Below are 70,436 nucleotides of genomic sequence, written 5' to 3' on the forward strand. Positions count from 1 at the left end.
GAACCTGTTAACAGGTTTCGAGGTATGCGATGTAAGAACTTTTAGCCACTGTTCATATGAAAAAATATGCCTGTGTATAGATAGTAGCCCCTGAGACTCTGTTCGGTTTGTGGAAAAGCGGCCGAACAGAGGATCGATAGTATTCGCAGGACATAATGTACTTCTCTATTTTGAAAAAGCAGGCACCGCTGTTAGCGGCAGCCGCCTAGGCCGCCAAAGTATCCGAGCTCAAGCGGAGGCTGGGGCTGGCTGATGAGGATCTCGTCCGCATCAATAAGAGGTTTGATGAGGCACATGGTATGTTTGCGAGAAAAAGAAAAATGTTTGTACACTCGAAATGTGTGACTATGTGGAGTCTAAGCTCCTTTTCATTTGCAGGAAGTGCAGCCGCGGTCGAAACCCTGAAGGGCGACCTCGCCCAGGCCAAGGAGCAGGCGCGGATAAGCCAAGCAGCTACTGACAAAGCGGCCGCTGATTTAAAGGCCGAACAGGCTGCCCGCCACTGATACGAGGAGTGGGTGACTGAAGTAGAGCAGGCACTCAAGGACGCCGCCAATAAGTGCGAGTCCTTGGAAGATAAAAATAAAGCCCAAGTGGCCGAGCTGGCCAAGACTCTCTAGGAAGCCAAGGAGGCGCGGAACGACTCCCGTGCGGTGCGCGAGGAGATCAAGCAGGCCAAGCAGATAGCAGTTGGTAAGCGCTTCCTTTTACAGAGTAAATTCAGCAGTCAGAAGTATGCCCTGCTCACTCGACTATGGAGTTCTCCAGATGCATTCGCGGATCTTCCGAAGAGTGCTGCCGACGCCTCGCAGTTCTTCCGGGCCCAGGAGGGGCACACGGCGGAGAAGCTATTCTGGTCGCAATTCACGGTGCAAGAGCGCTCGTCGCTGTTGAACGACCAGATGGCGCAATGGGCCGAGCTGCATAGGGTGTACGGTTTGGCCATGAGGGACGTTATTGTCCAACTATGGCCGACCAAACCCGTTCCGAGCAGCTACTTCGGCCTAGTGCAGCGACTCAGCGGCGCGCTGCCCCGAATTGATGCAATCAGGCGATCGGCATGCATAGAAGGTGCGCGGATGGCCTTCGCCCGTGTCAAGATGCACTGGGCAAAAATGAAGGCCGCCGTTGTGGCAGTTGAGGGCCCGCCTGGAGGCAAGGACCACCGCACGCCGGAGCGCTATTTCGGGGACATCCTGGAGGGTGCCCGTTTGATAGAGGGTCAATGCTCGAAGGATCTTATGTTCGAATGAATGTATCCGGATTATCCAGACTTTTAGTTTATGAAACAAGGCCTATGTATAACATGCTTGCTTTGTTTTTTTTACAAATTATTTTCCTCCTGTGCGGCCGTTTGTTATATCTAAAAGTTTGCCAGTCATTGGCTTCGGCCCACACTTAGATGCTACGAGGGTGTTCAGAATAGCACGTGACCACACTTGTTCCAACGTCTTGGTCCGTAAAGGAGGTGATTGTGCAGTGAACGAGGCAATCAGACTATGCGGCTTTAACACTCTCACTTGGCCTAAGGAGTTTGACAATAGAATTAGAGGCGTAGCCCCTTGTGTCGTCCAGTTAGCCGAACTTGGGTGCTTGAGATGCCTGACCGGGTGGAGACCAGTCCTTCGTATAATACGGAAGAAATCACTAGAGATTTAGTAAGTTGCCAAATTGCTGACAAGCTCGCGCCGCATCATGACAGTCAGTTTTCGGCTTTCTCTACTGAGGTGCTTTACTGAGCAAGCCAGAAACACAATCGCAGAAGTTATCCCTTTACTACCTTAGCCGCATAAGCGGAACGTAAGGTGGTAAGCACAGGAGCCGGGCAACCCAACTATTGACCAAAGACATGATTCGGAGCGCATATAATGTGAAATTCGGGACGCCGAAGTATACTGTGAAAGTGTTCGGACTTGTTGATTTTGAATGTTTGTGGCGAAATAAAGCCCCTGGCCATTAATGCCACCGTGTGCGTATCCATTGGTCGTGAAGACGAAATGGAGTAGGTCAATGCCGAATAAGATAGGAAAAAAACGTTTCCATTATAGTCTGATTTGATACGTTCAAAACGTACTCTTACAGAGGACGGCGTACAGGTCCAGGCTATTTTGCATGCCAAGAATTTGTAGGTAAAGGAAGAGTTCCATACAGGACCTAATAAAGGTGGTCTTTGAAGATCTTGCCGCATGTCTGCGTCACTTTCATCTTTGAGGGAGGTTCCTTGAAAGGAACGGTCCACGGCCATTCTTACGAAACTGGGCTCGGGGGGGTCCTTGTTCGTCCGTGGAATAGCTAGGTTTTAATGCACATGTGGTATTGAAGAAGAGAGGGAAAAGTAATCAAAAAAGAGAAAAAAGGTCAAGGTCATATAGGGTGTAGTTGCGCTATAGACCCATCCGTATTGTGCCTCCGTTGATGCCCAGGGTATTTTGAGTGCATAATTATGCACACGCGGTACAAATGTCGCGGGTGTGTGCGGCAATCGACGGAGGCAAAACTGCTAGGCTAGCTCTGGAGTTGCCGAGCTGTCATCGCACGTAGTTGATCGGACTCGTTTGTCCGGGGGCTTGATGGCCGATAAGGTATGCGGTTTAATAGGGTTGCTTTGTACCTCGGCTGCGAGGGCCACGGTGTGTTCCTCGGTACGGAGGGAGCGCTCCGTGTTTCCATTAACTGTAATGACGCCACGGGGTCCGGGCATTTTGAGCTTTAAGTAAGCATAGTGCGGGACCGCGTTGAAGCGGGCGAAGGCGGTTCGTCTGAGCAGGGCGTGATAGCCACCGCGGAAGGGGACGATGTCGAAGATCAAGTCTTCACTTTGGAAGTTGTCCGGCGAACCGAATACTACTTCCAATGTTATGGTGCCCGTACAACGGGCTTCAATGACAGGGATCACTCCTTTAAAGGTGGTTTTGGTGGGCTTGATTCTTGATGGATCAATACCCATTTTGCGGACAGTGTCCTGATAAAGCAGGTTAAGACTACCGCCGCCGTCCATGAGGACTCGTGTGAGATGGAATCCATTGATAATTGGGTCGAGGACCAATGATGCCGAACCTCCATGACAGATACTGGTCGGATGGTCTCTACGATCGAAAGTGATTGGACAGGCTAACCATGGGTTGAATTTTGGGGCGACCGGCTCTATGGCCTAGACGTACCTTAGTGCACGCTTGCGCTCCCTCTTGAGAATATGTGTAACATATATCATATTCACTATTTTGACCTCGGGGGGAAATCTCCTCTCTCCCCCTCTGTTTGGTTGGCGAGGCTCTTCATCGTCGTCCTCGCTAGGCGGCTCTTTCCCCTTATGTTCGGTATTGAGCTTACCGGCCTGTTTAAAGACCCAACAATTTCTGTTGGTATGATTAGCAGGCTTGTCAGGGGTGCCATGAATCTGGCAAGGCCGATCGAGTATTCTGTCCAAACCGGATGGACCATCCTTGTTTCATTTGAATGGCTTCTTCCGCCGTCCAGATTTGGAGCCGCTAAGTCCGGCGTTGACCGCCGTGTCTTCGGTATCGTTATTGCTGTTTTGGTGCTTATGCTTGTTGCATCGTGGTCTACTATTGTTGTCTTTGGCTTCGGAGGTGCCAGGGCCGCTGGTGCTGTTGCTTTGACAAGCCAGCCAGCTGTCCTCTCCCGCGCAGAAGTGGGTCATGAGTGCGGTGAGGGCTGCCATGGACTTTGGCTTTTCTTGGCCGAGGTGTCGGGCAAGCCATTCGTCCCAGACGCTGTGTTAAAGGCCGCGAGGGCTTCAGCGTCTGTACAATCAACAATTTGGTTCTTTTGATTAAGAACCTGGTCTAGAGCTTTCGGGCTAACTCTCTGGTTTGCTGGACTATGTGACTAAGGTCATCGGCGTCCGGAGGCCGAACATAGGTGCCTTGGAAGTTGTCTCTAAAGGCATCCTCCAAATCTTCCCACCTACCAATAGAGTTTTCTGGGAGGCTATTTAACCAGTGTCGTGCTGGTCCCTTGAGCTTCAGGGGGAGGTACTTGATGGCGTGGAGATCATCACCGCGAGCCATGTGGATATGGAGAAGAAAATCTTCGATCCATACTGCGGGATCTGTCGTTCCATCGTATGATTCAATGTTTACAGGTTTGAACCCTTCTGGGAACTGGTGCTCCATTACCTCATCAGTGAAGCATAAGGGGTGTGCGGCGCCTCCGTATCATGCGACATCGTGACGGAGTTCGGATGACGTCCATATGCGGTTTTCGGCCCGGGTGAGGTTGAGCTTATCGCGCCAGGCCTAATGGCCATCCTCTCGCGTTGGGGCACGCCCCCTTGATCCGTAGATTGATCTGGTCTGACCGGCTCTATTGTCCAGGTCCTGTCGTAGGTCGTAGGTATATCCTGGGGCCGCTATCTCCCTGCCTCTAAGGCGGGGTGGTGCGGGCTGGTGTTCGCCTGAGTGGCCGCTCTATCCCGTCCGCGCGGTGGCCGGTCTGGTTCATCAGCGCGGTCATGTTTTGACGGTATTGGCTCGAGGGCCTCGTCGTTGAATTGTGGTAGTAACCGACGCTTTGGATAACTTCTTGGTGGGCGTTGAAGCCCATACTCTTCGGCAGCTAGGACCTGGGTCCATCTGTCGTTGAGTGTATCCTGATCGTCTTGGAGCTGTTGTTGCTTCTTTTTTAGGCTTCCCGCCGTGGCAATTAGCTGGCGCTTAAAGCGCTCCTGCTCAAGTGGTTCCTCTGGCACAATGAAATCTTCGTCATCGAGGCTTACGTCATCCTCGGAGGGTGGTAGATAGTTGCTGTCCTTGATACGTCCATTTTGCATCATGCTTTTATATCGATATTTATTGCATTATGGGTTGTTATTACACATTATGTCACAACACTTATGCCTATTCTCTCGTATTTTACAAGGTTTACATAAGGAGGGAGAATGCCGGCAGCTAGAATTCTGGGTTGGAAAAGGAGCAAATAATAGAGACCTATTCTGCACATCTCCAAAAGTCCTGAAACTCCATGAAAGTTATTTTTGGAAATAATAAAAAATACTGGAAGAAGAATCTATGTCAGGGGGGCCTCCACCTGTCCACGAGGGTGGGGGCGCGCCCCCTGCCTCGTGGGCCCCCTGTTGGCTCTCCGATGCCCATCTTCTGGTATATGAAGTCTTTCATCCGAAGAAAAATCATAAGCAAGCTTTCTGGACGAGACTCCGCCGCCACGAGGCGGAACCTTGGCGGAACCAATCTAGGGCTCCGGCAGAGCTGTTCTGCCGGGGACACTTCCCTCCGGGAGGGGGAAATCATCGCCATCGTCATCACCAACGCTCCTCTCATCGGGAGAGGGCAATCTCCATCAACATCTTCACCAACACCATCTCCTCTCAAACCCTAGTTCATCTCTTGTATCCAATTCTTGTCTCTAAGTCCGGGATTGGTACCTGTAGGTTGCTAGTAGTGTTGATTACTCCTTGTAGTTGATGCTAGTTGGTTTATTTGGTGGAAGATCATATGTTCAGATCCTTTATGCATATTAATACCCCTCTGATTATGAACATGAATATGCTTTGTGAGTAGTTACGTTTGTTCCTAAGGACATGGGAGAAGTCTCGCTATTAGTAGTCATGTGAATTTGGTATTCGTTCGATATTTTGATGAGATGTATGTTGTCTATCCTCTAGTGGTGTTATGTGAATGTCGACTACATAACACTTCACCATTATCTGGGCCTAGAGGAAGGCATTGGGAAGTAATAAGTAGATGATGGGTTGCTAGAGTGACAGAAGCTTAAACCCTAGTTTATGCGTTGCTTCGTAAGGGGCTGATTTGGATCCATATGTTTCATGCTATGGTTAGGTTTACCTTAATACTTTTGTTGTAGTTGCGGATGCTTGCAATAGAGGTTAATCATAAGTGGGATGCTTGTCCAAGTAATGGCAGCACCCAAGCACCGGTCCACCCACATATCAAATTATCAAAGTACCGAACGCGAATCATATGAATGTGATGAAAACTAGCTTGACGATAATTCCCATGTGTCCTCGGGAGCGCTTTTCTCTATATAAGAGTTTGTCTAGGCTTGTCCTTTGCTACAAAAAGGATTGGGCCACCTTGCTGCACTTTATTTACTTTTGTTTCTTGTTGCTCGTTACAAATTATCTTATCACAAAACTATCTATTACCTATAATTTGAGTGCTTGCAGAGAATACCTTGCTGAAAACCGCTTATCATTTCCTTCTGCTCCTTGTTGGGTTCGACACTCTTACTTATCGAAAGGACTACGATAGATCCCCTATTCTTGTGGGTCATCAAGACTCTTTTCTGGCGCCGTTGCCGGGGAGTGAAGCGCCTTTGGTAGGTGGAATTTGGTAAGGAAAAATTTATATAGTGTGCTGGAATTTACTGTCACTTGTTACTATGGAAAGTAATTCTCTGAGGGGCTTGTTCGGGGTATCTTCACCCCAACCAGTAGAGCAAAGAGTTGCTCCTCAACCTACTGAAAATGAAAATGTCTACTTTGAAATTCCTTCGGGTATGTTAGAAAAACTGCTAGCTAATCCTTATGCAGGAGATGGAACCATGCACCCTGATGAGCACCTAATCTATGTGGATGAAGTTTGTGGATTATTTAAGCTTGCAGGTATACCCGATGATGTTATTAAGAAGAAGGTCTTCCCTTTATCTTTTAAGGGAGATGCATTGACATGGTATAGGCTATGTGATGATACGGGGTCATGGAACTACAAACGATTGAAATTGGAATTTCATCAGAAGTTTTATCCTATGCATCTTGTTCATCGTGATCGCAATTATATATATAATTTTTGGCCTCGTGAAGGATAAAGCATCGCTCAAGCTTGGGGAGGCTTAAATCAATGTTATATTCATGCCCCAATCATGAGCTTCCAAGAGAAATAATTATTCAAAGTTTTTATGCTCGGCTTTCTGATAACAATCGCACCATGCTCGATACTTCTTGTGCTGGCTCTTTTATGATGAAGACTATTGAATTCAAATGGGATTTATTGGATAGAATTAAACGCAACTCTGAAGATTGGGATCTCGACGAAGGTAAGGAGTCAGGTATGACACCTAAGTTTGATTGTGTTAAATCTTTTATGGATACTGGTGTTTTCTGTAAGTTTAGCACTAAATATGGACTTGACTCTGAGATAGTAGCTTCTTTCTGTGAATCTTTTGCTGCTTATGTTGATCTCCCTAAGAAGAAGTGGTTTAAATATCATCCTCCCATAGAAGTAAAAGTAGCTGCACCTATTAAAGTTGAAGAAAAGACTATCACTTATAATGATCCTATTGTTCCTACTTCTTATGTTGAGAAACCACCTTTCCCTGTTAGGATAAAGGATCATGCTAAAGCTTCAACTGTGGTCCGTAAAAGCAATATTAGAACTTATACACCTCCTGAGCAAATTAAAGTTGAACCTAATATTGCTATTGTTAAAGATCTCTTGTCTGATAATATCGATGGGCATGTTATTCATTTCCATGATGAAACTGCTAGAATTGCCAAACCTTGTGCTAAAGATAAACATAGACCTGTGGTAGGCATGCCTGTTATTTCTGTTAAAATAGGAGATCATTGTTATCATGGCTTATGTGACATGGGTGCCAGTGCTAGTGTTATACCTCATGACTTATACAAAGAAATTAAGCATGATATTGCACCTACTAAGTTAGAAGATATTGATGTCACAATTAAACTTGCCAATAGAGATACTATATCGCCAATTGGAATTGTTAGAGATGTTGAAGTCTTGTGTGGGAAAACTAAATATCCTGCTGATTTTCTTGTTCTTGGTTCCCCACAAGATAGCTTTTGTCCCATTATATTTGGTAGACCCTTCTTGAACACTGTTAATGCTAGGATAGACTGCGACAAGGATGTTGTTACTATAGGTTTGGGTGATATGTCTCATGAGTTTAATTTCTCTAAATTTCGTAGACAACACCATGAAGAAGAATTGCCTAGTAAGGATGAAATTATTGGTCTTGCTTCTATTGCCGTACCTCCTAGTGATCCTTTAGAACATTATTTGCTAGACCATGAAAATGATATGTTTATGAAGGGAAATAGATGAAGTATTCTTTAAACAGGAACCTATCCTGAAACACAATTTGCCTGTTGAAATCCTAGGGGATCCTCCCCCGCCCAAGGGTGATCCTGTGTTTGAGCTTACACCGTCACCTGATACTCTTAAATATGCTTATCTTGATCAAAAGAAGATATATCCTGTTATTATCAGTGCTAACCTTTCAGAGCATGAAGAAGAGAGATTATTGAAAACTCTGAAGAAGCACCGTGCTGCTATTGGATATACTCTTGATGATCTTAAGGGCATTAGTCCCACTCTATGTCAACATAAAATAAATTTGGAGAAAGATGCTAAACCAGTTCGTGATCATCAACAACGGCTGAATCCTAAGATGAAAGAAGTGGTAAGAAAGGAAATACTAAAGCTCCTTGTGGCAGGTATAATTTATCCCGTTGCTGATAGTCAGTGGGTAAGTCCTGCCCATTGTGTTCTTAAGAAAGGAGGTATTACTGTCGTTCCTAATGATAAAGATGAATTGATTCCGCAAAGAATTATTATAGGTTATAGGATGGTAATTGATTCCGCAAATTAAATAAGGCTACTAAAAAAGATCATTACCCCTTACCTTTTATCGATCAAATGCTAGAAAGATTATCCAAACATACACATTTTTGCTTTCTAGATGGTTATTCTGGTTTCTCTCAAATACCTGTGTCAGCCGATGATTAATCAAAGACCACTTTTACTTTCCCTTTTGGTACTTTTGCTTATAGACGTATGCCTTTTGGTTTATGTAATGCACCTGCTACCTTTCAAAGATGCATGATGGCTATATTTTCTGACTTTTGTGAAAAGATTTGTGAGGTTTTCATGGACGACTTCTCCGTTTATGGATCCTCTTTTGATGATTGCTTGAGCAACCTTGATCGAGTTTTGCAGAGATGTGAAGAAACTAATCTTGTCTTGAATTGGGAAAAGTGCCACTTTATGGTTAATGAAGGTATTGTCTTGGGGCATAAAGTTTCTGAAAGAGGTATTGAAGCTGATAAAGCCAAGGTTGATGCTATTGAAAAGATGCCATGTCCCAAGGACATCAAAGGTATAAGAAGTTTCCTTGGTCATGCTGGTTTTTATAGGAGGTTCATTAAGGGCTTCTCAAAAATTTCTCGGCCTCTGACTGATTTATTGCAAAAAGATATACCATTTGTCTTTGATGATGATTGTGTAGAAGCATTTGAAATACTTAAGAAAGCATTGATCTCTGCACCTATTGTTTAGCCACCTGATTGGAATTTACCCTTTGAAATAATGTGTGATGCTAGTGATTATGCTGTAGGTGCTGTTCTAGACAATGCTCAGAGAAATTATGCTACTACTGAAAAAGAATTCTTAGCAGTTGTATTTGCTTGTGATAAGTTCAGACCTTATATTGTTGATTCTAAAGTAACTATTCACACTGATCATGCTGCTATTAAATATCTTATGGAAAAGAAAGATGCTAAACCTAGACTTATTAGATGGGTTATCTTGCTACAAAAATTTGATTTGCATATTATTGATAGAAAGCGAGCTGAGAACCCCGTTGCAGACAACTTGTCTAGGTTAGAAAATGTTCTTGATGACCCACTACCTATCGATGATAGCTTTCCTGATGAGCAATTAAATGTCATAAATACTTCTCGTACTGCTCCATGGTATGCTGATTATGCTAATTACATCGTTGCTAAATTCATACCACCTAGTTTCACATACCAGCAAAAGAAAAAGTTTTTCTATGATTTGAGACATTACTTCTAGGATGACCCACATCTTTATAAAGAAGGAGTAGATGGTGTTATTAGACGTTGTGTACCTGAGCATGAACAGGAACAGATCCTACGCAAGTGTCACTCCAAGGCTTATGGAGGACACCACGCTGGAGACAGAACTGCACATAAGGTATTGCAATCCGGTTTTTATTGGCCTACTCTCTTCAAGGATGCCTGTAAGTTTGTTTTATCTTGTGATGAATGTCAAAGAATTGGTAATATTAGTAGACGTCAAGAAATGCCTATGAATTATTCACTTGTTATTGAACCATTTGATGTTTGGGGCTTTGATTATATGGGACCTTTTCCCGCCTCTAATGGATACACACATATTTTAGTTGTTGTTGATTACGTTACTAAGTGGGTAGAAGCTATTCCAACTAGTAGTGCTGATCATAACACCTCTATTAAAATGCTTAAATAAGTTATTTTTCCGAGGTTTGGAGTCCCTAGATATCTAATGACTGATGGTGGTTCACATTTTATTCATGGTGCTTTTCGAAAAATGCTTGCTAAATATGATGTTAATCATAGAATTGCATCTCCTTATCACCCGCAGTCTAGTGGTCAAGTAGAATTGAGCAATAGAGAGCTCAAATTAATTTTGCAGAAGACTGTTAATAGATCTAGAAAGAATTGGTCCAAGAAACTTGATGATGCATTATGGGCCTATAGAACTGCATATAAAAATCCTATGGGTATGTTTCCGTATAAAATGGTTTATGGTAAAGCATGTCACTTACCTCTCGAACTAGAACATAAGTCTTATTGGGCTATTAAAGAGCTCAACTATGATTTCAAACTTGCCGGTGAGAAGAGGTTATTTGACATTAGCTCACTTGATGAATGGAGAACCCAAGCTTATGAGAATGCCAAATTGTTTAAAGAAAAAGTTAAAAGATGGCATGACAAAATGATACAAAAGCGTGAGTTTAATGTAGGTGATTATGTGTTGCTATACAACTCTCGTTTAAGATTTTTTGCAGGAAAACTTCTTTCTAAATGGGAAGGCCCTTACGTTATCGAGGAGGTCTATCGTTCCGGTGCCATAAAAATCAACAACTTCGAAGGCACAAATCCGAAGGTGGTGAACAGTCAAAGAATCAAACATTATATCTCAGGTAATCCTATAAATGTCGAAACCAATGTTACTGAAACCGTAACCCCGGAGGAATACATAAGGGACACTTTCCGGAACGTTTCAGACTCCGAAAAGGAATAGGTATGTGGTACGGTAAGTAAACCGACTCCAAAACATAAGAAGCAGTCCGGGAAGGACACGAGGCCTCCACGAGGGTGGAGGGCGCGCCCTACCCTACTGGGCGCGCCCCCTGCCTCGTGGTTACCTTGTGTGCTCTCCGGACTCTGTTTTCTTGCACGTTACGTATTTTGATCGGTAAAAATTCATTATATAATCTCCCGAAGGTTTGGACTCCTGTATCACGCAATTGTCCTCTATTCTTGTTTCGAGCTGTTTTCTGTTAGGATTGTAAAGGCCAGGCATCATGTCGTCCCCCTCCTCCAACATTGGTGACAACGATGCTTGGCTAATGAAGATAGAGCTGAAGAGGGAAGAACCCGTGGAGATCAACAAGGATGAAGGGATCAAGAAGGCCACGGAGGACCAAGTTCCGGCTGCAGGAGACACCCTTCAACTTGATCACAATCTTCTTACCCCAACTGAGATTGAAGCTTTCAAGATGATTGAGTTAGCTCGTATACAAAACAAGTATCTCACCCGTGAAAATATTTTGTTGAAGGAGCATATCGTCGCACTCAAGGGCATTATCCACAAGTTGGAGGATCTCTTACGCTCGATGTGCGATTACCCATCATCAACAACTCCACCTTCTTCACCAGCAAAAGGAGACATAATTACATGCGTATGGGCACTCCCCTTGGCAACTGCCAAGCTTGGGGGAGATGCCCCGGTATCGTATCACCATCACACTCTTATCTTTACTGTTTTTCTTAGTTCGATCCTTTTAGTAGTATCTTGATCTAGTAAAATAAAGTTTTAGTATGATCTAGTTTTGATTTTTGCTTTATGATCCCTTTATGTAATCGAGTCCGTGAGCTATATAATAAAGATTGGTGTTGAGTCAAGGGCTTGATTATCTTGCTATGATCTTGAGTGAATAAAAGAAAAGAGAAAAGAATAAAAAGAAATAAAAAGAGATCATATTGATCATATGTAGAGTAATGACTTCACATAGAAAGAGTATGATGATTAAAAATTGTTGAGAGTTGACAAACATAACTTTGGTCATCGTTGCAATTAATAGGAAGTAATAAAGAAAGAGAGGTTTCACATATAAATATACTATCTTGGACATCTTTTATGATTGGGAGCACTCATTAAAATATGACATGCTAAAGAGTTGATGTTGGACAAGGAAGACAACGTAATGGGTTATGTTTTCTTATATCTGAGATAAAGTATATTGTCATGGATCATCCAACATGTTGAGCTTGCCTTTCCCCCTCATGCTAGCCAAATTCTTTGCACCAAGTAGAGATACTACTTGTGCTTCCAAAAACCCTTAAACCAGTTTTGCCATGAGAGTCCACCATATCTACCTATGTATTGAGTAAGATCCTTCAAGTAAATTGTCATCGGTGCAAGCAATAAAAATTGCTCTCTAAATATGTATGATTGATTGGTGTGGAGGAAATAAGCTTTATACGGTCTTGTGATGTGGAAGAAATAAAAGCGACGGACTGCATAATAAAGGTTCATATCACAAGTGGCAATATAAAGTGACGTTCTTTCGCATTAAGATTTTGTGCATACAACCCTGAAAGCGCATGGCAACCTCTGCTTCCCTCTGCGAAGGGCCTATCTGTTACTATTATCCTCTACCTTATGCAAGAGTCATGGTGATCTTCACCTTTCCTTTTTACATTTTATCCTTTGGCAAGCACAGGGTGTTGGAAAGATCCTGATAGATATATCTAATTGGATGTAAGTTAGCATGAACTATTATTGTTGACATTACTCTTGAGGTAAAAGGTTGGGAGGCGAAACTATAAGCCCCTATCTTTCTCTGTGTCCGGTTAAAACTCCGTAACCACAAGTATTGCGTGAGTGTTAGCAATTATGAAAGACTAAATGATAGTTGAGTATGTGGACTTGCTAGAAAGCTCTGACATAGACTCTTTCTGATGTTATGATAAATTGCAATTGCCTCAATGACTAAGATTATAGTTTGTTAGTTCTTAATAAAGTTTCTGATTCATACTTTGCATTGTGAATAGATTATTACTTGAGCATAAGGAATCATATGAAAATATATGTTGCTGTTATAAGAATAATCATGATGCCCTCATGTCCGTATTTTATTTTATCGACACCTCTACCTCTAAACATGTGGACATATTTATTGTTATCGGCTTCCGCTTGAGGACAAGCGAGGTCTAAGCTTGGGGGAGTTGATACGTCCATTTTGCATCATGCTTTTATATCGATATTTATTGCATTATGGGCTGTTATTACACATTATGTCACAATACTTATGCCTATTCTCTCTTATTTTACAAGGTTTACATAAGGAGGGAGAATGCCGGCAGCTGGAATTCTGGGCTGGAAAAGGAGCAAATAATAGAGACCTATTCTGCACAACTCCAAAAGTCCTGAAACTCCATGAAAGTTATTTTTGGAAATAATAAAAAATACTGGAAGAAGAATCTACGTCAGGGGGGCCTCCACCTGTCCACGAGGGTGGGGGGCGCGCCCTACCCCCCTGGGCGCGCCCCCCTGCCTCGTGGGCCCCCTGTTGGCTCTCCGATGCCCATCTTCTGGTATATGAAGTCTTTCGTCCGAAGAAAAATCATAAGCAAGCTTTCGGGACGAGACTCCGCCGCCACGAGGCGGAACCTTGGCGGAACCAATCTAGGGCTCCGGTAGAGCTGTTCTGCCGGGGACACTTCCCTCCGGGAGGGGGAAATCATCGCCATCGTCATCACCAACGCTCCTCTCATCGGGAGAGGGCAATCTCATCAACATCTTCACCAGCACCATCTCCTCTCAAACCCTAGTTCATCTCTTGTATCCAATTCTTGTCTCTAAGTCCGGGATTGGTACCTGTAGGTTGCTAGTAGTGTTGATTACTCCTTGTAGTTGATGCTAGGTGGTTTATTTGGTGGAAGATCATATGTTCAGATCCTTTATGCATATTAATACCCCTCTGATTATGAACATGAATATGCTTTGTCAGTAGTTACGTTTGTTCCTGAGGACATGGGAGAAGTCTTGCTATTAGTAGTCATGTGAATTTGGTATTCGTTCGATATTTTGATGAGATGTATGTTGTCTATCCTCTAGTGGTGTTATGTGAACGTCGACTACATAACACTTCACCATTATTTGGGCCTAGAGGAAGGCATTGGGAAGTAATAAGTAGATGATGGGTTGCTAGAGTGACAGAAGCTTAAACCCTAGTTTATGCGTTGCTTCGTAAGGGGTTGATTTGGATCCATATGTTTCATGCTATGGTTAGGTTTACCTCAATACTTTTGTTGTAGTTGCGGATGCTTGCAATAGAGGTTAATCATAAGTGGGATGCTTGTCCAAGTAAGGGCAGCACCCAAGCACCGGTCCACCCACATATCAAATTATCAAAGTACCAAACGCGAATCATATGAACGTGATGAAAACTAGCTTGACGATAATTCCCATGTGTCCACGGGAGCGCTTTTCTCTATATAAGAGTTTATCCAGGCTTGTCCTTTGCTACAAAAAGGATTGGGCCACCTTGCTGCACTTTATTTACTTTTGTTACTTGTTGCTCGTTACAAATTATCTTATCACAAAACTATCTGTACCTATAATTTCAGTGCTTGAAGAGAATACCTTGCTGAAAACCGCTTATCATTTCCTTCTGCTCCTCATTGGGTTCGACACTCTTACTTATCGAAAGGACTACGATAGATCCCCTATACTTGTGGGGTCATCAGTCCTCCGAGTCCTCGTTCCCGACCGGGTTGTCAGAGTTAATTTGCCCCTCCTCCCATTCATCATGTTCGGATGTTGGTTCGACGGGGGCTTCGAGGTCTTCGGCGTTATCCGGAGTGTTATTGTCTCCGGTGCCGGTATTACTGTCTTTTCGCGACGCAATTTTGAATGGCGCCGCTGACGTCAACGCTTTGGTGGCGCCTCAACAGGCTCATCCTCGACCGGATCCTTCCTGCCGTCGCGATCATCTTCTTTGGGTGTGTCCACCATATAAACATCATATGAGGAGGTGGTCGTCCAACGTCCGGTAAACGGCGGGTCTTGGCCTTGTTCGTCTCCGGCATCGTCATTCATACCATCGATGTCTTCGGAGGCGTAGTCCAGCATGTCGATTAAGTCCTCGATAGTGGCTATGAAGTGGGTGGTGGGTGGGACGTAAAATTCCCGCTCTCAGCCCCTAGTCCGGGCTGTGCGCAATTCGGCAGTGATTCCTCTGTAATGGCGAGGGATCGCATTAAGTCCAGAGCCTCGTTTAAGAGCGAGGTTTGGACAGGGAAGCGAGATTCCGTGGAGCTGGGCGGGGCAGGAGTCTCCTGGCCAAGCTCACGTGACGCGGACCTCGAGAGTTCGGAGCTAGTCTCCGGAGGCGAGTCCGACTTTCCGATGACAGGGGGAACTTGGTTTAATTCCAGGCCTGCCAGTGATGCGGTCCCCTTCGGATCTTCGGTGGCGAGCTCCATAGTTGTAGAGAGTCCGGCGGGCTCTAAACTCCCGTCTTCGGACCTGGTAATATGCTTCGGATCTAAGGCCAGAGCGGTGGTTGGGGCCGCGAACCCTTCGAAGATCAAGTCTCCTCGGATATCAGCGAACTAATTCAGATTCCCAAAACTGATCTGATGACCAGGGGCATAGCTGTCAATTTGTTCGAGGTGGCCAATCGAGTTGGCACGCACCGAGAAGCCGCCTAACACGAAAATTTGACCGGGGAGGAAAGTATCCCCTGAAACAACATCGTTGTGGATGATCGATCGGGCCATCGAACCTTCTGTCGACGGCACAGTGGAACTCTCAATGAAAGAACCAATGTCGGTGTCAAAACCGGCCGATCTCGGGTAGGGGGTCCCGAACTGTGCGTTTGAGGATCGAAGGTAATAGGAGGCAGGGGACACGATGTTTTACCCAGGTTCGGGCCCTCTTGATGGAGGTAATACCCTACTTCCTGCTTGATTGACTTTGATGAGTATAGGGGTTACAAGAGTCGATCTACCTCGAGATCGTAATGGCTAAACCCTAGATGCCTAGCCTGTATGATTTGTCTTAGCCCCTATGGACTAAACCCTTCCGGTTTATATAGACACCGGAAGGGCCTAGGGTTGTACAGAGGCGGTTTACAGAGAAATGAAACTGCTCATCCGGACGCCAAGCTTGCCGTCCACACAAAGAAGAGTCCCATCCGGACACGGGGGGAGGTCTTCTGTCTCGTATATTCACAGCCCATCAGTCCGGCCCATGTAGTATAGGCCGGCTCCCCGAGGACCCCATAATCCAGGACTCCCTCAACGGGGACGGGACAGGACGGACCGCCAAACCTAGACAAATCTGGAGAAAAATGGAGATTGGACAAGGAGCTTCGAGAGGAGAAAGCTTAAGTGTGGCTCGGGCATTTCATCGAACACCTCATGTGCATAGGAGGTGAGCTAGAGCACCACAAAGCTCTCCCACAGTCGGCCAAAAAAACAGAGCACTCCACTGCTTTGATGGCGGCCAAGGGGGTATATATAGACATCTCATTGGTCCCGGTTCATGGCTGGAACCGGGACTAAAGGACCCCCTTTGGTCCCGGTTCCAGCCACGAACCGAGACCAATGGTTGTGGGCCAGGAGTGAGGCCCATTGGTCCCGGTTCGTGTCTGGAATCGGGATCAAAGGGGCCAGACGAACCGGGACCATTGCCCCACGAGGCCCGGTCGGCCCCCTGGCCTCACGAACCGGGACCGATGCCCCCATGGGTCCCGGTTCGTGAGAGAACCAGGATTGATGGGCTTACCCGGCCTAGACCTGTAGGATCGGAAGTATGTCTAGAGGGGGGTGATTAGACTACTTGACCAAATAAAAATCTAGCCTTTTCCCAATTTTAGTTCTTGGCAGATTTTAGCAACTTAGCACAAGTCAAGCAATCAACCTACACATGCAATTCTAAGAGTATAGCAGCGGAATGTAAAACAATTGCATATGAAGGTAAAGGGATGAGTTTGAAGGAGCAAACGCAATGTTGACACGGAGATTTTTTATCTGTGGTTCCGATAGGTCGTGCTATCGTACATCCACGTTGATGGAGACTTCAACCCACGAAGGGTAATGGTTGCGCGAGTCCACGGAGGGCTCCACCCACGAAGGGTCCACGAAGAAGCAACCTTGTCTATCCCACCATGGCTGTCGCCCACGAAGGACTTGCCTCACTCGGGTAGATCTTCACGAAGTAGGCGATCTCCTTGCCCTTACAAACTCCTTGGTTCAACTCCACAATCTTGTCGGAGGATCCCAAGTGACACCTAGCCAATCTAGGAGACACCACTCTCCAAGAAGTAACAAATGGTGTGTTGAGATGAACTCCTTGCTCTTGTGCTTCAAATGATAGTCTCCCCAACACTCAACTCTCTCTCATAGGATTGGATTTGGTGGAAAGAAGATTTGAGTGGAAAGCAACTTGTGGAAGGCTAGAGATCAAGATTTATGTGGTTGGAATGGAATATCTTGACCTCAACACAAGTGTAGGTGGTTCTCTCTTAGAAAATATGTATTGGAAGTGTAGGCATGTTCTGATGGCTCTCTCCACGAATGAAGAGTGGGTCGAGGGGTATATATGGCCTCCACACAAAATCTAACCGTTACACACAAATCACCAAACTCGGTGAGACCGAATCATGAAACTCGGTCGGACCGATTTAGTTCAAAATGTGAATGTTAGGATTATCGGTGGGACCGACTGGATCAACTCGGTGGGACCGATGTCATTAGGGTTAGGGCATAACGTAATCTCGGTGAGACCGATTACACAAACTCGGTGGGACCGATTTTGGTAATAGTCAAACAGAGAGTTGGTCAAGCAAACTCGGTGGGACCGATTCGCTCATCTCGGTTGGACCGAAACGTTACGAAGAGGAAACAGAGAGTTTGCATTGCAATCTCGGTGGGACCGATCGCTCATCTCGGTTTAACCGGAACGTTACGAAAAGGAAACCGAGAGACTACAACCCCATCTCGGTGGGACCGAGATCCCTATCGGTGAGACCGAATGGATTAGGGTTTCTGGCAGTGGCTATGACAACTGAACTCGGTGGCTCCGGATATGAAATTTCGGTGGGGCCGAGTTGGACTTTTTGGTTTAGGACATATGTGGAAGTGAGAAAGTAGTGGAGGGTTTTGGAGCATATCACTAAGCATTTTGAGCAAGATCCTCATTAAGCAACACCTCATCCCTTCTTAATAGTATTGGCTTTTCCTATAGACTCAATGTGATCTTGGATCACTAAAATAGAAAATGTAGAGTCTTGTGCTTTGAGCTTGAGCCAATCCTTTGTCCTTAGCATTTTGAAGGGTCCACTTTCTAATCCATGACATGCCAATCATTGAGCTTTCCTAAAATATTCATCTTGGAATAGCATTAGCTCAATGAGCTATATGTTGTTAGGAATTACCAAAACCACCCAGGGATAGTTGCAATTTCAATCTCCCCCTTTTGGTTGATGACAACATATAGATCAAAGCTTCGACAAATGATAAATAGTATTGAAAAACATCGTCGCTTTGAGAAGTATGTGATAAGCAAGAGCTCCCCATAAATTTGTGCATTATTTAAGATTTGCTTTTGAATGCAAATGCACAATCGATTAGGATCATGGGTTACTCTTCCATGTCACATACATCTTGGTGGAGCGCTCAAAATGATAGAGATTAAAAACATGCACTCATCACCAAGCAAAGTGAATGATCATAATAAGACATGAAAGATAGCATTATCCAACAAGCATTAAGGGTAGCATATGATCAAACACATGATCAAACAAGTATCTCACAAGGACACAAAGTAGTATCACACAAGCACGCAATAAAGTTTCAAACCAAACCAAATAAGTGCAAAGAGAGATAAAAACCAACACTCTCTCTCTCTCTCGAAGCCTATGATCTATACATTTTTCTCCCCCTTTGGCAACAAGTTACCAAAAAGTTTGAAAATGCATAGTGCTAAACGACTCTCAGGCTTGATCTTCGGGAGGTGGTGTTGAGAGAACTCCAAGGACGAAGGCTTCTGATGAAGTAGCTGGAGCTGGTGGAGTAGCTGCTGGAGTTGGGACTGGAGTTGTAGCTGCTGGTGCTGAAGTTGTAGCTCTAGTGTCTGTCACTGGCACTGTAGCAGATCTCTGTCCTCTGGGCACTCTAGCAAATGCATCTGTGGTAGACTTGCCCTTCTTCTCCCCTGCTTCCTCCTGAAGTTGCTCAACTACAGTTTGGATTTCAGTTACCTTGACATCAAGGTCATAGAATTTTGTCTCAATAATCCTTTCCAAGCTCTCCTGGTTCTTGGTCAGGGTGGCCAAGCCCTGCTCAATCCTCAGATTGGATTGGATCAGATATCCAAGCTGGTCTTGCTTGCTCTTCAAGAATACCTGAGATGCCTCTTCCACATTTGGCATCTTTGCAGCTTTCTCAGCTTTAGCATTCTCTCTCTTTTCTTGTGCTTGCATAGATGATGGTTCATTCTCAGTCATGACAATTGTGTTGTCCTCAAATTCAGGGTAGATGGGCAGGTGCTCCTTATCCAATGTACTTGCCTTTGCCCATCTTTGAGTTGATTAGCTCCTGAATTTGTGGGGCATATCCACAACCTCTCTTCTGATCAGCTGCAGTCCTCTTGATTGTTTCCACAATCAGGCTCATAACCTTGAACTTTCGTGGGACATCTATATGCAGCAGGTTTATGGCATGTCCTCTGATCATCTTGTGATCCCCTGACTTGGGTAGCAGTGTGTGCCTTAGAATCCAATTGATAGTTGGCAGACCAGACAACAAATACTGTACAGATCCAAACTTATGTGTATCCAAAGCAGCATCTGGGATCTCTTTGTACATCTTGGCCATAGAGTTGTGGTCCTGCTTCTTCTTTGCATAGATATCTAAGTCATCCTCATGTTCTTCAGGAGCATTGATCAATTGAGCCCATTCTTCAACTGTAGACTGGTACCTAGTACCCTCAGACATCCACACAATCCTTCCATCTAGATAGAAATGTGCAGTGGAGTAAAATTGCATAATGAGCTCATCATTCCACTTGGTGAACTTCTGAGCCACAAACTTATCAACTCCACATGCCTTGAAGCTGTCATATACACCGGGGAAGTGTTCCTCATTCTCCTTGATGAACTTCCAGTCAACCCATCTCATGTCACACACTATGGGCTTCTTGTCAAGCAGAATTGTCTCATAGAAGTCCTGCTGTTCCTTAGTGTGGAATCTGTAGTCCACAACAGTCCTTCTCCTGGTAGCATATGGATCAGACTCTCTCCATAGTCTCAATCCTGAATCCTTCCGGATTTTCATATTTTCTGCAACTGGGTGTGCATCATTGTGATCAGGGATCTTGGGCTTCAGCTTTCTCAAAACTACAGAATCATCTTCTTCTTCTTCAGAAGCTTGAGGCACTGGGGCCTTGTTTTTCTCCTCAGCAGGTATGTTCCTAGTGCTCCTCTTGGGTTTTGGCTTTGGAGCTGGAGCAGCAGCCTTAGGAGCAGCTTTGGGCTTAGATGGAGCAGCCCCTGATCTGATTGCATCTCCCATAAGCTTTTGAGCTTTGGGTGCTGGTGCAGCATCCTCTTCCTCTTCTTCAGAATCTCTCATCATAGATGGCTTCCCAATAACTCTGGCAATGGTCTTCTTGACCCTTTCTTTTCTCTTCTTCCCATCTCCAGTTTCCTTGGGTTCAAGAGTGAACTCCATTGTTTCTCCTGTGGCAACTTTTCTTGGCTTAGACATGGGCTGTCTTCTTGCTGGCATCTTTGTTTTCAGACCTGGCTTAGTTGCTGCAGATGAGCCATACTCTTTCTTCAACACTTTCTTCTTTGAAGTGGCTTCATCTTCAACAGCCACATAATCTTCATCTTCAGAGTCAGAAGTTCTCTTCTTTCTTGTCCTGGTGGCAGCCTTTGGCAGATTGCTTGGAGTGCTCCTACTGCCTTCATCATAGCTGCTAGAGGGACTAGTGCCCTCACTCAACTGAACCTGTTCCTCTGACTTGTTCTGGCTGTCACTTTGGTCAGACATCTTGCAGGCAAACTGTCAGCAGACCCTGTGAATAGGTTATAGATGAGGAGTAGACGAGCATCACAAAGTACAGGAGTTTTTGCAAAACTGATGACTTAAAAACTTAGTTTTAGTTCTTCACAGAAAGCATTTCGGATCTACCGATTTGCAAACTCGGTGATACCGAAGCAGCTTTTGGAACCTGAACTAGTGAACTCGGTCAGACCGAGTCACAGTTCGGTGGTACCGAGACTGCTAGGGTTTCACAGAGAATCGAACTCGGTCACACCGATTTGCAATTTTCGGTCGGACCGAAAATGCGTGTGCTCTGGCCTAAGCCAAAATCGGTGAGACCGATTTCTACAACTCGGTCGGTCCGAGATGAGTTCGGCGGAGACCTAACCCTAAATTTTCAAATCAAAACTAATCTACGGGATGATTTCGCTGGACAGGATGATTTCAATCATGGCAAGAATCATGGCAAAGCAATATGCTAAGAATCGGAGTTAAGGATTAGCACAATGATCAAGTTCGTACCCTAGTTCGACGACGAACTTGCTACGGTGGCAACGGCGGTGAAGATTTCCGTTGACGGCGGCGGAGACCAGCGGTGGGAGGTTGCTGGCGACGAGAGGACGATCCGGAGACCAGAGGAGGCAGAGTAGGTTACGCGGGGGCGAAGGGGTTCGGAGAAATTTCCAAAATTTGACCCGGCGGTATATATAACCTGACCCTGTCGGTGTGACCGAGTGGAACGACTCGGTGGCACCGAGATGCAAAACTGCAAGCAGTTACTGCAACTCGGTGTGACCGAAAAGTTCTAATTGGTTGCACCGAGATTGAAAACCCTAGATCAACTTGGTGACTCAGTAGGACCGAAAAGGATGAATCGGCCAGACCGAGATGCACAAAGAGGTTTTGGAGGTTTAAGTCTATGACGTATGTGGTTCGAATCTGACTTGATCAAACTTTGTGATGTAGCACGAATAGAGTTTGAGACGAGAAAAGCATAGATAGCTAGAGGGTGTTCTTAGGCATTCTTGTCCATCCATTTGGCAAAAAGAGAAAAAGCCAAACAATCAAAGCAACAAATGGATGTCCTCGAATGAGTAAAATATGCAACCAACATGCTCAAACAATAAAATGGCAAATGAAATATGTGACAAAGCATGCACAAACATTCTAGCATCTATCAAGCAATTGGCGATGACTAGGTCATCTATATATGAGTATATTAACATAGGAGTCAAATGAGAACACTTGATCATAGGTCATACTCATCGTTTAAGCACAAGCGGGGTTACCACTTTTACATAAAGCATTGTTGTGATCACACCATTAGAGTTGCTTTAGCTCATTGATTTGAGTAAAGCTCCCCCTAGATGTGATATCCCCCCTAAGAGGGATGAACTAACCTTGGGTTTTGTCGATGATGACTTCATGTAGGTGTTGAAGATGTAGATGCTCAATGTTGATGTAGATCATTCGGAGCAATCCTTTGGAGTGAGTTGCACTTTCAATACCTACACGGGTTAGTCCCACAAGGAACAAACAAGGATATCCATAGACATAGAGTGATGCATACACAAGATGATGTCCATGAAAGCATTAGGTTACCTTGTCCCTTGTCTTACCAACAAGAGGGTTTGTGACTCCTTGAACTAGTGCAAGATATGGAAGTTGTTTGCACTTGTCCTCGCCAAAATGATAAGAGTGAAGTATGTTGGCGGAGTCACCCTCAAGAACTCTCTAGTTCTTCTTCTTCGGGATCCACATCATCTTGATGGGAATCCTTGGAATCGTAGTTGTGCTTGATGAAGTAGAACTTGATGTAGTCTTGGGAACCCACTTGACCAAGGCCTTAGGTGCTTCTTCAAATGCATCAATTTCCTCTTGAAGCTTGTCCTTGCCTTTTTGCTTGTGGTCTTGTGGTGGAAGATCATCTTGAGCTTGTGTTCCTTTGAAAGAAGTAGGATCATACTTCTCTTGTTGAGGAACAAACTTCGTCTTGGGGTATTGATCTTCTTCCCACTCAATTCCATTGGCATTGAACTTTCGTTCAAAACCAACACCTTGATTCTTCCGGTGTCTTCCTTGCTTGCGCACAATTTCCTCAAATTGCTTACTTCCGGCAAGACTCTTGTAAACACCTTTCTCTATGATTCCCTTCAATAAGCTATTTTCTTGCTCAAGTGTAACTTGGCTAAGAGAATCATTAGTGGAATCAAGAGAACTACTAGAAGCAACAACATTGGATTTAGCATGATTGTTGTTACCACTAGATGAGGAATCTTTCTTGTTCTTGTTGCTAGATTTAACTTGTGGCATGTAAGTAGACAAGAGTAAACGCTTGGCAATGTAAGAAGAACTTTTCTTGCGAAGATCATCATTGATTGCCTTTAAAAACTCATGCTCTTGCTCAAGGTTGAGCTTTTCAAAGCGTAGCTTGTCATGAGTCTTTAAAAGTTCTCGATGATTTTCCAAGGTAGTTTCATGAGCTAACTTAAGAGTGTTTAGTTCTTTAGTTAGACGCTCAATCTCCTTCTTATCATCATCATTCGTTTTATCTTGATTAGCATGATTAATTGATGTTTCATCATAGTTTTCATCACTAGAGTTGTCAACAAGTAAATCATCATCACCTAGCAAATCATCTTCATCACTATTGAAATCAACATACCCGGGATGTGTTACCTTTGGACCTTTGGCCATGAAGCATCTTCCAATTCCTTCATTTGGTGAGTCAAATATGTCGTAGGAGTTGGTTGATACAAGTGCTAGACCGGCAACACCTTCATCTTGAGTATATTCAGAGTCGGAGTGATAACTTCTTTCGGAGTGATTGTCGGAGTCGGAGCCGGATACCCATTCACCAACATGAGCTTGATGTCTTCTTTTTGTGTAGCTCCTTGATGACTTTTCCTTCCTTTCCGAATCCTTGCTTCTCCGAGAGGGTCTTCGTTCATAACGATCATATCTACTCCTCCTTTCTCTTGGTGGTGATTCTTCTCTTTTACTTCTTCTTTTGGGAGAATCTTCTCTTCTTTTGTAGGGGGGCCGTACACTCATTGGAGTAGTGTCCGGGTCTTCCACAATTGTAACAATTTCGCTCACGACTAGAAGACCTTTTGTCATTGTAGGACCTTGACTTGGAACTTCTCTCCTTGCTTCTACTCTTGTAGAACTTGTTGAAGTTCTTCACCATTAGGCTCAATTCTTCATTGAAGGTTTGTTTCTCACTTGATGATGTGGGAGCTTCACATGAGGCTTTGTAAGCACCACTTGACTTGTTGTGGAGCTCTTCCTTATCCTTGAGTGACATCTCATGAGCAACAATTCTTCTAATGGCTTCCATTGGCTTGAGATCTTTGTAATTGGGCATCATTTCAATCAATGTGCACACGGTATCATATGTTCCATCCAAGGCTCTTAGGATCTTCTTGTGATGAATCTATCGGTCATCTCTTCACTTCCTAAGCCGGCAATCTCATTTGTGATGAGAGCAAGCCTAGAGTACATTTCAGCGACACCTTCACCATCCTTCATTTTGAACTTGTCAAGTTGACTTTGAAGCACATCCAATTTGAATTCCTTGACGGAGTCGGTACCCTCATGCATATCAATCAAAGTATCCCAAATTTCCTTTGCATTCTCAAGACGGCTGATTTTGTTGAATTCTTCGGGGCACAATCCGTTGAAGAGAATATCACAAGCTTGAGCATTGTATTGTAGCATCTTCAACTCTTCCGCGGTAGCTTCACAGTTCGGTTCTCTCCCATCAAAGAATTCACCTTGCAAGCCAATACACACAATAGCCCAAACGGCGGGGTTATGTCCAAGAATATGCATTTTCATCTTATGCTTCCAACTAGCAAAATTAGTACCATCAAAGTAAGGACCTCTACGGTGGTAATTTCCCTCGCTAGACGCCATACTCTCCTAGGTTGTGAAACCAAGGCTATGACCACCAAAAGCTATGGAAATCAAAGCAAATGAGACCAAAGCTCTGATACCACTTGTAGGATCGGAAGTATGTCTAGAGGGGGGTGATTAGACTACTTGACCAAATAAAAATCTAGCCTTTTCCCAATTTTAGTTCTTGGCAGATTTTAGCAACTTAGCACAAGTCAAGCAATCAACCTACACATGCAATTCCAAGAGTATAGCAGCGGGATGTAAAACAATTGCATATGAAGGTAAAGGGATGATTTTGAAGGAGCAAACGCAATGTTGACACGGAGATTTTTTATCCGTGGTTCCGATAGGTGGTGCTATCGTACATCCACGCTGATGGAGACTTCAACCCACGAAGGATAACGGTTGCGCGAGTCCACGGAGGGCTCCACCCACGAAGAAGCAACCTTGTCTATCCCACCATGGCCGTCGCCCACGAAGGACTTGCCTCACTCGGGTAGATCTTCACGAAGTAGGCGATCTCCTTGCCCTTACAAACTCCTTGGTTCAACTCCACAATCTTGTCGGAGGCTCCCAAGTGACACCTAGCCAATCTAGGAGACACCACTCTCCAAGAAGTAACAAATGATGTGTTGATGATGAACTCCTTGCTCTTGTGCTTCAAATGATAGTCTCCCCAACACTCAACTCTCTCTCATAGGATTAGATTTGGTGGAAATAAGATTTGAGTGGAAAGCAACTTGGGGAAGGCTAGAGATCAAGATTTATGTGGTTGGAATGGAATATCTTGACCTCAACACAAGTGTAGGTGGTTCTCTCTCAGAAAATATGTATTGGAAGTGTAGGCATGTTCTGATGGCTCTCTCCACGAATGAAGAGTGGGTGGAGGGGTATATATAGCCTCCACACAAAATCTAACCGTTACACACAAATCACCAAACTCGGTGAGACCGAATCATGAAACTCGGTCGGACCGATTTAGTTCAAAATGTGAACGTTAGGATTATCGGTAGGACCGACTGGATCAACTCGGTGGGACCGATGTCATTAGGGTTAGGGCATAACGTAATCTCGGTGAGACCGATTACACAAACTCGGTGGGACCGATTTTGGTAATAGTCAAACAGAGAGTTGGTCAGGCAAACTCGGTGGGACCGATTCGCTCATCTCGGTTGGACCGAAACGTTACGAAGAGGAAACAGAGAGTTTGCATTGCAATCTCGGTGGGACCGATCGCTCATCTCGGTTTAACCAAAACGTTACGAAAAGGAAACAGAGAGATTACAACCCATCTCGGTGGGACCGAGATCCCTATCGGTGAGACCGAATGGATTAGGGTTTCTCGCAGTGGCTATGACAATTGAACTCGGTGGCTCCGGATATGAAATTTTGGTGGGGCCGAGTTGGACTTTTTGGTTTAGGACATATGTGGAAGTGAGAAAGTAGTGGAGGGTTTTGGAGCATATCACTAAGCATTTTGAGCAAGATCCTCATTAAGCAACACCTCATCCCTTCTTAATAGTATTGGCTTTTCCTATAGACTCAATGTGATCTTGGATCACTAAAATAGAAAATGTAGAGTCTTGTGCTTTGAGCTTGAGCCAATCCTTTATCCTTAGCATTTTGAAGGGTCCACTTTCTAATCCATGCCATGCCAATCATTGAGCTTTCCTGAAATATTCATCTTGGAATAGCATTAGCTCAATGAGCTATATGTTGTTAGGAATTACCAAAACCACCCAGGGATAGTTGCACTTTCAGGACCAAAGCCCTGTTTTCTACTAGTGAAGAATCACTCCAAAGTTCTTGTCTAGCGGAGAACATAAGATGAAATTGTTGTAGGGTACGAAACCACCTGATATGGCAAATAGACCTTGGGCCCATAGTTTTCACTAGAGGCATCTCCCTCAAGAACATAACATACGGTGGGTAGAAAAATTACTGTTGGTCAATTGATAGAAAAGCACATAGCTATGACGTTATTCGTGGCATGATCAGTACATAGGCATTATGTCCGTGACAAGTAGACGTTAAACTTACTAACGCTTACTACTATTACTCCACTTCGAGAGCGCTTCTATGCTTGCCTCTGTAGGTATTAAGTTCATAACAAACAGGGTAATGCATGAAGTATGATGACATAATGTAGACAAACTAAAACCAAGCAATATGATTGAACCCCCGTCGTTTTTCCCTTAGTAGCAACAATACAAATACGTGCCTTGCTACCCCTTTCTATCATGAGGTGAGGACACCGCAAGACTAAACCTATTACTATGCACCACTTCCACTAAAGATCCAATCATCAACTTGACCAAAAAAACTCATATATCGGAAAGCATTACATAGCTATACGCAGAGCCCGTGTAGCCAGACGCGACCATGGCCGCACACGGGCTGGCGGCACAGGAGTTCGAGGACTCCAACGTCGCCAACTGTGCATCCACGTGCAGCCGTCCAACTTTCAGGGGTGCATGTGGCAGATGGATAGTGACAGGCTGTCCACGTCCATCATCGACCGCAGGTCCACCGGCGCCGGCGACAGACAGGTCGCGGACTCCTCCGAGGACGAGTAGGACATGGGAGGCGGCAGGGGATTGTGTCCCAAGTGGGTCGATCCGATTCTCATGTTCTATTCTTTCTTGCCGGAGACCACACCTCCACTTCACGGGTCTTGAACCTTGCCGCCGTTCATGTTGACAGCAGATGGAGGACGTGGTTACCGATGCTGAATAGAAAGGAAGTGGACGACAGCGCCGCCGTAGGATAGGTTTAGGGTCGGCACATTTTTTAATGAAAAATGTTGTAATGAATTTCGTTCGTTTATAAAAAAATCCGTCGTGTTTGCATGAATTTCGTGCGGTTAGTTGAAACTTGGTTTGAAATGTATGTGTGCAGTGTTAGATGGCCGGCTCCTACATCTGTGTCCGTAGAGTAGTCCCCTATCCACAGACAGATGTAACAACAAATTTGCGGGTAAGCAAATGTCCTAAGACAAAAGCCGCTCGTGAACCCCGCAAAAAAGCCGCTCATAAGTAGCACGTCACTGCAAAAAAGAGTAGCCCGTCACTGCTTAACAGCGTGCCAACATTATATTTTCTGATAGGCGCCGGTCGACCGATCCAAATTTCGGCCGGCCGCTGCGCCCATCGCACGATTTAGTTTTTTTAAACCATACGATTACTTGGTCAACCTTACGGAAAACGCCAAAAAAAGCAGAGGGGAAAAAAGAAAGGGGAAAGAGATCAACGCCATGCTAGTCCTCGGCCGCCGCCGACCTGCGCTCGCCGAACCTTGCCCGTTTGCCTCGCCGCAGACGCTCGCGGTCGAAGCTCGCCGCCGCTGCTCGCAACAAAAAGGTTGTTGACCATAGCAACTTTTTCTTTCGCCTCCGTGTTGCATCTATGGTAGCTCCGCGGCGCCGACCGCAACAGCGTCCCTCACCGGTGCTGAACACCGCCGGTTGCAACACCAATGGCGCTTGCAGACAAAGCCGATGGTAGCAAAAAAATGTTGGTTCAAGCAAAAATCAAAGCCGGTGGAAGCAAAATTGGGGCTAGTTCCAGCAAAAACAAAAGAAAGTGATAGTAAAAAGGATTGTTGGTTCCAGCAAAAAATCGAAGCCAGTTGTAGGAAAATTAGAGCTGATCCAGGAAAACCAAGATAGTGGTAGCAAAAAAGGACGCTAGTTCCAGCACCGCTCGCTGCCGGTCACAGCATAACTCGCTAGGACGTAGCAGCACTCGATGCCGGAGTTGGAACCAGCCAGTGGAGGAGCTGCAATCGCCAGGGAGTAGAGCTACATCCGACAAGGGCAAAGTTGGAACCCGTGAGTGACGGAGCTGCAACCATTAGGGCACAGCTGCATCCGTTTTGGGGTGGAGCTGGAACCAGCTAGTGGCAGAGCTGCAACCGCGGCTAGAGTAGAGTTGCAATCGGCGGGTGGCGAAGCTGGAACGGGCTAGGTGTCCTCTTCCGCAGATGTGCGTCTTCCCCCTTCGTCACACGACCGCCTGCTGGTTGAAGCATTGCGGCGTCGTGGTTGTAGCTCCGCGGCCTGTTGGTTGCAGCACACCACACACCGGCCGGCGGTGGCCAGCTAACAATAGGGCGGTTGGTCAGGGCTTCGAGTGGCTCGCGGCGGCTCAAAAGAGACAGATTGGCGAAGTAGAGATTAGTCAACGTGCAGAGACATGGGGAGATAAGAAAACGAGTGGCTGAGAGGCTTCGTCGGAGATGAGAACGAGAGATAAGGGACGCGTGGACTGACTACATGGTGGCTACCGAGTATGCGGGAGCGAACCTCGTGTGATTTTCGATCAGACGGCCCGGGAACAAGCAGTGCCTTGTTGATCAGATGGCCCGCGAGCGACCGGCGCTAGCGTTAGCCGGCCGACCAGCCAGAAACGTTTCCATTTCTGATATGTACAAATCCCGTTTTAAATCGTTCAATAAACTTGAAAAAAATAAATGACGGTGAGAGACCAAGCGCAGCGGCCTCTCCTCGTATAACCAGACCACCCACCACCTTCCGTCCTTCCCATTTCAGTTTGAGTTTCAAATCTCTCTGTCTCACGCGCAACGTTAGTGCCGCTCCCCCTCCCTGCGAAACCCTAACCCTAGCCACCATCAGCGCGCTCCCTCCCTCGATCCTCATGTCCGATTCCGAAGCATCCCCGACGCCCGCGGTTGCGGTCGCGGCGGTGGAGGTGGCGGCGGGCGAGAACTCCCCGTCTCCGGCGGTGAGCACCGGCCAGCCCATCCTCCGATCTCAGTACCCGCGGTCTGGTTTCTGATCGTTTGCCTCGTTTTGCAGAGGAGTGAGGAGCTGCTGCCGGTGGCGGAGAAGATCTCGGTGAGGATCCCCTTTCCTCGTATTTCTCTCTGAAGTTCTCTTATATTAGCAGCATTTTTTTAGGCTATGATGAATGGCAGGTTTCCTGAATTGCAGCAGTTTTTGTGTGTGACATTTGTGAGCATGAATACGGGGAGATAGAAAAACCAAGTGCAACTAGAACACATGTTAGCTAGGCGTTACTGGTTGGATTACCAGCTACGAGCAGATCAGTATGGTGGTCGTAACCATGAATGTTTGTAAATGCTTGCACCATAAGTCCTAATCCTGAGGAACAAGGTTGCATTACCAACTTTCGTCATGTTGAGAAGTCATTACAGACGTACCATAATTAGTTATTTTACTTGCATTCCTACATACTAGGTTCCTGAATTCCACCAAAGCCCAGCACTTTGAGAACAACATCCATACTCTCCACCTCATTAGGGATACTAAACAATGGCTTCATCTTCAAAGTTACAGACCATGCTTCTAGAATTCAGAAGATTTGGAGTTAAGTGACTAAGATCAGACAATCACGTGTTCAATCTTCAATGAAAAAAGTGATAAAATAATGTTTAAGAACCAGTTTCATCTGAATCAATGTGTGGGGGTAACCTTCTTCTGTGTTGAGCGCTGAATCCTGGACCTTCCTATTCTAGGATTCATGAATGAACAATTCTAGTTCTGATATATAGGTATGTAGCACTTTGTCAGTTTGTCCATGCGTACTGTATATTTCACCCAGAAATTGTCCCAAGTCCCTTGTTTCTGATTATATCGAATCTATCATAGCTCTTCGATTCAGCATTGTCCTTTTGTGCTGATATGTTTATAAACAATGTTTGTATTCTAAGATTCTGAGAGAAAGAAGGAAATGAACCTTTCTATGTTTTTGAATAACAGGAATTAAATGAATCACAGTCAGAGCTTTTGGGAAGACTTCGAGGTCTTAAGGAGGTATGCTGAAATATTGTAAAGTAGACATCTTTATTCTTCTTTTCATGCATCTTTTAATTTAATTATTTAATGAATGTTTTGCTTTGTTATATGGTTCCCATTTGATCCATAGTAGTGTAATGACATGGTATCTGTGCGCACAAGTTTCATCTTACCATTTGAAGGGCACACCTTAATGAGCGTGGGCTCGCCAGAAATAGAAAAGAAATTACATCTTTGCGGTTTTTACTTGTAATACCTAAAACATGAAATAATATGAATATGGTTATATTTTCAGAGCAAAGCCCTCAAATGCATAATGGGCGTGTTTACTTTTTGTTACAATTTGTACATTATTTCATTGCTTCACTTGGAATTGTTAATATTGGAACTGCTTTGTTAATATATTTATCCTGTTTCTTTTTTTAGGATTTGCAGAGCTGGAGAAGCAATTTAGACACCCAAGTGCAGAAATACAAAACTGTGAGTTTCTGCGCACTTCACTTGATGATATCTTCTATATCAAGAATTTGTTTATCTGAATTTACATATATTCTTTCTTGAATCCCCAGAACTATTGTATTGAGTATCGACACATTATTTGCAGAACGGTTGTCATATTTCAGTGATTGGATGATAGTTTGCTTTGTTTTTGGGTTTGGGTTCAATAAAACATGCAAGGGGATAATGAAGGCCTTTGGTCAGAAAGTTTCTACATGTGTTCATACTTCCAAACAATACAACCTTCCTTGAATGAATGCAAACTAACTGTGAGCTAGCACTCGTGCTGCAGCACTCCTTGCATTTGAATACCAACTTATTATCATTCTATGTCTTGCAGGAAATCTCCGATATCAAAACTGCACTTAATAGTGAAATAGACCAGCTGAAATCAGTAAGGACATGTCCCAATATTCTGTAAAAAGGTTTTAACTAGTAATCTCCTATTTTTGCACCGTAGGCAAACTGCTTTATCTCCTTTGCCCATACCAGGATTTCCAAGAACTGAGGACCACCCTTAAGAAGCAACAGGAAGATGTGACTATTAGCTTGAAGAATTTGGGGGTAATTACCTTTTTTACATTCATGATGGTGTAAAGCATTGCTGTCTACCTTTTTTTTCAATGTCTGCTTCATTTTCTTTCAGCTAGAAGATGCTACCGAAACTGATGGGAACAAAGGAAGTGGGGAGGAAAATACAAGTGAGGGTGCATTAGGAAACATGGGGGACCTGAAAGTAAGTATATTTCTGGTTTAGTATATCTGCTCAAACATTAACTGTCCTGTCAATATATTTTCGGATGGGTAATTACCTTTTTCACATTCATGATGGTGTAAAGCATTGCTGTCTACCTTTTTTGTTCAATGTCTGCTTCATTTTCTTTCAGCTAGAAGATTCTACCGAAACTGATGGGAACAAAGGAAGTTTGGAGGAAAATACAAGTGAGGGTGCATTAGCAAACACGGGGGACCTGAAAGTGAGTATATTTCTGGTTTAGTAGACCTGCTCAAACATTAACTATCCTGTCAATATATTTTTGGATGTATTACTTATTGCAACCTTACGGTATTAATTACTCCCTCTGTCCCAAAATAAGTGTCTCAACTTTGTACTAACTCTAGTACAAAATTGTATTGAGTTTGAGACACTTATTTTGGGACGGAGGGAGTACTTGTGTTCTTATAATGATTAGTTTGCACAATTCATGGATACATAGGTAGTTGCAACCATATGATAAGCACTTGTGTCTTATTAATGGTCATAGTAGCACCTCGTTAAATGCAAATTTTGTGAAACTGTTTCTTAACCTGTGCCCCTTCCCCTCTTTTTTCAGTTGGAGGATAATCCAGAAAATAATGATGAAAGCAGTGGGGTTGAGGAGGAAAAGAATGTGAGTATTTACCTATTACACGGCTAGCGGCTAAGGCAGACTGGCAATGATTGATTTTACACCTCTTGTTGAATTACAGAACCTGCAACAATCAAGAATGTTGAGAACTATAAATCCAAGTCCTGAAATTTAGCATGACATCTTCTCCTAACGTAGCTTGATCTTTTTAGAGGACTCACAACTAGTTCTTTTTTGAAATCATTGAGCATGTGCTAAGTAGGCATGCTAACACTAGTACCAGGAAAACAAGTAGATTTAAGTGACAGTATGGTGGAATCATACATGCTCAGATGATTGTCTAGTAATTATTTCACTTGACCTTTTACATTCTCGATTGCAGCAGGAGGCCCCTGAAGAAGATGGCATGGCGGGCAAAGAAGGTACCAAGACGGAAGATGACATGGCGGGCATAGAAGGTACCATGACGGAAGATGACATGGCGGGCATAGAAGGTACCATGACGGAAGATGACACGGCGGGCATAGAAGGTACCATGACGGAAGATGACACGGCGGGCAAAGAAGGTACCAAGACGGAAGATGACACGGCGGGCAAAGAAGGTACCAAGACGGAAGATGTCATGGCGGGCATAGAAGGTACCAAGACGGAAGATGACACGGTGGGCATAGAAGGTACCAAGACGGAGAATCCAAGCGACGAATAAATCAGTGCATGAATGGAAAGTAGAAATGGTGCCACTTCTTTGGTGGCCCCGCAGTAGAAACTTAAAGGGCAGTGGTAGATCGGTTCCTCTACAAGGGACGGCCCATGCTCTGATCATCTGGTCGTGTAGCGTGGTCTTTCTCGAACGCTGCTGCGATGAGTGGGCTCCAGCACGCAGGAATTGTTGCAACCTGTTTAACTACCTTATTAATGTAAGAGTGCCCCCTCGAAAATTTCACTGTTTTTGCTTGACCTGGGTTGTTTTGCTGACATGGGAGCATGAGTGTTGGCATGGAAGAAACTTGTGTAGAGATGTCTTTCTTAACCTTAAGGCGGCATATCTTCATGCATTATTCTTTTTAGAAACATCTTCATGCATTATGAAACTGATATGAACGGGGAGGTACATCACTGAACTGTGTTTTTTTGTTGGGTGGTCGCTGGATACGGCTGAATCTATGATGCAGGTGGATCATTTTTTTTTGTTGCGAGCCCTGTTGAATGTGTGCGAATGGATTCGCTGTAGGAATGCTTAGACCATACGACGCCACGTTTGTTGTCCTGGTTATTGTGGTGTTACTGAGGCCGCGCTGCCTGTACATTTATATACTTAGAGTGTTTCCAATAAAATATGTAAATTTTAGAGATGTAAAACAGAAGATGTAAAAATTTACATCTTCAAAAAATGTTTTTACTTCAAAATCAGGGCGGCGGCCGCGGGGCAAAAGCTGTGCTGCGGGGCGGCGGTGGGGTGTTGGGGATGAACCGGGCGACGGCCGTCGAGTGGCGGAAAATACGGGCGGAGCGGCGGTGGCTGGCCGTATGCTTGGCGGTTGGGTGGTGGCTGCGGCGACGACGGAAACAGCGGCGGGGACGAACCGGGCGGCGGGGGTGGAGTAAACGCTCAAAAACAGCACTGGCTGTCCCTGTCCTATCAGATAACCACGGTTTTTACAAGGTGTCAGATAGACAGCCACGGTTTTTACAAGGTGGGGAATCTGCACACGCACGACTTGAGAAAACTTGCACACACACACACACGGGGCACAACTGACCGACGGAACTCAAAGGCAACCGTCGTGGCAGCGGAGCGGGCCAGGTCCAGCGGCACAGCAAAACTGCGCGCCCCGTCCATCCCGGCCATCCACTGCTACCATCAGTCTATCGCCTCTGCTCCTTCTCCGTTTCGTTTCCAGATAAGGCTATATATCCCCAGCAACCCCTCCGCCTCCTCCTCAGCCTCCCTCTCCCCACGACGGCCACCGCGGGAGCTCGCCGTCGCCCCGACGAGGTAACGCCGTGTTCCCGCCCGTGCCGCCCCTGTCCCGCGTAGTAGCTAGCTCGTCGGCGACACTAATGCGGCCAGCGCCGTCGTCCATGTCTCTCGTCTCCCTCCCGCCCTTGCTCCGCCCTCTCGAGCATCTCCTTTGCCATCGCTTGCGCGGGACGTGTTTGTGGGTATGCCTGCGCCGACTGCCGACGGTCGTCTTGTTTCGGAGCACTCCAGCCCGCTTTCCCACTCTGTAAAGCGATAAGTTGTACTAGGGTGGTACTCGCTGTGTGCATAGGCACTGGAATGCTGGACAGGAAGCATATTCAGAATCCAGTGCAATAGTTGCTCCCCCAAAATTTTGCTGGCTCTAATACTGCCTATGTTTGTTTTTAGTTCTCAACTGATGCTCTTTCGCAGCATCTGTACTGCTTTTTGTTCGTCGGATTATCTTGCTCTTCTTGCGCGGTGCTGAAACGAGTCTGTCCTTGTGCAGGGTTCTCAAGGAATCAAGATTCTGACATAGCTCCCCTGAACTCAGCATGACGCCGGTGGTTCATTGCTCTGTTGGCACCATCAGCCTGTTCCACATAGGCAGTTTCAGGCCCAGCCGAGAAATCCAGATAAGAAGGTTCCGTGGTTCAGAGAGGTATTCGAGAGTCACATCGCCCTCGCGCCATGGGCTGCTGCAGCCACAGACACCATTCCACCTGATCAGCATCTACAAAAGAAGCTGGTCCTCTGCCAACAACAGGCTAAGGACCTTGTCAGCAGCAGCTGTTGGGACCGATGTCACGGTGGAGGGTTCGGCATCTCCGTCAGGAGAAACCTCCGAGGCCGCACCTGCCGCTGCTGAAACTACTGGGCAGGCTGTGGCTAGCAAGAGCCCGGCTTCCTCCCCTCCCAAGTTAGGCCGCAACCCACGTAAGAGCGAGATGCCTCCGTTGAAGGATGGTGATCTAGTTCCTGGTGCATCCTTTACTGGGAAAGTCAGGTCTATCAAGCCATTTGGAGTCTTTGTTGACATTGGAGCATTCACTGAAGGCCTTGTTCATATCTCCCGAGTAAGTGACGGTTTTGTGGAAGATATATCTACCCTCTTCACTGTTGGGCAAGAGGTGTCAGTGAAATTAGTGGAAGTAAATAAAGAAACAAGGCGCATCTCCTTGACAATGCGGACAGGTGGAGATTATGTCAAGGAAGCACCTACGGCTCCAAGCGGTGGGAGGAGTCCAACTGCAGCTGCGCCTAGAAGCTCACCAAGGCAAACAAAGGATTTCAAGAAGATAGACGAGGCAAAGTATACACGAGGACAATCTCTGACTGGCACTGTGAAAAATACGACAAGAACAGGGTCATTTGTGACACTGCCTGATGGAGAAGAAGGATTCCTCCCAAGGGAAGAGGAAGCAGCAGCACTGTTCACCCTTATCGGGCATTCCGCACTGGAAGTTGGTCAAGAGGTAACGGTGAAAGTATTGAATGTAGCACGAGGCCAGGTCACATTGACAATGAAGGGGGGAGAAGATGATGACGATGAGTTGTCGTCGTTAAACACCAACCTGAAGCAGGGATGGTCCAGAGGGACCAACGCTTTCGAGTTAGCTTTCCGTAGGAGCAAGGAAATCTCTGCATTCTTGGACCAGAGGGAAAAGGTTACGGCTCCAGAAGTGAAAACAGAAGTTGAGACTGAGACTTCAGTTTCAACTTCTGGGGTTGAAAGCGCAATTGATGACAAGCTCGTTGAGCCTCCTACTGAAGTTGAAAGCAAAGAGGATAGTTCTTTAACAGAAGCTGTCACTGGCACCGTTGAGCCTCCTACAGTTTCTGCTACTGAAGTTGAAACCAAAGAGGAGGACAGCGCTTCAACAGAAGCTGTCACTGGCGCCATTGAGCCTCCTACAGTTTCTGCTACTGAAGTTGAAACCAAAGAGGAGGATAGCCCTTCAACAGAAGCAGTCACTGGTGCCGTTGAAGAAATCACTCCTGTTGATAAGGCTGAGGAGCCAGAAGAATCAGTACAGGAGGTTCCTACAACTGCAAGTAGTGAGTCTGCTGTGGTAACTGAGGAAGTAGCAGCCTCGGATGAGAAAACCACAGAGGTTTCTGCTGCTGCAGCTGCAGAAGCAAGCACAACCACAGGTCAGCAGTAATTTTGTTGACCAGATCTTATCTGCAAAAGGCCCTGACATGTAGTAATTTGATCAGTCACATCCTGTCTACGAAAGGCTCTTCAAGCAACTCTACCTAATTAGGAAGAGTATTTAGGATAGATTGCATGTAAACTGTTCAAGCAACTCCTTTTGCCAGTTCTTTTTACAGTTTTTCGTGTAGTATTGTTCCTTGCTTTGGTAAATGATCCCCTTACAGATTGCATGTAAACTGTTCAATGCACTTAAAGTTTGTCCTCGCTAGCTCAAAGGGCTCAGTTGGTCCGTATTGTTTGTCGCTAGGGGATCATATGCAATCCAGATATCATCTCATCCGCCCCTGTACTGTTTTGGACTATGGAAGATAAGCCACAACATGATACTTTGGTTTGGCTTCAGTTTTTGGAACATCGCATTAGGAGGCTTTCTTGTTCTTCTGCATTTGCATAGCTTTGTCTGATTTTTTGTCTTGTGGCAGCTACATCTTTTCCTACAAATTTGTTGACAGCACTGAAGGTTTTAAGTTTGTTGTCTAATATTTCAAGATGGCATAAAGAGATTTCCTGATGACGTGTAACTGTGTCTCATAAATGCTTTTAGAAAGTGACTGCCTAATACAAATTTTGATTTCCAAATATCAATCTGAATTTATTCTAAAATGAGACACCAGTACATGGTCCTAAAGCTTTTATGGACACAGTGTAAGTTACAATTAACATTTCCATTATTTGCAATTTGTTTTTCCTTTTTTTACAGACATGCTTGTCCCCACATTTTCTGCAGCATAGTTCACTGCATATTGTACTTTATTGGTGAACTGTTGTTAGAGCAGTAGAAGAAAGATTTTGATGGTTCTTTTCTGCATCTGTGCAGCAACTATTTCTCCTGCTCTTGTCAAGCAGTTACGTGATGCAACTGGAGCAGGCATGATGGACTGCAAAAAGGCTCTTGCTGAATCGAGTGGTGACATTGATAAAGCTCAAGAATTCCTCCGGAAGAAAGGGCTAGCTGCTGCTGACAAGAGGGCTGGAAGAGCCACTGCGGAGGGAAGAATTGGTTCTTACATACATGACAGCAGAATCGGTATCCTTATTGAATTGAACTGTGAGACTGACTTTGTATCACGAGGTGACGTCTTTAAGGAGTTGGTCGATGATCTTGCCATGCAAGCTGCTGCTTGCCCTCAAGTAAATTACATTTCCATTGACGATGTCCCGGAGGAGGTTGTGAAGAAGGAGACGGAGTTGGAGATGCAGAGGGAGGACTTGCTGTCGAAGCCTGAGCAGATCCGTGCTAAGATTGTCGAGGGCCGAGTAAAGAAGAGGCTTGGAGAATTTGCATTGCTTGAACAACCATTCATCAAGAATGACAAGGTCACAACCGGTGAATGGGTGAAGCAAACTATTGCTACAATCGGAGAGAACATGAAGGTGAGGAGGTTTGTTCGGTACAACCTGGGAGAAGGGTTGGAGAAAAAAAGCCAGGATTTTGCTGCTGAAGTTGCAGCCCAGACAGCCGCGAAACCACCACCAGCTGCTCCTGTGAAGGATGACAAGCCTGAGGAATCGGTTGAAGCTGCAGAGAAGTAACTTCCTCTCAGAATCTCATGTTGCTCATATGTGCTGTTTATGTTTCTTGGGGTGTGCATAATATGTGCACCAGAATGTTTTTACTGTCTTGGCATTTCTAACTTCTAATTGCATAGACCATTTCCCCTAAAGTCAACACTCAATCTAACTTGTCATACCTATGTTTCCAGGAAACCAGCTGTGGCAATTTCAGCTGCATTGGTAAAGCAACTCCGAGATGAAACTGGCGCTGGTATGATGGACTGCAAGAAAGCGCTGGCTGAGACTGGGGGTGACCTTCAGGGGGCTCAGGAGTTCCTCAGGAAAAAGGGCCTCTCGTCCGCAGACAAGAAGTCGTCTCGCCTGACCGCTGAAGGTCTGATTGGCTCATACATCCACGACAACCGCATAGGATGCATGATTGAAATCAACTCTGAGACTGACTTCGTGGCTCGCAATGAGAAATTCAAGGAGCTGGTGAATGACCTCGCAATGCAAGTGGTGGCATGCCCACAGGTTGAATATGTCTCAATGGAGGACATACCAGAGAGTGTTGTCAGCAAGGAGAAGGAGATTGAGATGCAGAGGGAGGACCTGCAGTCGAAACCCGAAAACATCAGGGAGAAGATTGTGGAAGGGCGGATATCAAAGAGGCTTGGAGTGATGGCCCTCCTGGAGCAGCCCTTCATCAAGGATGACAGCAAGACGGTGAAGGATCTCGTTAAGGAGACGATCGCCGGCCTGGGGGAGAACATCAAGGTACGGAGGTTTGTCAGGTATACCCTCGGCGAGAACTGATAAATGAGACAGTGACCTCCGTTACAATCCATGGCATCAGGAGTCGGGCACATTTTGATTCATCGTGGTGCATAGCTGCTGCTAGTTTGTACTGAGTTCCATGTATAATTTTGTATCACTTGTTACCATTGTTCCTGGTTACAAACAACACACTTTTTTGCACACCTTCAATGTAGATGAGAGGAGAGATCAATATATTGTCCATGAAAGGATTACGGCAAATTAAATTGGTATCTTGTTCCATGTTTTACTTCAGAGTTTTTGCTTTAGCCAGAAGAATCGATTTTACACTTTTTATCCCTGGTGGTACTATATGGAAACATAGGTCGAAATGTCTTTCACTTATTAGTACAAGACAGATGAACATACTGCAATTGCAGATTACATGTGAAAAATAGTACAAGGGCTTATGATGTGTGCCCAGTTGCTCAAAAACTATGACAATTGGTGCTCATGATTAATGTTACAGTGTGTCTACACAGGCTCAACAGTATCCCTAAGATTTACATGCTACAAACAAGATGTTCCACTACATGTTCATGTGAGTTACAAGAGCTTCCACATCCAGCGCAATTCAGACAGCCCGCATGCTCTCCCGCCCGACGTTAAAATCCAAATCATCAATCCAATCTAGCAGCTCGGGGAGAAGATTGCCCACCAAGAGACACGGAAGCAAGAGATGATGCCCAGACTCTCATGTTTATGGCTCCAAACATGAGCCTCCATTTGCTCCACATCTTCCTTACATCCACGGCATGGGGCACACATTCGAGCAGCTGCGTCAATTTGGCAAGGACTCCAAAGTTGGCGTGCCGGAAGTATTGAGCCCACAAGCCTTTGATGCAGGCGAAGAACTTTGGGAAGAAGAACGAGAATATCCTTAGGAAAATAAAGAGGATGCTGAATGCTAGGTAGGGCTCGCTCTTCACTGATTCGCTGACTGAACCATTCCAAAGCTTCACATACTGTGTGCTTCTTTCGGTTGTGTTCCACTTCCGTGGACCAAGATATGCAACTGGTTCTTGTCCTGCATCGAACAGAGTCTCTGTTAAGACAGAATAAGAGTACCGCCACATACTTCCTATTTTTCTATGAATTTAGTAACATTATCAAAGTGTGACCAGCTAATGATAGTGCAGTATCTGATCTAACAATCATACTGGTTAGGTCATAGTAAAATGATGACAATTACATCTGTGCATATTTTTTTCGAGAGTAACATCTGTGCATATTTAACATCCATATAATTGTATCGCTATTTTTCCTCCAGAGAATTACTGTTGCCATCTTATCCATAGAACTACTATTCCCGTCTTTCGAGTTGTGCAATAGAGCACAGGCTGCTTGGACAGTAAGATGATTAATATTTCATACTAAAAGAGTGGCGTACCACAGTAGCCATTATTTGCTAATCACTATAGGATATCAGGTGGGTTACAACTCGGTAAATGCACAATGAGCATTGAGAAACCTACCAGTAACAGCAGAGTAGAAGTTGACCAGTGAGTTGAGATCTTTGGCAACAAGAGGCCAAAATGCATATGACTCATGAGCTATTAGTATAGAAGGAAGGCTGCGGACACCATATCTTGATAAAACTCTGCAAATCATAAGGAGGCATTAGTTAAGGCCATTGGTCATATTAATGGGTAAGAAAGGATGACAGGAACACCACTACGCATAACGGTCTTACGTTGGCATCACGTTGGACTGTTCTACAGCCAAGTGCTTAATATGTGGATACATTGAGCTAAGATCGTCGAAGATTGGTCTCATTCTATGAGAGAAAGGGCACCATGATGCATAGAAGAGGACAGCAGTGTACTCCTTTCCACCCAAATCTCTGATAAGTTCCTCCCCATTAACCTGCAAAGTTTTTCAAGGTGAGGTTCATATTAAGCACGGCACGGACCAAAGGACTCACACTTCATAAGCAGATGATTTTCACAGTCTATTTGCTAATTATCCACACTACAGCAAATTGACTAGAGAGCAGAGACTACAGGGAACTGCTATGGCATAACCATCATATTAGCGCCGTCTCATTGGCAGGCAATCCATCGAGGCATTTAAACCTCTTAGAAAAGTGAATCTTAACGCCATCTCATTGAAGTGGCAACCAAGCTCATTAATAGCAAGAAATAAACATCTCCTGGGCCCTAGGCCTTCAGGAGCCAGTGCTATCCAAACGCAGGCATCCCAAACGCTCAATGGTATCTTGTACGTTCTGATTCACTACTACATGAAATTTTAATTCACTTGCAGAATGAACTGACAAAAACTGGTGCCATAAGCACAGCAAGTTACAGAAATGAGGACACTGATCCGCTCAATGACACCGAAACAACACACGGAATCTAGCTGAATTGCCCCTAAATTGGCATCTTGAAAAGCTAGGACCGATGAAAGATGCCAACGCATTCCAAATAAATTTATTTCAAGCGCAATATTTGTGGAAAACAAAAGATGATTCGATGCAGGATAAGAGCCAGACTAGCCACCCAACTGAACCTTCATACTCCTGCGTTGACTAATACCCAATCAGCTTGCACAAAAATAAATAAAACAAGAACGGTTTATTTCGCCCCAAATGAAATTGAAAGGAAATCGCCTAACCAAATCAAAATTATATAACAGAATCCCATCATGATAAACGTCAACTTTTTCCCCAAGAATTGCAAAGTGAATTCGCTCAATTTACTTCTGAAACCTGTAAAAAACAAAACTAACTTGTTGGCACCTAAATAGCATCAAGATTTAGGAACTGGACATTTAATTGTGTGACATACGAATCGACGGGCGAACAGGGATTCACGAGAGAAGAGAGATCGACGAAGAACCGTACGAACGAATCTCCGGATTCATCCACACAATAAATGCGCAGGCACACCCAAAAAAGGCAAACAATTTGTAGCCAACCAATCCAGCTCGGAGCTATGGTTGGAGACACGCACCTCCTCGGCCGGGTGCCCCTCCGTCGAGGTGCGGCAGGTTCGCCGGAGCCCCTGGAGGAACGGCGGCGGCCTCTCCTCCGGCCTTGGGCACCGACCAGAGTGTGCCGCCGCGAGCGGGTACGCGCGCACCTGGGACGGCACGGGGAGCTGGAGGAGCACAAGGAGGAGGAGGGGGGCGGCGAGGAGGCGGCCGGCCATGGCGAGAGGGGGGAGGAGAGGAGTGGGAGGAGGACGCGTCGTGAGATTTCTTGGTTGTTTTTGGAGGTCAGCTTTGTCACGAGAACGAAAATATAAATGTAACAAATTTGGAGGGTGTTTCCGGATAAGAGCAGATTCTCGGAGGGCTGGAATGGAAAACGTGGTCGTAGTAGTGTAGTTGGGATTGGAGTTGGAAAGCGTAGTTTAGCCCTAACCGGTTTATTTAACTCGTGTTGTTGTTGTTTGTTTATGAGTGAATTCCAGTTTTTACCCCTAATTTAGCATTTTTGACATTAGTTACCCCATTTAACAAATTTTCATCCAAATTACCCCATTTAGTGACAATATTGTCTGTTTTTACCCCTTTTAATTTTTAGGAGCCTTCTAGATCGTGTTTTACCCCAGAGAGACTCAGTGCCCAAACACACATTTCTATTATCTCTATCTCTACTACCTAAAAGAAACGTAAGGTTCCCTTTTACGTTTCGTCCAACCTCCTCGTGGTAGTTTTGCAAAAAGCCCCCTCAGTTTACAGGAAATCAACCCGCAGTCTCTGTTTTAGTGGCATCCAGAAAAAACTTTTGACTTTTAAAAAAAACCTATAGGCATTTCAATTCAGTCCGCAGTCCTTTCCTTTCTCTTATCCACTCTACGCCGGCGGCTACGCCCATTCCGTCGTGCGCCGGCGGCCGCCGTGCCTCGCGCGGGAGGATGGACGGCGGGGAGAGGCGCGATCGCTCCCGAGCTCCTGTGCCCACGCCTCGCGCCTCCTTGCACAGCTCCGGCGGCCACTCGCCACACGCCGTCGCCGGCGACCACAAGCAGCGACTGTCGCACCTCTACGCGCGCCACCCCGAGGCCCCAGCCACGCCGCGCCGCCGTCCTCCGCAATCCCGGCCTCCTCCTCGACCTCGCCTCTCCGTGCGAACAAACGGCGTCGCCGGCGGCGGCCACGGCCACCGTGCTTGAGCTGACGGGCGCCGACCGCACGGGGCTCATCTCCGAGGTGTTCGCCGTTGTAACACCCTGAGAATCATGCTACAGTAACCCCCTGTGATTAAGCTAATCATATTGCTAAACAGGGCTAGATCACATTTGAACCACACCCTTGTCAAACTCCTAGTTCAAACTTCAATTAAATTTAAAAGTGGAAAATGAAAGTTTTCAAAAATTCAAACAAAAATGTTCAGTGGGTTCTAAATAATACACTGGTAATTATGGTGGAGAAATCACATTTTTATAAAATGTCTAAATACTTTTAAATGAAATAAAACAAAAAAGGAAATAAACAAATAAGAGAAAACAGAAAACAAAACAGTCAAAAGAAAAAAAGGAGCAGGCCTCCCCCCCACTGGACCCGCGGCCCAAACCCCCCCCCCCCCCCGGGCCCAAGCTGGGCCGCCACCCGCGCCCCGGCCCAGCCCACCTTTCCCCGCGTCCCCTTCCTGTTCCCCCGACCGGGTCGGAACAGGGGAGCGTCGCCGCCGAACCCCCTCGCCGGCGGTGAACCCCGCGAGAGGATAAGGGCGCCAGCGGCCCCCCCGCTCCCTCGGGCCTCTCTCCCACTCGCCCCCGCTCTCCCTCGGCCTCTGCGCCTTCTCCCCCGCCAGATCCCCCTCCCTCTCCCCTCCGTTCCCCTCTGCCCGAGCGCGCTCGCCGCCGTTCCCGTCGTTCACGCGGCCACCGTGCCCCACTCGCCACCTCGCCGTGCCGTACGACGTCGCCGCCCTCGACTACATCCCCTCCGCCTCTCCGCCGAAGCTCGGAGCCACTGCATCGGCCTCCCCGAGCTCGCCTTCATCTTCGGACGCCGGCGACCCCCTTCTTCCCCGGCGACGACCTGCTGCTCCTAAGCACCCACGGGCCTTTCTTGCGCCGCGCGGTGAGCTCCTCTACCTCCTACCCCTCTCCGCTAGCTCGCTCGCGCTCCGTAGCTGCTTCCCCGCGCGCGCCCGAACGCCACGCCTCGGAGCTCGCCGCCGGCGTGTCTCCGGTGACCAAATGGTCACGGGCGTTGGCCCGCTAGTCCGACCGCACCGTGCCGCACCCACCTAGCTAGCTAGTTCGGCCGTTCGCGCGCTCTAGCGTAGCTTCCGTCGGGCACCCGTAGCACCTCGCCGCCGGCGAGCTTGTAGCGGTCGTCCCCGGCCGTTCCAGCCCCTCCGACCGCCGCCGTTGGACGCGCGACGTCGAGCCGCGTCGATCGCGCCCAGCCACGCCTCCGGAGACCCCCTGTACGCGAAACCCGCGCCCCTCCCGAGCCGCGCCGCCGTGCGTCTGGTCGCCGGCGTTGCTCCGGCGCCGGCCACCGACGTGGCACACCTGGGGCCACCCCTGGGTCACTGCCAGTGGCCCCCACGGGTCCAGTTGACTGGGTTGACCCAGTCAACTGCTGACTGGGCAGGCCCAGTCACTGACATGCGGGCCCCGCCGCAAAAATTAAAAAAAAAAGAAAAAAAGAAAAAGAAAAAGTTTTATAAATAAAAATAATTAGTTTAATTAATCTCTCACTGACAGGTGGGCCCAGTAGTTAATTAACTAAAAAACTAATTAGTTTAATCCTCTGTTAACCCACTGTCTATGACAGGTGGGTCCCCCTTGTCAGTTTGACCAGTCAACCCGGACTGTTGACCGCTGACGTCACTCATACGTCATGCTGACGTCATATCCCTTTTTCTGTTAATTAAATAATTCCAGAAATTCAAATAAACTTTGAAAATTCATATCTTTTAAACCGTAACTCGGATGAAAATGTTTTCTATATGAAAGTTGCTCAGAACGACGAGACGAATCCAAATACGCGGTCCGTTCGTCCACCACACCTCCCTAACCTATCGAACTAGCAACTTTCCCCCTCCGGTCCGTCTGTCCGAAAGCGCGAAACATCGGGAATACCTCCCGGATGTTCCCCCCCTTCACCGGTACCACCTACTGTCGCGTTAGGGCACCCCTAGCACCGCTCATTGTCATGTCACGCATCGTCATGCTTATGTTTGCATTGTATTTACTGTTTCTTCCCCCTCTTCTCTCCGGTAGACTACGAGACCGACACTGCTGCTGCCCAGTTCGACTACGGAGTCGACGACCCCTCCTACTTGCCAGAGCAACCAGGCAAGCCCCCCCCTTGATCACCAGATATCGCCTACTCTACTCTCTACTACTTGCATTAGAGTAGTGTAGCATGTTACTACTTTCGATATCCTATTCTGATGCATAGCCTATCCTTGCTACTATTGTTGATACCTTTACCTGCAATCCTACATGCTTAGTCTAGGATGCTAGATTTCCATCAGTGGCCCTACATTCTTGTCCGTCTGCTGTGCTATACTATCGGGCCGTGATCACCTGGGCGGTGAACACGGGCATATACTTAAATACTATATACATGACACGTGTGATGACTAAAGTCGGGTCGGCTCGTAGGAGTACCCGCAAGTGGATCTTTGTGGCGGAGCGACAGGGCAGGTTGAGACCGCCTAGGTGAGAGGTGGGCCTGGCCCTGGTCGGCGTTCGCGGATACTTAACACGCTTAACGAGATCTTGGTATTTGATCTGAGTCTGGCCATTTGGTCTATACGCACTAACCATCTACGTGGGAGTAGTTATGGGTATCCCGACGTCGTGGTATCAGCCGAAGCTCTTTTGACGTCAGCGACTGAGTGGCGCGCGCCGGATTGGACTGGAACGCCACTAGGCTAGGTCTGCTTCCGGCCGCGTACGCAACGTGCAGGTGTGCATAGGGCGATGGGCCCAGACCCCTGCGCGCATAGGTTTAGACCGGCGTGCTGGCCTCTTTGTTGAGCCTAGGTGGGGCTGCGACGTGTTGATCTTACGAGGCCGGGCATGACCCAGGAAAGTGTGTCCGGCCAATTGGGATCGAGCGTGTTGGGTTATGTGGTGCACCCCTGCAGGGAAGTTTATCTATTCGAATAGCCGTGTCCCTCGGTAAAAGGACGACCCGGAGTTGTACCTTGAGCTTATGACAACTAGAACTGGATACTGAATAAAATACACCCTTCCAAGTGCCAGATACAACCCGGTGATCGCTCTCTAACAGGGCGACGAGGAGGGGATTACCGGGTAGGATTATGCTATGCGATGCTACTTGGAGGACTTCAATCTACTCTCTTCTACATGCTGCAAGATGGAGAGGTCCAGAAGCTTAGTCTTCGACAGGACTAGCTATCCCCCTCTTATTCCGGCATTCTGCAGTTCAGTCCACTGATATGCCTCTTTACACATATACCCATGCATATGTAGTGTAGTTCCTTGCTTGCGAGTACTTTGGATGAGTACTCACGGTTGCTTTTCTCCCTCTTTTCCCCTTTCTATACCGGATTGTCGCAATCAGATGTCGGAGTTCAGGAGCCAGACGCCACCGTCGACGACGACTCCCACGGCACTGGAGGTGCCTACTACTACGTGCAGGCCGCTGACGACGACCAGGAGTAGTTAGGAGGTCCCAGGCAGGAGGCCTTGCCTTTTCGATCGTTGCTACTTTTGTGCTAGCCTTCTTAAGGCAAACTTGTTTAACTTATGTCTGTACTCAGATATTGTTGCTTCCGCTGACTCGTCTATGATCGAGCACTTGTATTCGAGCCCTCGAGGCCCCTGGCTTGTATTATAATGCTTGTATGACTTATTTATGTTTTAGAGTTGTGTTGTGATATCTTCCCGTGAGTCCCTGATCGTGATCGTACACATTTGCGTGCATGATTAGTGTACGGTCAAATCGGGGGCGTCACAAGTTGGTATCAGAGCCGACTGCCTGTAGGAAACCCCCTTCCACACTCCTTGGCCGAAGTCGAGTCTAGACATTACAAAACTTTTACTAACATGGCTGTGTGTCTTACGGGCCCACGTCGCCATTGGGTGGTACTAGGATCTTTTACTCCTCGACCTTTACTCTGGGACTCTGAACTCTCTTCTACTCGGGTTAAATGAATTTACTAACTTTAACACTAGGATCCCGTGACCGCGTTCACCCCAAAGATGGATAAGCCATAGTTGTTTCTTAGAATAGTATTTTGAACAATGCACACACTGTCATTTGACTCCTTTGAAACGTCTTTGCTTTCAGATGGAACCCACGAGGCAGGTCGTTCGCCACACGATGGCCATTGGTGCCTCGGGATCACCTGCGGTGCTAGCTGAGATGATGACCTATCTGGGTTATCGCTGGCACCCTGAGTTCACCGTCTACGAGGAGTACCAGGACTTTAACCAGGAGCAGTACCGTGCCATCGTCCACCTCTACTCTCGGGAGTACGACTCCACTACTGTGCTGCACACCGCACATGGTGTTGGTGTGACCATCGATATGGCTGTCCACGATGCAGCCTATGCTGCTCTGACACGTCTTCGTGGAGAGTATCAGGAGTTGGACACCTCCCCTTTCAGGCACATTGCTATCGCCTCTGATGTTGGTACGGAGGGATACTATACTGCTGCCTACCCCACTGTCACCCGGGAGCCCTTCTACCATCAGCACCTGGTTCTGCATGTTGATGGGCTGGATCGAGCTAACCGAGCTCTTCGCCACGAGATGTACACCACCCGTCAGCACCTTTACCGTGCTCTGACGCTGCTGCACCCCTTTGTCCGATCTGGACAGGTACCGCGTGCTGCGATCTACCCAGCCAGGACCGTGATGCCCCACGGTGTTGGTTGGCCAGCGGTGGGAGGCTACTCTCCCGCACTTGGTCCTTTTCTGCCACCTGAGCACCGGGCTCTACACCTGAGTATCCGCGGCCCCCAGTCTGCTGACGTGGAGGATTATCCGTTACCTCACTACCAGCTGTCGGGCTACGATTACCTCCACAGTACCTCTTGGGACTGATGTAGGCTTGCTTGTAGTATTAGTTGCAGTCGCCGCGAGCCTGTGTGCTGCCTATGATGTTTTAGTCTATGTACTGAACTCTATATACTGAACTCTATGCATGGCCCCTTTTGTAAGTTATGCCGACTACTATGTAGTAGCTATCGTGCTCCATTCATTGTGCATGTTTCATCATGAATGATTCTTGTCATTGCAAATTTTCTCAATGCTGAACTACCCCTGTTATATATTAGCAGGATGGTTAGACCAGGTGGTCGTGGTCGTGGTGGCGATGCCCCACCACCACCTGAGTACATGGCTGGTATGATCCAACAGTTTGAACTGAACCGCCAATTCATGGAAAATATGATGGCTCAGTTTCCTCGCCCCAATATGAACCAACAGCCAGCTCAAGTGACTCTTCAAGATTTCATACGCCTCAACCCAACCATCTACCGCAGCTCAACTCAGCCTCTGGATGCTGATGACTGGCTCCGTGACATCACCTATGAGTTGGAGTCTGCTGATGTAGCCCCTGCCAGCTATGTCAATTTTGCTTCCTTCTTCTTGAAGGGACCCGCAGCTCAATGGTGGGACAGCCACAGGCGTACTCTGCCAGCTGGAACAATCATCACCTGGCCAGACTTCCAAGCTGCTTTCCGTGCCCGCTTCATTCCTCAGGGAGTCATGGACCGGAAGAAGCGTGAGTTCCGCAACCTCACCCAAGGCAACAAAACTGTCGAAGCTTGTCAGCGGGAGTTTCTGGACTTGTCCCGCTATGCTGAAGAAGACATTGCAACTGATGCACGCAGACAGGAGAAGTTCCGTGATGGCCTTCAAGCTGACATCAAGCTCGCACTTCTAGTGCATGACTTTGCCGATTTCGCCACCTTGGTGAACAAGGCCATCAATGTCGAAACTGGTCTGCAGGAATACCAGAGCTCACACAGGCGCAACCGTGACACGGGCTCATCTTCGGGCCCGCCCTCACAGAAGCGTAAGATATGGATCCCGAACAGCATGTATCGTCCAAATGCTTCTGCCCCAAAGCAGACCTATGCTGCCCCTCGTCTGCCTACACCACCGTCCAGGCAGTCAAGACTTCCAGCTCCACCATCCCAAGCTCCTGTTCCCACTCCGAATAATGGCTTGTGCTTCAGGTGTGGTCAACCAGGACACCGTGCTAAAGAATGCAACCAGAACCAGAATCAACTGGCCCTTCCAGCAACTGGCCGTGGTAACAATCAGCCCCGCAACAACAATGCTAAGTCTTATGGTCGTGCTCATGCCAACCACGTTGATCTCAACGAAGCTCAAGACCAGCCTGCTACTGTGATGGGTACACTCCTCGTAAATTCAGTACCAGCATCCGTTTTATTTGATACAGGTGCATCGCATTCATTCATGTCAGAAGATTTTGCATACAAGCACGACGTTAAATGCGAGGAGATGAACACCTCTGTATTGGTCAAAACCCCCGTGGGACAGTGTCAAACCTCCTTGGTTGGCATCGATGTCCCCGTGGAAATCGAAGGGCTGGAATTCTATGCCTCTCCCATTATCCTGAAGACGTCTAACATCGACCTCATCTTGGGTATGGATTGGTTGAAAGCGCATACTGCTTCTATAGTTTGCGCCACTAAAACCGTCCATCTGCTACACCCTTCAGATGAAATAGTTGCTTACCAAGCTAATCTGGTGCAAAATGCCGAGGCAAGGCTCTATGCATTGAATGCATTGAACGCTGCACCACTCGAGGGCATTGAAAATATTCCCGTCGTGCGTGAATTCCTCGACGTCTTCCCTGAAGAACTTCCAGGGATTCCCCCTGCTAGAGCTGTCGAATTCATCATCGACTTGAAACCAGGCACCACTCCTATAGCCAAGCGACCCTACAAAATGCCGCCACATGAACTCCTTGAGCTTAAGGAGGAAATCGACAAGTCTCTTCGCAAAGGATTCATTCGCCCAAGTTGCTCTCCTTGGGGAGCACCTTCTCTCTTTGTCAAGAAGAAGGATGGGACAAACCGGTTAGTTCAAGACTACCGTCCTATAAACCAAGCTACCATTCAGAATAAATACCCTCTTCCTCGGATCAATGATCTGTATGATCAACTGGCGGGTTCGTCAGTGTTCTCTAAGCTCGACTTGAGGTTGGGCTACCACCAGATCCGTGTTCGCGAAGAGGATATCCCAAAGACCGCCTTCGTGACTCGCTATGGTTCATACGAGTACACCGTCATGTCTTTCGGTTTAACCAATGCTCCAGCCACCTTCTCTCGTCTGATGAACTACATATTCATGGATTACCTCGACAAGTTCGTCGTGGTTTATCTGGATGATATCCTGATATTTTCCAAGAACGAAGAAGAACATGCTGAACATCTTCGTCTTGTGCTGGAAAAGCTACGAGAACATCAACTATATGCCAAGTTCTCTAAATGTGAATTCTGGCTACCCGAAGTAACCTATCTTGGGCATGTCATCTCTAAGGATGGTATTGCCGTCAACCCCGAGCGAGTTCAGGCTATTCTTGATTGGACTCCTCCCAAGAACGTTAAGCAAGTCAGAAGTTTTCTCGGTCTCGCCAGCTATTGCCGTCGATTCGTCGAGAACTTCTCTAAGATCGCCAGGCCTCTGACTAACCTGTTGCATAAGGGTGTCAAGTTCCAATGGACAGACAAATGTCAGGAAAGTTTCCAAGCACTCAAAGACAAGTTGACTTCTGCCCCAGTTCTAGCTCCACCTGATACTAAGAAAGACTTCGTCATCTATTGCGACGCTTCCCGTCAAGGATTAGGCTGTGTCCTAATGCAAGACCGCAAAGTGATTGCTTATGCCTCTCGACAATTGCGCCCTCACGAAGAGAACTACCCAGTTCACGACCTCGAACTTGCTGCTGTCATTCATGCGCTGAAGCAGTGGCGACATTACCTTCTCGGTAATCGTTGCGAGATCTTCACTGACCACCAAAGTCTGAAGTATCTGTTTACTCAGCCAGATCTGAACCTCCGTCAGCAGAGATGGATGGAGCTTGTTGCAGACTTTGACTTGGGTATTTCCTATACGCCAGGCAAGGCTAATGTAATGGCTGATGCCTTGAGCCGCAAGTCTTACTGCAACCACCTTCAGGTTCACAAAGTTCAGCCCTCGCTTGTTGAGGAATTCAGGAAGCTGAACCTCCATATTGTTCCTCCGGGTGCACTCGCTCCCCCTCCTAAGGAATTTGGCAAGGTGAACCTCCACGTTGTTACCCAGGGTTCCCTCAATACCCTAGTTGCTAAACCAGATCTCGAGGACAGCATCAAAAGGCTACAGAAGTATGACTCTGAAGCCTACAAGATTAAGCGCTACCTCGCAGGAGGAAAGCCCTCATTCTTCACCATTTCTGAAGATGGCACCCTATACTTCAAGGGCCGCCTAGTGGTGCCATGTACAGAGAAAAACCTGGATATGACACAGGAAGTTATGAAAGAAGCTCATGATACGCCTCTAAGTATCCATCCGGGTAGTACAAAGATGTACCAAGACATCCGTCAAAGATTCTGGTGGACTAATATGAAGCAAGACATTGCTCGTTATGTTGCTGAGTGTGACGTTTGCCGTCGTATCAAAGCAGAACATCAAAGTCCTGCTGGAACTCTGCAACCTATCTCTATTCCTGAATGGAAATGGGACCATGTTGAGATGGACTTCGTCACTGGATTTCCCAAATCGCAGAAAGGTAATGATGCTATTCTTGTCGTCATTGACCGGCTTTCCAAAGTTGCACATTTCCTGGCAGTCAAAGAAACGATCACTGCTAGCCAGTTGGCAACGCTCTATATGTCCAGGATTGTTTCACTCCACGGTATTCCATTGGTTATCAGCTCAGACCGTGGCAGCTTATTCACTTCAAGATTCTGGGCAAGTTTCCAAGAAGCAATGGGAACTCATCTGTCATTCAGTACTGCGTTTCATCCTCAATCGCAAGGACAAGTTGAACGCGTCAATCAAGTTCTCGAAGACATGCTTCGAGCTTGCGTTATTTCCTTCGACAAGAAATGGTAGGAATCTCTCCCGTATGCTGAGTTCTCCTATAATAATAGCTATCAAGCTAGTCTGAAGATGGCCCCCTTCGAAGTGTTATATGGACGAAAGTGCCGAACCCCTCTGAACTGGTCAGAAACTGGGGAACGTCCACTCTTCGGTCCGGATATCATCCAAGATGCCGAAGAACAAGTCCGCATTATTCGCGAGAATCTCAAGACTGCTCAGTCACGTCAGAAGAGTCAGTATGACCGTCATCATAAAGACATGGTCTATCAACCTGGCGAAAAGGCTTATCTTCGAGTCACACCTATGAAGGGTGCTCACCGCTTCGGGATCAAGGGCAAACTAGCTCCTCGCTATATTGGCCCATTCACTATTCTCGAAAGGCGTGGAAAAGTGGCATACCAACTGGAGCTACCGCCGAACCTTTCTCAGGTTCACGATGTGTTCCATGTGTCACAGCTCCGCCGTTGCTTCAAGGATCCAATCCGAGCTGTGGATCATGAAGTGCTCGAATTACAGCAAGACCTCTCCTATAAGGAGCATCCGGTCCGCATTCTCGACCAAGCTGAACGCCGCACACGTCAGAAGGCGATCAAGTTTCTCAAAGTCCAGTGGTCGCACCATTCTGAAGATGAGGCCACTTGGGAACGAGAGGATCGTCTGCGCGAAGAATACCCCGCACTGTTTCCTTCTACCTCCTAAATCTCGGGACGAGATTTCTTGTAGTGGAGGAGATTTGTAACACCCTGAGAATCATGCTACAGTAACCCCCTGTGATTAAGCTAATCATATTGCTAAACAGGGCTAGATCACATTTGAACCACACCCTTGTCAAACTCCTAGTTCAAACTTCAATTAAATTTAAAAGTGGAAAATGAAAGTTTTCAAAAATTCAAACAAAAATGTTCAGTGGGTTCTAAATAATACACTGGTAATTATGGTGGAGAAATCACATTTTTATAAAATGTCTAAATACTTTTAAATGAAATAAAACAAAAAGGAAATAAACAAATAAGAGAAAACAGAAAACAAAACAGTCAAAAGAAAAAAAGGAGCAGGCCTCCCCCCCCACTGGACCCGCGGCCCAACCCCCCCCCCCGGCCCAAGCTGGGCCGCCACCCGCGCCCCGGCCCAGCCCACCTTTCCCCACGTCCCCTTCCTGTTCCCCCGACCGGGTCGGAACAGGGGAGCGTCGCCGCCGAACCCCCTCGCCGGCGGTGAACCCCGCGAGAGGATAAGGGCGCTAGCGGCCCCCCCGCTCCCTCGGGCCTCTCTCCCACTCGCCCCCGCTCTCCCTCGGCCTCTGCGCCTTCTCCCCCGCCAGATCCCCCTCCCTCTCCCCTCCGTTCCCCTCTGCCCGAGCGCGCTCGCCGCCGTTCCCGTCGTTCACGCGGCCACCGTGCCCCACTCGCCACCTCGCCGTGCCGTACAACGTCGCCGCCCTCGACTACATCCCCTCCGCCTCTCCGCCGAAGCTCGGAGCCACTGCATCGGCCTCCCCGAGCTCGCCTTCATCTTCGGACGCCGGCGACCCCCTTCTTCCCCGGCGACGACCTGCTGCTCCTAAGCACCCACGGGCCTTTCTTGCGCCGCGCGGTGAGCTCCTCTACCTCCTACCCCTCTCCGCTAGCTCGCTCGCGCTCCGTAGCTGCTTTCCCGCGCGCGCCCGAACGCCACGCCGCGGAGCTCGCCGCCGGCGTGTCTCCGGTGACCAAATGGTCACGGGCGTTGGCCCGCTAGTCCGACCGCACCGTGCCGCACCCACCTAGCTAGCTAGTTCGGCCGTTCGCGCGCTCTAGCGTAGCTTCCGTCGGGCACCCGTAGCACCTCGCCGCCGGCGAGCTTGTAGCGGTCGTCCCCGGCCGTTCCAGCCCCTCCGACCGCCGCCGTTGGACGCGCGACGTCGAGCCGCGTCGATCGCGCCCAGCCATGCCTCCGGAGACCCCCTGTACGCGAAACCCGCGCCCCTCCCGAGCCGCGCCGCCGTGCGTCTGGTCGCCGGCGTTGCTCCGGCGCCGGCCGCCGACGTGGCACACCTGGGGCCACCCCTGGGTCACTGCCAGTGGCCCCCACGGGCCCAGTTGACTGGGTTGACCCAGCCAACTGCTGACTGGGCAGGCCCAGTCACTGACATGCGGGCCCCGCCGCAAAAATTAAAAAAAAAAAGAAAAAAAGAAAAAGAAAATGTTTTATAAATAAAAATAATTAGTTTAATTAATCTCTCACTGACAGGTGGGCCCAGTAGTTAATTAACTAAAAAACTAATTAGTTTAATCCTCTGTTAACCCACTGTCTATGACAGGTGGGTCCCCCTTGTCAGTTTGACCAGTCAACCCGGACTGTTGACCGCTGACGTCACTCATACGTCATGCTGACGTCATATCCCTTTTTCTGTTAATTAAATAATTCCAGAAATTCAAATAAACTTTGAAAATTCATATCTTTTAAACCGTAACTCGGATGAAAATGTTTTCTATATGAAAGTTGCTCAGAACGACGAGACGAATCCAAATACGCGGTCCGTTCGTCCACCACACCTCCCTAACCTATCGAACTAGCAACTTTCCCCCTCCGGTCCGTCTGTCCGAAAGCGCGAAACATCGGGAATACCTCCCGGATGTTCCCCCCTTCACCGGTACCACCTACTGTCGCGTTAGGGCACCCCTAGCACCGCTCATTGTCATGTTACGCATCGTCATGCTTATGTTTGCATTGTATTTACTGTTTCTTCCCCCTCTTCTCTCCGGTAGACTACGAGACCGACACTGCTGCTGCCCAGTTCGACTACGGAGTCGACGACCCCTCCTACTTGCCAGAGGAACCAGGCAAGCCCCCCCCCTTGATCACCAGATATCGCCTACTCTACTCTCTACTACTTGCATTAGAGTAGTGTAGCATGTTACTACTTTCGATATCCTATTCTGATGCATAGCCTATCCTTGCTACTATTGTTGATACCTTTACCTGCAATCCTACATGCTTAGTCTAGGATGCTAGATTTCCATCAGTGGCCCTACATTCTTGTCCGTCTGCTGTGCTATACTATCGGGCCGTGATCACCTGGGCGGTGAACACAGGCATATACTTAAATACTATATACATGACACGTGTGATGACTAAAGTCGGGTCGGCTCGTAGGAGTACCCGCAAGTGGATCTTTGTGGCGGAGCGACAGGGCAGGTTGAGACCGCCTAGGTGAGAGGTGGGCCTGGCCCTGGTCGGCGTTCGCGGATACTTAACACACTTAACGAGATCTTGGTATTTGATCTGAGTCTGGCCATTTGGTCTATACGCACTAACCATCTACGTGGGAGTAGTTATGGGTATCCCGACGTCGTGGTATCAGCCGAAGCTCTTTTGACGTCAGCGACTGAGTGGCGCGCGCCGGATTGGACTGGAACGCCACTAGGCTAGGTCTGCTTCCGGCCGCGTACGCAACGTGCAGGTGTGCATAGGGCGATGGGCCCAGACCCCTGCGCGCATAGGTTTAGACCGGCGTGCTGGCCTCTCTGTTGAGCCTAGGTGGGGCTGCGACGTGTTGATCTTACGAGGCCGGGCATGACCCAGGAAAGTGTGTCCGGCCAATTGGGATCGAGCGTGTTGGGTTATGTGGTGCACCCCTGCAGGGAAGTTTATCTATTCGAATAGCCGTGTCCCTCGGTAAAAGGACGACCCGGAGTTGTACCTTGAGCTTATGACAACTAGAACTGGATACTGAATAAAATACACCCTTCCAAGTGCCAGATACAACCCGGTGATCGCTCTCTAACAGGGCGACGAGGAGGGGATTACCGGGTAGGATTATGCTATGCGATGCTACTTGGAGGACTTCAATCTACTCTCTTCTACATGCTGCAAGATGGAGAGGTCCAGAAGCTTAGTCTTCGACAGGACTAGCTATCCCCCTCTTATTCCGGCATTCTGCAGTTCAGTCCACTGATATGCCTCTTTACACATATACCCATGCATATGTAGTGTAGTTCCTTGCTTGCGAGTACTTTGGATGAGTACTCACGGTTGCTTTTCTCCCTCTTTTCCCCTTTCTATACCGGATTGTCGCAATCAGATGTCGGAGTTCAGGAGCCAGACGCCACCGTCGACGATGACTCCCACGGCACTGGAGGTGCCTACTACTACGTGCAGGCCGCTGACGACGACCAGGAGTAGTTAGGAGGTCCCAGGCAGGAGGCCTTGCCTTTTCGATCGTTGCTACTTTTGTGCTAGCCTTCTTAAGGCAAACTTGTTTAACTTATGTCTGTACTCAGATATTGTTGCTTCCGCTGACTCGTCTATGATCGAGCACTTGTATTCGAGCCCTCGAGGCCCTTGGCTTGTATTATAATGCTTGTATGACTTATTTATGTTTTAGAGTTGTGTTGTGATATCTTCCCATGAGTCCCTGATCGTGATCGTACACATTTGCGTGCATGATTAGTGTACGGTCAAATCGGGGGCGTCACAGCCGTGCTGGCCGACATGAGCTGCAGCGTCGTCGATGCCAGGGCGTGGTCGCATCGCGGCCGCCTCGCCTGCCTCGTCTACCTGCGGGACGAGGATGTGGCCGTCGCCGGTGTGGAGCGCATCGAGGCACGCCTCGCCCCCCTCCTCCGCGAGACTAGGAAGCCAGCGGCGGCGCCGTGGCTCCCGTCCCCGCCGGCTCCATCCCGCACGCCGACCGGCGTCTCCACCAGCTCATGTATGCCAGCGGCGACCAGGAGCGCGCATTCCCAGCTCCCTCGGTGTCTGTCAAGAGCTAGGCCGAGCGCGGGTACTCGGTGTTCAACGTCCATTCCACAATCATCTCTTGTACAGTGGCTGAGGAAGATCCAGGAAAGAAAGAGCTGCGCAAGAGGGGGCAGGATCAGGAAGAAGCACGGTGATGGAACCTTAGCAGTAGACCAAATGCAGACATGTACATAAGGGGATCCGATTACGATTAGATGATGCAGACCGTGTCCTTGTCCAACAAAACTCAATCGAGTGTTTGACCCGGATTGTTCTTTTTTGCTATAAGAAGGAAGAGTACTACGCTGGAATCTCCATCACGTTAATTGTCGACGAAACATCCAATGTTTCCGCCGAGTTCGCAGCAGGAAGGAGCTCCGAGTTTGCCAATGTCTGATGCGGCGTCTACACCAGAGGTATGCTTCTCCTTGAACCCTGTTAACACGTTATGAGGATCCATGGCCTCTTCTTCTATTTCTTCGGTGCTACCATCTTGCTCGTCAGAGGAAACTGGTGCAGTTTCTGCTGCATCTTCCTGACACTGGTCCTCAACCATCTTGTTTTGCTCTTCGTTCTGAAGATCCATGGCCTCCTTTTCCAATTGTTGAGTGGGTACAGCAGTTTCCACCTAATTGGTTGCAAACAAAATTATCATCTGTTTCAGATACGACAGTTAAGAGCGTCACGGGAGGAAGAAGCTCCGAGTTCGCCGGAGGTACACAAACATCCGTCCAGCACTCCAATGTCGCCTACGGCATCTACACCAGAGGTATGCTTCCACTTGACCCCTATTAACAAGCGCCGTGAGCAGAGTAGACATCAGCCAAGTCCAACATTTGATTCAGCCATGTATGCACAGAGTGTCAATCATCATCCAAATCCATACATTGCGTTAATTTTCAGACCCTCTAGGTGATGCTTTTTCATGTCTAGAATTGACCCTCGAGGTGATGCTTTTTCATGTGTAGAATTCAACATGTTAGGCAAGAGTGTCAATCAATCTACTATAATATCGGACATGAGAGACCAGTCCAATTTTTCTTCACTACCTCGGAATAAGGAGCTCAAGTCTGTAGTAGCAGGACTCATAAGAAAATGCATTGACACATATATGTAGTAGAATCTGAATCTGTTAATCTGTTGAAAGATAAGGAATCGATAATGACAAGAGAGACCAGTCCAATTTTTCTTGTAAAGTGCATGTTGTTTAAACTCTTAAATGTTCATGTCTACCTCTGTTTCTTTCTCATTGAGTTTTGGTACATTTGGTATTGTTTGATATGCTATCTAATATAGAGTGTGTGGCCCCACTTCAGTTGTTCAATTATTTTTCACTTAGGAGCGGGTGATTGATGGGCCAATTATGCCAGTAATGTCCTTAATTTCAAAGAAGATGCAAAACAGATAATATGGATGAGCTTGAATACTTGCCGGTAGTGTAGCTTTCTGCTGGACCATATATTCTGCCCGGAGAAGTTTCAGTGACCGATGGAAGCTTTGATGTATTCTTTTCAAGCAAAAGTAATCGTCTATTACCCATGTCAGGTTTCGACTCAAATGGGCCGTCCTGGCTCAAAGAGGATCATGGCACCACCACCTGTGAACTTCGTTCCCGCTCCCGTTGGCTCTCCCCCTCCGATCAACAGGCAACATTAGTTCCATTCCTGCTTTTAGCTATTTGCATAAGTATAATCTGCATTATTGTTCTCTTTCTCAATGCTGAGCAATTGCAGGCATGTAAGGTTCAACGAAATTGAGAACCTACACATATACAATAGAGGTTGGGACGCAATGACAAAGGTTTTGTGTGCTCGCATCAAACATACTCGGAGTGGAACTGCCGTCTTTCACGCCATCCTCATCGACCAGACTGTAAGAATTCAAAATGTATACAGTAAATTTCATTGGGGGGGTCAAAATGGAAGCAACATGCTGCTAATGTATGCAATAAATTTCACAGGGGGTCAAAATGGATGCAATTGCATTCGATCCGTTTCAACCTATCGCATATCGCTTCATGGACAACCTACGTGCCGGCTCAGTATACTTTTTCAGTAAAGTTGGTTTCGAACCAGCAGGTGTGCATCTGCCAGTTGCTTTGTGGTTGCCATGTGACTTTTACATCGCCCTCCACTCGCGCACTAAAATACGTCTTGCAAGGGCCAGCATTAACATCACTACGTTGCCGCCACTATTCAGAGATTTTATAAATGTCTTCAGCCTCAGAGACAGGATGCTTGCAGGTGCTTTGTATCATTTCACGATTAATTATGCTGACATGTGGTTGAGCCAGGCTTTGTTAATAAATTCTGAACATTTTTTGCCCAGATGTCATTGGTATAGTGATGCATGTCAGCCGCATAATGTTACACAGGTCATCCGACCGTACCACGCCATACCGACATGTGGTGCTAATGGACAGTCGGTAAGTACTTCATCCAAGTGGTTCATGTATAATACATTTTACTGTGTCACAGGGCTAACATTTCATTGCTCAAACAGGAGGGAGTTTATCTACCTACGCGTCTGGGACCAGCATGTGTCACGCCACTTGACACGATGGGGACTAGCGAAGCAGGGGCTCTGGACTTTAGGTGCCACACTGCTTGAGGTCAACAGAGCAAAACGTGAGTCCTTGCGTTAACAAAGAAAGTTTAACATTGATTTATATTGTTTGATTAAACCTATTTTGTAGGGTTTCTGAAAACGACATACATGAACCAGCTTGTCTTCGAACCAGACAACCAGCAATCCTACGAGCCTCTCTGAATTTCATTTAACTGAAACCATAATATGTTATCAGCTCATAGACTATGTAGAATAAAATGAGGGCTATGATCCAGCCAACGTGCTCCTGCGCCACTCACGCACAGTCATGAGTATCAACATTTGCTCTCCTGGTAGCAAAACGAATATCATCAGAAGACTTAAAAAATGGACTGCTTTGTGTTTCCATCTTATCCGCCATAGACTAGCCAAATTTGTCGCTGGATGGGATGTTTCCACTCAGAGTAAGAGTATACGAGACAATAAAACGGAGCGATATCTCTGGCGATTTTCTTGCTCCCTATCGGTAAACAAATCAGATGGAAGCAATCATGTTTATGTAGGGAAGATAATCGCGGAGATTGCCCTATGTAGGGAAGATAATCGCCGAGATTGCAGGGCAGTTAAGGCCGCGTGTCACATGCAGGAAGAAATTCCCGAGTTCAGCGGAAGGGAAGTATAAATAATAAAGCAAGGCTGCTCGCACTACCCCATTGACGCCCTGCATAGGTCTCTTTCTTCTCTCTCTGGCCGATCCTTTGTGGGCACGTTCATCAGTCGTGGAAGAGAACCTGTATACGTTGGGGAAACGACGGCAGCCGGGACGGGCTCACCGGTGTAAAGCACCTCAAGGCCGTCCTCTCGGCGACGCTGCGCTACGGTCGCCGTTGCCTCTGCGCTCCACTCGCCATGTCCGTCGCACCCGCCGAGGTGAGCTCCTTGCATTCACGTATTAGCAACAAGCGGATCAGCTTCCACAGGTGCTATATAAACAACCACCACATTTTTTATTCAATTAAGCTTTACTTATGTCTATGTTGTTTCAGATGGATCTGAATGAGATAAAAGAAAATGCATGTGCTATTAATTTTACTGAAATGAAGGAATACATCATGTCCTTCCCTAGCAAAACCAAGTTAGTGAATATCCATGACACAACCTTGACACATCGAGATTTGGAATGTCTTTTAGAAGATGAGATATGGGTGGAGAGCGAGGTCAGCTAAAATATATTCCGATGATCATACTTACACACTTCAAGAATGTCTAATTTATTTGTTACTTTTTCTACTATAGGTCATAAATGCATATATTTACTGCCTAAGGGTCCAGGATAAATTTTGTACAGCGGGTGCACGTGTATTCTTGGAAACTACATATGATTCAGGAATACTTAAGCGAGATGGTGAAATTCCTATAAGCCTTGAGAGTCATCACCACATGGTTGAAAAGGTGCTTAAGTATCTACAGCATGACATGGTTAGACTAATTTTCCTACCTATGGTTCTATCATTTGTTATCAATTTGTTTACCTAGCCGGGGCAACGACTTGTATATTATGTGTCAGTTGTTCATTCCAATCAATATGAACCAAACGCATTGGTATCTATCTGTTGTCAATATCGAACAACGCGAGATACAAGTACTCGATTCTTTTGGTTCTCGAATGAGCCGAGCTGATCTACAACTTACGGTATGATTTTACTATATCTGTACTTGGAATTCATGCATTTAGTTTCACCTATATTATCATACTCTTTTTCCTATTTAACAGCTTCAGGGGCTTGAGGCGCATCTAAAGATTGCTTCTAAGATGAATGGGTTTAACCTAGGTACTTGGCCAGATATTGATGTAACTAGATGGACTATAAAAGAGTATATTCAAGATCGAATTCAATCTGATGGGTATGTTTGAAATCATCACATGAGAAAATGCGAAATGAGAGCAGCAGTAACAATTATTGATTATTATTCAACAATTCCTTATGTTTGCTTATTACTAATGTGCCCAATATTTTTAACCAATAGATCATCTTGCGGCTTGTTCATGCTACAATTCATTGAATACTGGACAGGACACAAACTGTCACATCCTGTTACACAGGTAATTCGTGAAGGATGACAAAAGTGTATTGCATATCTAATTCAATGTTGTAATATATTGATTCTAATTATTTTTTTGCAGGAAGATGTCAAACCCTTCAGGCAAAAAGTAGCAATCATTCTCCATGAATCAGATCTGAACGATATAAAAGGAACTCCTGAGTACCATAATCCAGCAGACGATATAATAGATACTGACGGTGTTGAAATATTGGACCCGCCACCTGCCATGGTTGTTCTGAGAATGCCACTTAATAAAAATGAGCTACTTTGCAAACTTCGAGGTCATATCATGTCCATTCATAATGCAGATTCCCGAGAGTAAGTCAACTTTCAAAATAACAATATCTGCATTTATGTATATTATTTTTTCACTATATCGTTGATGCTATGGTTTATTTGATAGGAAAGAATGGATCCGTAGCTCCAAGCCCTACCCACTAAGTATAAGTCTTAGACAACTACAAGACTTACTAAAGAATACACGGGCTATTGATGTCGACAGTTTTAACATGGCTGTTCGAGTAAATGCTACAGACGACATTCAATGGGCTAAAGACACTCCATATCACTATATGGATCTCAGATTTTCTGTAAGTTATTAAAATATCATAATACTTATTTTTTACGGCGACGAGCACATATAATTGCAACCATAAACGCATAGAATGTTAATAATCCTTTACTTTCCTCTCAGATGATACTAAATGACTACACAAGATCCAAAACTCCGTTTACCATTTGATGCCCAACGCTACATTATTGCAAAACTATTTCATTGTTGGCCTGATATGTGCTTTGACGTCTCGGTGTGCAAGTTGGTAGTCATACTTCCCATCTCTGTGTGTGCTTTTCACCCCCGTATTTTATTTCTAAAGCCTACTTCACACAGATTTTGTTGCCGTTTTGTACAACCGGTCGCTTCATCCTCTTCCTGTTCGACCTATTGGATAGAACAATCACTATACTCGACCCTCTTCCCCTATCGGATGCATGGAAAAAGAATCCTTCACAGAAGGACATATTTAAGATTCAATGTATTTCATTCCATCTAAACATAGCATTACAAGATGCAATTCCTGGCTGGAATGATGATGTTTTTAGATGGCGTCGCATCATATCAATTGGAGTTCCAAAAAACCCAAACAGGTTATAACCTTAACATTCCAATTATTTGACCATATTTTCATCTATCATATTGCTAATAACATTTACTCCTATGCAGCAATATGTCTGGGTTTTTAGTTTTAAAGATTATGCGCACGTGGCATGATCATGAACATGGATTACCTGTTGTCCCGGTGAGTACTCTACATTCACCATTCATGTGTCCTTTTAGATGTGAGCCTTGCATGACAGCATAATTCACGTGCAGGACGATTATGACCTACAGAATCAGGTGTTGGTACACTTGCTGTCGTACAAGGACAATGAATGCGTAGAAAATATTCCACAAGTCGTGCGTGATTTGGTGAAGAGAATTGGGATAAACTTTTTTTAGTCGGAGAATCATATGTGTTATTTTATTACAACAGCGACGATCAATTAAGGCGCTTGAGGATATTGGTTATTATAAGGTTTCAGTAAGATGCATTGCTGGAGCAAAATGTAAGTTTAATTACCAAAAGCATACCGTGTGATGTTGCAAGTTACTGAAATCCCAGACAGATCTTGAGAAACCAAGAATGACATTACCACCTGTTCCTCCATCGACACCTGCAATATTTTGGTAATTATAACGAAATTCTGGGTGCATCAAAACTAGACTAAGTAGCAGAAAATAACTTCGGCTATTAGAAACATTTTGACATTGTGCAGATGGCACAGTATAAATCTACGATGATTTTTCACAGCATCCGGAGCTAAATGAAAGACTGCAGGCACAAACATATATGAACGCCTGAAGACTGATGTCTGAGATCCACAAATATAGACACATGTACATGCATGACTCACCAATATTAACAAGTCCTAGATCAATTCTTCTCTGACTATGATTTTCCTTGCAATTTACGCAAGATCAGGCTACTACTTATCACGAGATGTAAGCAACTAAACAAAATAAGGCTACTACTTAGTAAATGGGGAATTTGGTGGAAGATGTTAGTTTACCTGTGTGCCGTTTGTGATGTGGTTGGCCTCAACAAAATTCTGTCCGGCAACCCGGCAGGCAGGGGGTCAGCGAAGGGGTGTTGGAGCCTTGGAGGAGTGGAGACGCAGGGCAGTTGGCCGGCAACATAACGGCGCGGCCGCACAGGCAGTCGTCGCCGATCGTTAGGGGGAGGGAGCAGGGCAGGGGTGGTGGCCCCTGGCTGCGCGATGCAAGAACCGCGAGGGCGAGATGACAACTTAAGCCGACGCTAGATCCCGGCGGGCGGCGGCTGCTCCTCGGAGGGCAGGTCGCTATGGTGGCCGGTGGTGCCCCCTCCCTCTCCCTGGTCAGCGGCTGAGATGGGGAGAGGCCGAGAGGATGTTGTGCGCTGCTTTTTTTTTTGAGGGATTGTTTTTTTAGGGATTTTGAGGGATTGTTGTGCGCTGCTGGAAACGGGGAAAGGAAGATACATATGTATTAATCACTTCCGCCTTACACTATCTTAAGATGCGCCAAACTCTGAACATATATGCTCACAAAAGAAAACCAAATGCCATGTAAGAATTGGCCGGATGTGAATGATGTTTCACATAACTGATGTTTTCCCGTTGCAACGCACGGGCATTTAACTAGTAACAAAAAAATCCCATACTATTATGTTAATAACTGGTAGTACTAATTTTCAATGGACACACATCATTGGAGCCCAACTAAAAAACACATGTTCGACAATAGCACGGCAGACCTGTAAAATAGAATGTGATGTTTTAGTTTGATGATCTCCCAAAGCGTAAAATAAATGCGTCCTCTGATGTTTTGCATCAAGGAAGAAAACTAAAATATCATCACATTAAACTTACGAAACACAACTCACAATGTAAAATTGAACGTACTGTCCAAATGAATATTTTTGCCAGCTGTGCTGTCGGAACCTCGAGACGTCTGTCCATCTTTTTTGGGAATGCCCGGTGTCACTGCAAAATGAAAACGTATCAGTACATGGACGGGCTGCAGCACTCTTGATCCTACAACCTGGCCGCCTGGTCTCGGCGGTCGGCGCAGTACATGAAGAGAGCGGAGGATAGATACTGTAAGGGCATGAAAGCGGTGATGATGATTGTGGTCTAGGAGGTGTGGCTGGAGAGAAACAGGAGAGTTTTCAACAGGAAAATTGCTCCGGTTAACAGCTTGATCCAAATCATTAGGGCAACCTTGGGGCAATGGAGAATTGCTGGTGTGGAGTGCTTACAACACCCATTTGGGGATCCCGGCTTATCATCCCCTTTCCGGAGTCTCTCTCTTTCCTTTCATTTCTCTTCAGTCCTTGCCACCTGTTGCCGCTTGGAAATATCTCTACCGTCTAATACAAATGGAACTTAAAAAAAAAATTGAACGTACTTGACCGCTCAAGATAAGTGTTCCCCTTTCCCGCGATGTGGTGCACACGTACACCTGACAGCTAGGAGAAAAAGAAAACGGGTGCTGCTCGACCAAGTGGCCGGTTCGGGCATTGGAAAAAAATGCCAAGAGGAATCTGATGGCACGGAGTTAATTGGCAGATCGCTCTCAAAAAATTACTGGGGTAAAAACTGGCAAGACCTTTGCTAAATGGGGTAATCTGGATGAAAATTTGTTAAATGGGGTAATTAGTGTAAAAAATGTTAAAATGAGGGGTAAAAAATGGAATTCACTCTTTGTTTATTTATATTTTGTTGCCTGAATTGTTTTTCTCAGCTTTGGTGGATTTCCCTCACATCTTCCCTTCCTCTTTCCTTTTCCTTGCGAGGTCAACGCTCAGATCATCGATAACGCGTTTGACTTAGAGTAAGCATCGCACGAAGCATGAACTAGGTGGCTGACTAGCGGAGCATGGGAGGCGAGAATTCAAGCAGTATGCCAGTGCAAAGAGGACGTGAATGCTTTTGCGGTATTATTCTCTAAAAATTATCAAAAATGTGCAAATTAGGATGAGTCACATATAAATGTCAACTAAGAAACTCTAATCTCTCTAATGTCGCTCATCTGCGATTTCTATAGACTTAGAACCGCACACAAGAGTTTGCACGAGAGCGCGCGCGCGCGAGAGAGAGAGATGACACTGTGCAGTGCGTGCTAGATCAGGTGTTTTGTGACTAGTGATTGGGAGACTAGATTCTTGTGATGATCCCTCGCAGCGGAACTTAACCTGGGATCCAATCATTGTACTCTCCAGTTGTTCTGTAGGGAGGAGGAGAGGTGGCTTGTGAGGCGTTTCTTCATTGAGAAACAATGGTTGATCCAATTGTTTTTTGTGGACATGGTGATCGACGTGTGGAATCAGGCGAAGGCTCGACCCCGCACCGATGCGTACCTTTGTGTGATGAGTTGGATGGGTGGCAACATTGTATTAGTCGGTTGTGACATCATCTTCGAGGCTAGGCGTGAATATGGGTAGCAATCTTAAGCATAGGAAAGAAGCCATCGTGGCTTAGGTTATGGACTGGACCTTAAGTCGTATTTGACGGACCTTTCGTCCATGGAGTGGGCACGAAAGCATGAGATTGAAGTCAAAACTGGCCTTTCCCACATGCTACAAGGAGTTATACTAGCAGCAAAGGGGAGGGTAACAATGGATTCTAGAGGGGGACACGAGCACCACACTTTTCCATGCTATCGTTAATGGGAGGCGGAGCCAATGTATGATTAGGGCTCTCCGGATGGGTGACACGTTCATCTTTGGGGATCTCACGCTCCGGCACCACATCTATGATTTCTACCACGAGCTCCTAGAGGTCTCGGAGCCGGGAAGGGATCATATCTCAAAAAGGGATTGGGGGAAGGGCGGGTCAGGTCACGGAGAAGGACAATATGGAATTTGTGCCGCCCTTCTTCCTCACAAAGATCATGAAATCCCTCGAGGAAAGTAAGACGCACACGACCCCATGCCCGGACATTTCCCGTGATTTTATAGAAGAGATTATAGGCTATTGTGGGACCCCATATTTTTTAGGTTGACTAATAACTTCACACGAGGTCTTATTGATATTAAGGGGCTTAAATATGGGCAGCTTAGTGTAACATCCCAAATTTTTAATTTAGAATGTTATACATAGGTCATTCATGCATATCATATTTTACTGCATTTTGCTTTGCGATCCTCGAAATTCTACGCAACTCAAGGACCCACGAAGAGAGTTGGGGATTTCAAGTTTTTCATATTTGAATTTTATCAAATATCGAAACAAGGATCACTTTGGTTTTAATTATTCTTCTCTCCGAAAACATTTCATATTAAAATATATGAGAGGAGATAATATGACTTTTCCAAAATAAATGAAATATTGGAAGAAAAATACTAAAATCAAATAAATAATTTTATTTGAATTTTATTGCAATTTCTATTTGAATTAGAAAATTTTGCACATTTTTCAAAATTGCATTTTAGGGCCAAGAAAATGTTCACTTTGTTCTAAATATTCTATTTAGACGGTGAAAATTTGTTTTGATATTTTTAGATTCTTATTTTATTTTTTAGGATTTTTTTCGGCGAAATCAGTTTAGAAAAATCCACCGGACCGAACTAGGCCGAGGCCCAGCCACCGCGCCGCGCCGCGCCTTCGTCCCCGACACGGACTCCCGAAGGAGTCCGGTCGCCCGTCGCCGCCGACCGCCCCCTCCCGCAAGTCGCGCCCCCTCTCTTATATAGCCATCGCCGCCCCCCCTTGCCCCACACGCCGCCGCTAGCCACGCCTCCCGCCGCCTGCAGCAGCAGTAGCAGCCGCACGCCGCCGCGCCGCCGCCTGCGCTGCCCGCGCCGCACGCCGCCCATGCCGCCGTCGCCCCTCGCCGCAGCCCCGCCACCCCGCCTCGCCGGATTCGCCGGAAGCCGCCGCCGTCGACCGCCGTTTTTTTTTTCGTTTTAGGTATAAAAACCGTTTGGGTTTTTTAAACCCTAGATCTGTTTTTTATTAGATCGGTTTGGTTTTCTCGGTTTAGTTGTTTAGCGGACGTTCGTCCGTACGTTCGTTTTAACGAACGTTGTTCGTCAGTTAGCCGCAGACAGCGAACGTTCGTCCGTTAGCCTGTTCGTCTCGTTTTATTTTTCCAGGGTTTTTCCGCGATTATTTTCGATCGCGATTTCTGTCCTGATTTTCGTTTTAGTTTATCTTTTCGCTCGTTTATCCAAATCAGGTGAAACAAGCGCCTAGATCTTCGTCTCGAAGCCCTCTTTGTGCTTAACCAACTTGAACAAGATTTTGGTACTGTAAAATTTGACTTTAGTCCAGATTAGTAAACAGATCTTGTTTCTTTCATAGTTTGAGTTTCGTTGCTCCGTTTGATTTGATTCTTTTTGCAAACCGGAGTTCTTCAGTTGAACTTTCTAGTTAGATCTTCTTATTTGAGTTTTACCCGTGCATCCTTGCTTGATTGCTTATGTGTGCTATTGTTTGTTTGCGATAGAATTCCCGGAGTGCGAAGCGTGCTACTATGAGTCTTTAGGATTTGCAGATCGTCAGCAAGGCAAGTAACACATTGATCATACTCCTTTCATACCCAGTTTTATGCATTAGTTACAATCCTCAAACACTGCATGATTAGGATGTGATTAACTTGTGGGTTCTGGGAAGTAGATGATGAGGTAGAACCTATTACCTGTTTTTACTATCAAACCCTTGGGAGTTACTTCTACGTTATGCTTATATTGCCATGCTATGCTCGTAGACGTGGATTGGGTTTGAGTGTATCCATGACAGATGTGAGTTTGTTAAATTAATGATGAAACTTAAGGTGGCAACTTTAATACACATCTGGGTGGATTGCTTGTGGGCACCTTGAGAATCCAGTGTTGTCCTAGGATATTCCGGAGTACCCGTGTGATCATCCTACGGTCCGCCACCCAGGCTCAAAGGGATCATAAGATTATTCATGCTAGAAACTTCTGTGTGCAGCCATAAGCCATTATGGGCTCTGGCATAGTTGAGTATGTTGTATGACCGCTTTCAGTGGTAGGCTAGCAGATGTAGGGGAAAGTAGGTGTAACTGTCTACCCAGAGTAAAGAGTTAATGCTTCGGAAAGACCGTGTCTCGGTCATCCATTTCTCAAACACCATGTAGTGCGGGAAATCCAACGGAGGAGATCGAGTCTTGTGGGGAAAAGTGCGCAAACCTCTGCAGAGTGTATAAACTAATCATGGTTAGCCGTGTCCCCGGTTATGGACATCTTGAGTACCTGGTACTTGAATTATTGATTTGATCTCATCACTCTAAATTAATTTGTTGGGACGATAATGACTATTTTAATTGGGATTGAGTTGGAGGAACCTTCTCAATGTTGTTTCAACCACCATGATAGTTAAATAAAGCATATTCCTTTGTTGTAGGGAAAAACTGGATTTTCGCAAAACATTATAACCATAGAGCCTCCATCAGCCATATATGCATGTAGTGATAGCATTTATCTCTTCATTGCTCTACTGTGTTATTTTGCCAGCATATTCCATGTGTTGGCCCGTTTCGGGCTGCAACATATCATGTTGCAGACTTTTCTGACGAGGAGTAAGGTGCGCTAGGTCGTTGTCACGCACTCAACTATGTCGTTGGAGTTGATGGACTCACTTTATCTTCCAAGCCTTCCGCTGTTATCTTATTTAGATGGCCTTAAGCCATATTTATTGTAATAAGTTCTCTTTTGAGACATTCAATGTAATAAGTGTGTGATTGCCACTCTGTTATAAACCCATTCAAGTATTGTGCGTGTCAGCATTACCGATCCAGGGATGACACTGAACACAGAGATTTGACCGTCTGAGGTCGGATCGCTACAAGATGGTATCAGAGCACACGCTGAATGTAGGACACGACCATTAAGATGAGCCATAGGTCACTCTTCTCTACTCATTTCTGACTCCTCTCCATTTTCTACTCTTTAGGATGGCGGACTCGAGGAACAAGTTTGCTCAACCGGATGAAGACACACCCTTTGGACGACACTTGAAGGAAGTCACTAGGTACCTAAACATTGGAATACCCAGTTTCACCGGGACCTACACCGCCACTTTACCAGAAGAGGAGCGTTGGATGATTTGAGTTCAAGTTCCAGGAAGGACATTCACGCCAGTTACGGAGCCCATAGAGTTTTCCTTTGATGCACCAACCTGGAGTCTAGGAAAGAGCATGGCGGCCCACATCGCCATGGGACGCATTGGCGAAGTTTATCACAAGGATCTCAAGGACACTATGTATCAGATATGTGGGCGCCTTGATGAGCAATGGGAGATAGTCAGAACCAGGAGGGACAGGTCCATTGCAGCTTTCATCCAGGAGCTAAACCAGCACATTCGACACCAGGAGAACCAGATGTGCGCTAACATGATAGATCTGGAGAAGGCGATGACTAGGAACATGGAGCTAGAAGAGGAACTCAAGTCCACTCGTGACGGATATGAGGAGGAAATCGCGATACTTGTGGAGAAGAATGACGACCTGACGAGGAAGCTAGGAGTTTTCATGGGAGACCCCGCGCCAGGAGGAGAAGACGACGAACCCAAGGAAATTCGTTCTGAAGACTACATCATCATCGACGACACCGACTCCGACCCTGATGGTAGTGATGATGACTATGAAGACGAAGCTGGGGCGGATATCATGGAGTCTTCCACCGATCAAAATTTCTAGATGACCACCATATGAATAGTAGTTTCCCCCATGTAAATAGTAATAGTCCGAGCACTTTTGTAACGATAGTTCTAGACCGATTGTATGCCCTTGCTTGAATTAATTTGGTGTGATATGATTGTGTTTGTCTCATGTGCATATGGGTAGTGTTTTCTCACTAGACCTCCTTTCTATTCTAATCTCTTCCCTCTAAACCCATCAGATG

At 46.4% G+C, this 70,436-nt stretch overlaps 4 protein-coding genes across 8 annotated transcripts; 3 read left to right on the plus strand and 1 right to left on the minus strand.

The window, feature by feature from the left end:
• Window positions 1-29,476: 29,476 nt before the first annotated feature.
• LOC109757632 (uncharacterized) lies at window positions 29,477-33,685 on the plus strand. Of its 4 annotated transcripts, none has more exons than XM_020316453.3 (10): window positions 29,477-29,733; window positions 29,808-29,846; window positions 30,732-30,785; window positions 31,194-31,247; window positions 31,606-31,659; window positions 31,758-31,829; window positions 31,912-32,001; window positions 32,153-32,242; window positions 32,600-32,656; window positions 32,997-33,685. In XM_020316453.3, the coding sequence occupies exons 1-10, from the start codon at window positions 29,647-29,649 to the stop codon at window positions 33,318-33,320; spliced, it is 921 nt and encodes a 306-aa protein (XP_020172042.1). In that variant the 5' UTR covers window positions 29,477-29,646; the 3' UTR covers window positions 33,321-33,685. The 4 variants fall into 4 exon arrangements, with proteins under 4 accessions (XP_020172042.1, XP_020172043.1, XP_020172044.1 ...); XM_020316454.3 differs by having other exon boundaries at window positions 29,485-29,733; window positions 33,000-33,685; XM_020316455.3 differs by lacking the exon at window positions 32,153-32,242 and having other exon boundaries at window positions 29,485-29,733.
• A 649-nt stretch (window positions 33,686-34,334) lies between these two features.
• LOC109757631 (polyprotein of EF-Ts, chloroplastic) lies at window positions 34,335-39,332 on the plus strand. The gene is made up of 4 exons (XM_020316452.3): window positions 34,335-34,610; window positions 35,086-36,731; window positions 37,613-38,324; window positions 38,499-39,332. The coding sequence occupies exons 2-4, from the start codon at window positions 35,132-35,134 to the stop codon at window positions 39,103-39,105; spliced, it is 2,919 nt and encodes a 972-aa protein (XP_020172041.1). The 5' UTR covers window positions 34,335-34,610; window positions 35,086-35,131; the 3' UTR covers window positions 39,106-39,332.
• Window positions 39,333-39,427: 95 nt separating this feature from the next.
• LOC109757634 (5'-adenylylsulfate reductase-like 6) lies at window positions 39,428-42,363 on the minus strand. Its single transcript, XM_020316457.3, has 4 exons — window positions 42,060-42,363; window positions 40,799-40,971; window positions 40,581-40,705; window positions 39,428-40,132 (listed from the first exon to the last, which is right to left on the minus strand). The coding sequence occupies exons 1-4, from the start codon at window positions 42,255-42,257 to the stop codon at window positions 39,726-39,728; spliced, it is 903 nt and encodes a 300-aa protein (XP_020172046.1). The 5' UTR covers window positions 42,258-42,363; the 3' UTR covers window positions 39,428-39,725.
• Window positions 42,364-59,749: 17,386 nt separating this feature from the next.
• Window positions 59,750-63,164, plus strand: LOC123493994 (uncharacterized). 2 transcript variants are annotated; one of them, XM_073500035.1, is made up of 11 exons: window positions 59,928-60,312; window positions 60,429-60,599; window positions 60,679-61,075; window positions 61,157-61,287; window positions 61,411-61,486; window positions 61,568-61,806; window positions 61,892-62,078; window positions 62,183-62,306; window positions 62,378-62,634; window positions 62,711-62,786; window positions 62,861-63,164. In XM_073500035.1, exons 3-8 carry the CDS (start codon window positions 60,941-60,943, stop codon window positions 62,228-62,230), a joined length of 816 nt encoding a protein of 271 aa, XP_073356136.1. In that variant the 5' UTR covers window positions 59,928-60,312; window positions 60,429-60,599; window positions 60,679-60,940; the 3' UTR covers window positions 62,231-62,306; window positions 62,378-62,634; window positions 62,711-62,786; window positions 62,861-63,164. The 2 variants fall into 2 exon arrangements, with proteins under 2 accessions (XP_073356135.1, XP_073356136.1); XM_073500034.1 differs by having other exon boundaries at window positions 59,750-61,075; window positions 62,183-62,302.
• The last annotated feature ends 7,272 nt before the right edge of the window (window positions 63,165-70,436 follow it).

This window comes from Aegilops tauschii, chromosome 5, assembly GCF_002575655.3.
Source record: "Aegilops tauschii subsp. strangulata cultivar AL8/78 chromosome 5, Aet v6.0, whole genome shotgun sequence".
Lineage (NCBI taxonomy): Eukaryota > Viridiplantae > Streptophyta > Magnoliopsida > Poales > Poaceae > Aegilops > Aegilops tauschii.

Bases quoted from the DNA above. Each gene is read 5' to 3' on its own strand.
- LOC109757631 (XM_020316452.3), top strand. From the start codon at position 35,132: ATGACGCCGGTGGTTCATTGCTCTGTTGGCACCATCAGCCTGTTCCAC. The intron at 36,732-37,612 runs GTCAGCAGTAAT...GCATCTGTGCAG, and splicing joins AGAAGCAAGCACAACCACAG to CAACTATTTCTCCTGCTCTT. The intron at 38,325-38,498 runs GTAACTTCCTCT...CTATGTTTCCAG, and splicing joins TCGGTTGAAGCTGCAGAGAA to GAAACCAGCTGTGGCAATTT.
- LOC109757634 (XM_020316457.3), bottom strand. From the start codon at position 42,257: ATGGCCGGCCGCCTCCTCGCCGCCCCCCTCCTCCTCCTTGTGCTCCTC. The intron at 40,706-40,798 runs GTAAGACCGTTA...TATGATTTGCAG, and splicing joins CAGTCCAACGTGATGCCAAC to AGTTTTATCAAGATATGGTG. The intron at 40,133-40,580 runs GTAGGTTTCTCA...TGTTCGATGCAG, and splicing joins CTTCTACTCTGCTGTTACTG to GACAAGAACCAGTTGCATAT.
- LOC123493994 (XM_073500034.1), top strand. From the start codon at position 60,941: ATGTGTCAGTTGTTCATTCCAATCAATATGAACCAAACGCATTGGTAT. The intron at 61,487-61,567 runs GTAATTCGTGAA...ATTTTTTTGCAG, and splicing joins TGTCACATCCTGTTACACAG to GAAGATGTCAAACCCTTCAG. The intron at 62,079-62,182 runs GTAAGTTATTAA...CTTTCCTCTCAG, and splicing joins ATATGGATCTCAGATTTTCT to ATGATACTAAATGACTACAC.
- LOC109757632 (XM_020316453.3), top strand. From the start codon at position 29,647: ATGTCCGATTCCGAAGCATCCCCGACGCCCGCGGTTGCGGTCGCGGCG. The intron at 31,248-31,605 runs GTGAGTTTCTGC...TATGTCTTGCAG, and splicing joins AAGTGCAGAAATACAAAACT to GAAATCTCCGATATCAAAAC. The intron at 31,830-31,911 runs GTAATTACCTTT...ATTTTCTTTCAG, and splicing joins TTAGCTTGAAGAATTTGGGG to CTAGAAGATGCTACCGAAAC.